The 72,089-nt window shown below is 36.1% G+C and overlaps 3 protein-coding genes and 1 long non-coding RNA gene across 4 annotated transcripts; 2 read left to right on the plus strand and 2 right to left on the minus strand.

Annotated features, from left to right (window-relative positions):
• Window positions 1-12,334: 12,334 nt before the first annotated feature.
• Window positions 12,335-21,148, plus strand: LOC107801977 (uncharacterized). The gene is made up of 17 exons (XM_016625407.2): window positions 12,335-12,578; window positions 12,793-12,868; window positions 13,854-13,917; window positions 13,992-14,144; window positions 14,228-14,305; window positions 14,954-15,058; window positions 16,030-16,096; window positions 16,183-16,244; window positions 16,597-16,736; window positions 16,858-16,984; window positions 17,082-17,196; window positions 17,378-17,466; window positions 18,664-18,747; window positions 18,876-19,217; window positions 19,665-20,183; window positions 20,285-20,344; window positions 20,796-21,148. Exons 2-17 carry the CDS (start codon window positions 12,831-12,833, stop codon window positions 20,874-20,876), a joined length of 2,124 nt encoding a protein of 707 aa, XP_016480893.1. The 5' UTR covers window positions 12,335-12,578; window positions 12,793-12,830; the 3' UTR covers window positions 20,877-21,148.
• Window positions 21,149-21,634: 486 nt separating this feature from the next.
• Window positions 21,635-37,818, minus strand: LOC107801976 (anaphase-promoting complex subunit 7). Its single transcript, XM_016625406.2, has 18 exons — window positions 37,587-37,818; window positions 37,400-37,468; window positions 37,253-37,303; window positions 36,968-37,105; window positions 36,811-36,873; window positions 36,440-36,555; window positions 35,995-36,079; window positions 34,824-34,883; window positions 26,801-26,846; window positions 25,197-25,270; window positions 24,481-24,531; window positions 24,199-24,399; window positions 24,069-24,113; window positions 23,890-23,983; window positions 23,627-23,772; window positions 22,685-22,914; window positions 22,422-22,482; window positions 21,635-22,057 (listed from the first exon to the last, which is right to left on the minus strand). Exons 1-18 carry the CDS (start codon window positions 37,653-37,655, stop codon window positions 21,971-21,973), a joined length of 1,686 nt encoding a protein of 561 aa, XP_016480892.1. The 5' UTR covers window positions 37,656-37,818; the 3' UTR covers window positions 21,635-21,970.
• Window positions 37,819-38,727: 909 nt separating this feature from the next.
• On the minus strand, window positions 38,728-40,800 carry LOC142168879 (zinc finger BED domain-containing protein RICESLEEPER 2-like). The gene is made up of 2 exons (XM_075230047.1): window positions 38,904-40,800; window positions 38,728-38,819 (listed from the first exon to the last, which is right to left on the minus strand). Exons 1-2 carry the CDS (start codon window positions 40,798-40,800, stop codon window positions 38,728-38,730), a joined length of 1,989 nt encoding a protein of 662 aa, XP_075086148.1.
• Window positions 40,801-43,391: 2,591 nt separating this feature from the next.
• Window positions 43,392-53,637, plus strand: LOC142168709 (uncharacterized). The gene is made up of 2 exons (XR_012698603.1): window positions 43,392-43,778; window positions 52,970-53,637. It is a non-coding gene; the product is annotated as an uncharacterized LOC142168709 (long non-coding RNA).
• The last annotated feature ends 18,452 nt before the right edge of the window (window positions 53,638-72,089 follow it).

The raw sequence follows: 72,089 nt of genomic DNA on the forward strand, positions 1-72,089 counted from the left end.
TTTTTCTTTTAATTTTAATAACCCCAGCAAGCTTAATCTTGGCTGTTGAAACCAAGGAATCTAACGACCCTCAAATTTCGTCCATAAAACACGTTTAATCTCAAATAACCAGGACCGTTGATAAGATCAACGGTCCAGATTTGATCTACTAAGTTTAACCTAGAGACATCCTCCCCCCTCCCCTCCCCCCCCCCAATCTCTCAAACCCTATAATCATTTCCTATTGACTCTGTCGCCTCCCTTTCCTTTTCCTCTCTAAACTCTCTCAACCTGCCATTAAGGAATCAACCACACACCTTGCACAAATTTGTGCAAGGTCACAAATCTTGACCCATAATCATTCCTTATGCTTCCCTATCCGTGATTCTCGCCATCGCTTTCATGTTTCGTCATACATATTCAAAATCTCGAGTCTTCTAACCAAAAAAAAAAAAAATAAAAACTCAAGTCCTCAGATTTCCTTATGTTGCGACCAAATTAGAGCATGCTTGAGCTCCTCATGATGATTATTTTGAACCAGAGGTCAAATGCAATGACCTCTGGACCTCCGGTCCTTATCCGATGGATTCTTTACTTGTAATGGCTGTCATGCACTCAGGTAAGAGTCTCATTTATTTTACCTTCAGATTCACTCTAATTTCACTCTGATTTTACCCTTTCTGCTATCATCATCGGCTCATCGTCATCTTCCACTATCTAATTTAAAATTTGTTGAACCGTAGAGGCATTGAATGCTACTATAAAAAGAGCCTTCAATGCTCTTACCAAAAGACCAGACCTAACACGAACACAAAAGCAACACTAAGATTTCATAAAAATTTAGGTTTCTTTACTAATTTCTGGTTTTCTCTCTTCTGAGTGCTTTCACTGCTCAAGCTTGAAGCTTTGGGTCCTAAGCAATTAGAAAGAAATCTTGTTTGGTCTGCTTCCCTAAAGAACGTCAGTACACCTCCAACTTTTTTCTTTTGATTGTTTTATTCAAGTATCACGAGCATGTTGTTATCTTTTTATTGATTGTGTTTATTTATGATGTTTGTCATTAGTGTGTAGATGTTATTTCCATTCATGATAGTGTGTCATTAATTTTTGGTCATTTGCCATAATTATGAATATCTTTAATTGGTGTTGACTGAGTTGCTATGTGACATTAATGGCTTTCATTCTAATTTTAAGTAGTCTACATGATTAAGCTTCCTTAATGTGCTTTAATGACTTATCATGTTTACCTAGATTTCATAATTTCTTTCAATGATTCTGTTGTGATCTCTATCTCCACCACATTATTTCTTGCATTCTGTTATTTTATAGTCGACATTGTTGTTTGATAATTCTAACTAGGATAAACCTGAAAGTTCATAGTTTAATCCTTCACCATTTAACTGAATCATGAGAAGTTTAAGTATTTAAGAGCTCTCCTTCTCTATATCTGTGTCTGTTAACTCTAAGCGTAGCTTCTGAGTTGTCACTATGACATTCTTATGTTCATATCTAACTATTGGTTGTATCTACATGAAACAGTCTTATTAAGGTGAGCTCTTATGAACTTCAGTAACCCTTCTGCATATATTCTGTTGTTATCAAGTTGTCTTTCATAAAATAGGACATAGTCATTTTTGTTATAGTTCAATGATAACTGTTTTCAAGCTGAGCATAACTGCCTCATATTTGTATGTTAATATTAGTCTATACACCTGAGTTAAACCTGTTTGGTACAATATTTTCCTTGTCTATAACCCTTTTTATGACATTACTATTTGGTTTTATAATAGATGAAACTCACCCTGTCTGTGTAAGATCATAACTTCATTTAAAGTATCTATATGTAGTTGATTTAAAATATTGTATGTACCCCTGTTTGTCTTCATGATCTCATGTTCTTGTACTTTATTTTGAAATTGTACTCAGTCCTCTTTTTCCTTGCTAATCTGAACTGAATCGGATCTGTAAATCCAAAAAGAACTTCTTATTGCTACTGTTTGGGCATAATGGTTTACCTAAGGTTGATACTATTATAAAAAATGTGATTCTGCCCTCAATCCCAAAATGAAGTAAGATTTATAACTTGTGATCTTGTTAAGCATTTTAGGAATCCCATATTTGAATTTGTAACCTGCAGTCGTGCTAAGAGTCCTGATTATGTTCTGGTATCTTTAATAACATCTGTAGAAGTTTCTAATTATTACTACTTGTCTGAATCCCTGATGATCCTTTTAAAAGTTCCCAGTAATATTGTTAACCTATGTGTGTGCTACTGGTAAGACCTAGGCTAACCAATATGTGATTAGTCTACTAAGACAGAGGCATTTGTATTGTTGCATATCTGAATTGTGTGCTCTTTTAGATGGGATCTCAAGTGTTTGGTTCTTTTGACAGTAACATCACAGTATTCCTATCTCTATGTGTGTTTGGAATCTGACCTTCAGACTTGTTAATGTATGTTTCATTTAGTATTGGAAATGTAGTTATAAAGAATTAAAAAAAAATCTGTGTCCTTATATTATTCTGTCAAGAGAAAGTATACTTCTGTGGTTGGGGTATCATTGTAGTTGGTTTAAATCGAAAAAGCCTCATTGGTACTTAAACCTATGGAGAAAAATGATTCGTTAGTGGTTAAGAGTATTTGGGAGTAGAGTTTAACTCTAGGTTGGGCTACTCTCCCCGGCACAAGCATTGCCCTGGGCCTTGAGACCCTTGGAAACGTTGAAGTGTCGGAGGATTCAAAGGGAGCATCGACCTTGAGTGGAACTCTCTCCTTAGCCCTTAATTCATTGACACTTGTAATTCTCATTGGGTTTAGTGTTTAATGACAGTGAAAGGTTTTCAATGTAAATTATTTACCATATATAACCACCATATTAGTATAAGTTCTCATGGTATTTGAGTGTTGATAGTTTGTTATATTTTGCTCCAATCATTTGCTTATATGTTTCGTGAATGTTTGAACATATAGAATATGCATCTAATGACCTTCTCTTTTTCTTTACATGTACATTTGTTTGGGTCTGCTGAGTTCTTGAGGAACTCAGGCCCAAGTCCAGCATTGCTGTATTTTCTAAAAACTCAAAGTCAGTTGTCGCCGTCCCTATTATTGTTGGGCCTGCCCTTTTGAGGCCCAAATACCAGAGTTCAATCATCTCCCTCTAAACTCCTTTATTATTTACTACTTCGTTACCTTAGTTTTACTACCTTGTCGCACTTTGCTGCATCCTTGTTGTTATTTTATCTCACATATATATAACAATTATATATTGAATTGAGTGCTTTACTTTATACCTTAAGTCATATAAAACTTTAGCAAGCCTTAAAAGAACATAGGATTAAAAGAAGTATTAGTTAGTAACCAGACTCACATTCGTAAATCATAAGTCATTCTGCTATGTTTTTGCTAACTTGTCTTAAAGATTTTGAAGCCCAAAAGCTTAGTAAGAGATGGCAGCTCCATTTTCAAAAAGGAAAATCAGATCTGAAACACAAGCTTATCTTCAAAAGGGAAATCAAATCATTTCGAAAAAATAAAGTATTGTCGTCCCAAAAGGATTTTCAAAATGGTTTTTCTTCAAGTTTAAAAATTAAGGTACACCTTAGGCTCACTCCCATAGTACCTTCATATCATTAGAACAATATACACCCCCATGTTTTAGGAATAAATGTTTAAATTTAGTTCTCCTTTTCACATACTTTCTTAAATACAAACATCCTATATCTCTTTCAAAAGCACCTTTCAAGTATACATGCACTAAAGTTATTTTCCTCTACAAGTTCATACCAAATTACACTCTTCCCACATAGGAATTATGCCCTAGTGTATGGTAAGCTTTAGAACACTAGTTAATGCATAGTATAAATAATTCTAAATCTAGTCTAAGTCCTATGGAGCTACCTCAAGTAGATTTTAAGGGGTGCCTAACATCTTCCCCTTAGAAGAACAAGAACCCTTACTCATAATCTCACCGGTTAGCAGACTAATAAAGAATATGATCTTAGTTGTTAAATAGGTACCCTAGTATACCTTTAAATATTAGGTGGCGACTCTTTTTCATCAACAACAAGAAAACCACAAGTTGAATCTTGTTTTGACTAGTGCAAAATAGGGTGCAATAGGGAGGCAATCAAAATTTGAGTTCAGAAGTAACCCTATGAGCACAAGAGCACGAAGGTAAGTAATTAAGGATAATTATAGGCGAGTAAGAACATCGTAAATTTCGTCGGTTATACGATGTAATAAGCTCACAGCTTTACAAGATTTAGAGGGTGTCCCCTAAGTACTACAATGAAATAATAGCTGAGAAAATTAGGAAGAAAGCTTCGACCTAAGCATAGTAACCTGAAGAAGAAATGATATTGTAACAACAGTCTCATTAGAACATTATATGCATTCAATAAGAAAGTGTCACTTATCATGACTAATGAACGGGAAGTAAAATCAAAAGTAATATTTGAGATCATATGAGTTGCACGAAATTCTAATGTGTGGGGGCACTATGATAAGCCAAGTATTCATGTAACAAGTTGCAGAGCGACCAGAAAAAGTAATTGCTTACATTTAAAGATAACTGAGTTGGCACAAAAGGAATTACCCGATCTATGACCCAGAGTTAGTTACATTATGACTGCACTTAAGATTTCAGAGTATTATCCATGCATCATATATGTTGGCATTCTTACAGTTATAGGAGACTCCGGTATAAGTTAAAAGGAAGAATTGAGTTCGCGACACTGACAAAATCTTGAATTGTTAGAACAATATAACATGGATTTTCCATAGCATCCATGAAAGGCTAATGTAATATCTAATACCCTAAGCCGCAAATTGGAAGATAGCTTAAGCCCATTAAAAGGTTAAGAGAGAAGAGGAAGATCGAGAGTTACATCAGCTAAGTAAATCAGGAGTCCGATTATTATACCCAAATGGTTATAGAAATCATGACTCAGAACATTGCAGAATCACTCTTAATAGCATAAGTACAAGAGAGATAGTACATCGGTCATATTCTATAATAGTTCTATGATAAATCCAGTTAGAAAAGTACCAATCTTAGAGATAATAAAAGATGGAGTAGAGATGACAGGATAATTATGTTCCCCACTATTGCGGGACTCCGAGACATTACCAGGGCGAGGGAGCATTATTTTTACTATTCAAGTAAATGACATAGACGACCACAGAGTCGTAATCTAAAATACTATAGAAATAAGATAACATGATTTGAGACGAGCGACACCATGTGGTAGGCACTTCAAATATGATCGAAGACTATAAAGTATAACATGAATGAAAAACTCTCTAGATCTACCGTTAAGTTCAAAAGTGTCCATTAGGACACGCTAGGCTAAAAATAGAAATGTGCTAGCTTTTACAGAAGTACCAAAATTTAAAAGATCAAGAATGTGAGTGAGCTAAGATGACAAGTCAAGTATAAATTTTACGAGATCGGGGTATGTCAGGAGACTAGAATACGATGTTGAGAAGTTGAAGTACATCCTAAATCACTCACTCCTCAAGAGGAGCTAAAATATATGTAGATCTCTATGAAAGGTGTGACAGAAGGGTTAAATAGAAATGTTACAAGTACCAAGCCGATAACTAAGATTAAGAAAAGTAAAGTGAGAACTATGAGAGCTAATGTGAGGATTGTATTTGGTTCTAAGAGCATCAGAATAAAAAGTATACAATGTCTAAGGTCGTAGAATAAGAATTCCTAAAGTATGAATGTATGGAAAGTCATAGACGACTGGGTATTCCTAAATATATCACCTACGAAAGGCGTCATGAGATCTGATAAGAAGGACAAGCTTAGTCCGAGATATATGGGCCTTACAGAGTTATTCGATGGATAGTCAAAGTAGCTTATGAGCTTGAATTGCCTCTAGAGTTAGAGTCAATCCATTATCCTTGCTACGAAAGTGTATTGGAAACCTTTCTCGGGTTTTCCCAGTAGATGATGTTCAGATTACAGAGGATCTATCCTACGAGGAGATTCCAATAGCTATTTTAGATTGACAGATCTTTAGGTTGAGGACCAAAAAGGTAGCCTTCATGAAGGTATTATGGAAAAATAAGACCTTCGAAGAAATGATGTGGGAGGCTGCAGAAGAGATGAAATATGAATACCCCCACCTATTTCAAACTGAAGATATGGCTTGAGATAGGATATAACAGCACAGCCCGGGGTGAGCTCTTATTTTTGACTTGCAGTACTTATGATTGATGGTCGTGAGAGTACAAGTGTTGCTATATATAGACATTGGCCCTATTGGCATATATAGTATGTTTTCTCGGTGTGTGTAGGTTGGTTTTTATCCAGTGTATAGAGGAGACTCTAGCGGAATTTTCACAAATCTCTAAGAGTTAATATTCTAGGATGAATGTTCCTAAGGAGTGAAGGATGTTATACCCCCGTACTTTCATGTTGGAATGTGTATTAAATGAACCAATATAAGCCAGAGAGTTTAAGTACCTTTACAAAGATAATGATGGGTTAACACAGGTGTTACGAAAGTATTGTGAGGGTTGAAAACTAAGCGAATCAAAGATGTTATAACCCGTACTTTCGAGGTAAAACTAAGAGTATATAATAAGCTAAGAAGGTCATGTTTTAAGGTATTTTAATCATATAAAATTTGTATGTTAAGTTTTAAAGTCAAGCAAGATCTAAAACAAAAATCGACAAAAGTTGTCGCAAGATACGTTCAATATCTTACTTAAATTTGGGTCTAATGTCACTGAGCTTTTCTATTAATATACTTGGATTTATGGGGTGATATACCTACGTTGAAGATATACAAGTCTAGTTTGCAATGCACTAAACCATTTATCGATACGATATTGGAGTAGAAAGATATTCGTATTTTTGCAAGACTGCTCAAGTAGCCCCTATGGGACCCACTTGGCCGGTGGCCGATCTTCACCTATTTTTATCTCGTTTTTGGGATTTTTTTATCATTTTGAGACCTCCTTCCATACTCAAACTCTACAAATCCTTCCAAACAGTTCCCCTAAGGCTCCAAACTAATTCCAAATAAATACACCATAATCCAACATCAAGTTAGCTTAAAGAAGGAAGAACACCTCTACTAGATTGTATTGTCGCATTAAGGGTTGTTGTGAGCTAAGAGAAGCTTGTATTTCGAAATGTAGTTGTTGTATAAGGCAAGTATATTATCTCCTTGCTTGTTCTTAAGTTGTTGGTGAGGTTGTTTGAAGCAAAATACTACAAGATAGCATTAAATAACCTAAGATATGACTAATGTCTTGTTGGGCAATTTTGGAGTGATAAATATAATTGGTGATGGCTGTAAATTGTGGAAAATAACTTGATTATGATTTGGTTTCTATTTTTGTACATGTCTATATGTTTATCAAGTGATTTGATGAAAGAAAACATATGAAATTTGAGATTGGAAGTGAAGATTAAGGTGTTTGTGAGTGTGTACTATTTTACAAGGGTTTTGAGCTAGGTTTTGATCAGATTTTGTTGGAATATCTTGGATACATTATTGTTGATGTTGTTCCTATTGTTTTGGTGCTGGTTTGAGTTGGATGGAAGTGAAATTTTATTGGGAAAATGATGTCCGGTTTTCTACAAGTGACCTACTAGCTTAAAAGTATATTTGTAAGTACTTATATGGCATTAACTACAAGTTTTACTGTCTTAACATAGATTGAAGTCTTTGGGAAGATATTCGTTGAGTCGTTAAGTAAAAGACAGATGTATGTGAAGGATCACTCTTTTTTTTTCTTTTAGCATGCTCTACAAATAACCTAACTACAACGTCGTTACTTCAAAAGGAACTCTATTATCAAGATTAAAACATGTGAACCTCATTGTTTCATATCGTTATAGTTCATAACTCTTATTGTTTTTTGTCGGGATCACTTTCTGCTTTGATAGCCTTTGAAACTTATGTCTTCTTATGATCCTTGTTGACCCTCGGACAATTGATACAAATATAGTTATATAACGATAATAGGAGGATAACGACCTTGAGTCACTCCGATCAGATCCATAACGCCCTTCAAAGTTGTTGATTGTATTGCACTTATATATATGTATCTATTTTCTTAATGAACCATGCTATAGTCGGCCGGGTATGACACTTATATGTGCACACTGCTAAAGCTAATTTTGACATTACCGAGTCCTATTAAGGCCAGGTACGACTGAGTCCTCTTCGAGGTCGGGTATGTTATGATATGACATGAGACACTACTGAGTTCTATTAAGGCCAGGTATGAGTGAGTCCTCTTAGAGGCTGGGAACATTATGTTATGACATGATTTGCCCCTCAGAGTGGCTTGATACTATATTTTATGTCCCCGTTAAGTGGCTTAATTTTTACAAACATGCATATATAGCCATGATTGTGACCGTGTATGATCTCAGAGGCTTGTTATGAGTTTCAGGTATTCCATATTTTATTTAAGTGTGTTACCTTCCTTACATATTCAATACATATTTCTTACTAACGACCCCTTGATAGGATATTATGTTTCATGCCAGCAGGTACAGATAGAGATTCAAATGATACCTCGCACTAGGTGACTCGGTTCCGCTGAAGGTTGTCACGCTCCCTTCTTCCGGAGCTGTTTAGTGAGCTGATAGGTATGGTGGTTGTATTTGTATACATAGTTAGTTATGTTGGGGTCTTGTCTCAATCAGATGTTGATGTACTCTCTAGAAGTTTATAGACAGTCATCTTATATATAGTAGTCTTGTGTGGTTTTGTGGGTCTTCTTAGTGGACCCGTTGTGTTTATATTGGCCTTGTCGAGCCTTATTATATATATATATATATATATATATATATATATATATATATATATATATATATATATATATATATATATACACACACAAGGCCTTTTCTGCGTGCAAGAAGTTCTATCTTTTGATCAGGTAATCACTCGTTAGAGGCCTTGTCGACCCACGTATGGTTGAGTATATTACATGTATCAGGATTGGTACGCTCGGGCCTTAGGACACTAGGTGTCGACCATACTCCCCCCTCTTCTCCCAAGGTTGAGGTGTGACAACCATGATGCATATTTTTTACAGATGACATAGTGTTGATTGACAAGATGCAAGGTGGAGTTAATGATAGGCCGGAGTTTTGGAGACAGCCCCTGGAGTCTAAAGGTTTCAAGTTGAGAAGGACTAAAACTAAATACAAGGAGTGCAAATGTAGTGATACGACTCATGAAGCAGACGGAGAAGTAAGGCTGGATACACAAGTCATCCCTAAGAGAGAAAGTTTTAAATATCTCGGGTCAGTGATCCATGGTAAAGGGGAGATTGACAAAGATGTTACACATTGTATTAGATTGGGATAGAGAAAATAGAGGTTTGCATCGGGCGACTTCAGTGGTATGACTATGCCTCCAAGTCTTAAAGGTAAGTTCTACCGAGTGGTGGTTAGACCGACTATGTTATATGTGGCAGAGTGTTGGCTAATCAATAATTCTCATGTCTATAAGAGGTAGCGAAATAAGGATATTGAGAGGGTTACATGGGCATACTAGGAGAGATAGGATTAGGAACGAAAATATTCATGATAAGGTGGGGGTGGCCCCTGTGGAGGATAAGATCAGGAACGCGAAGCTGAGATAATTTGGGTATGTGGAGAAGAGTTGAATTGACGCGCCAATGAGGACGTGTGGGAGGCTGAATATGATAGGTCTCAAGAGAGGTAGAGGAAGGCCGAAGAACTATTGGGAAGAGGTGATTAGGCAGGACATGGCTCATCTTCAGCTTACCGAGGACATGACCCATGATAGGAGGTTGTGGAGGTCGAGAATTGGGGTTGTAGGCTAGTGGGTAGTCGAGCGTACTTCCTTTCTTTTCCTTACTAGTTGTTTTGGTGTTAGTCTAGTTTTGCCCTGCTTTTACGTTACTATTACTACATATTGTTACTTCTGCGTCTGTTGTTGTTACTATCTAGTTGTTGTTACTATTTTTTTCCATGACTTCACTGTTGTATTTCTTTTTCTTACTGTTGTGTTTATGCTTGACTTGAGTCGAGGGTCTATCAGAAATAGTCTCTCTGCCTACACAAGGTAAAGGTAAGGTCTGCGTACACTTTACCTCCCTAGACCCCACTTGTGGGAATATACTGGATATGTTATTATTGTTGTAGTATATTCGAATAATGAGGATTTAGAAAAGAGAGAAAGGTAAAAAATGAAATAACTACATACAAAATTCCTGTTATATACATTTAGGAGTGGCAAACTGGCGGGTCGGATCGGATATGGTTCGGGTCGAAAACGGGTAATGAAAAATGGATAAATTATCCGACCCGACCCATATTTCATACGGATAAAAAATGGGTTAACCGGCGGATAATATGGGTAACCATATTATCCATGACTTCTTGCATATGATCACTTTTGGGAGAATTCTTAGTCTCCCTAACTTGAGGAACCCCCAATTTGAGGCTTTACAAATGTAAAAGTTAGACCCATTGGTTATCCATTTTCTAAATGGATAATATGGTTCTTATCCATATTTGACTCGTTTTTAAAAAGTTCATTATCCAACTCATTTTTTAGTGGATAATATGGGTGGTTAACTGTTTTCTTTTAACTATTTTGCCACCCATAAATACATTATTGGCTTAAAAATTATAGTATATCATGCATTCCAAATATTTGCGTTACTCACATATGATTAAGTCATCTCATAATAATGGACAAAAATTATAAAAGAACTTGACATGAGAATACATTAATTGTAGGGCAACACGATCCTTAGCCCAACTTTTCCAAATTATAAATGCTTTAGATTGTTTTCAAAGAGATATATCATAATTCAAATAATAGTGTTCGAATCTCAGTGACTTCCTAATTACGGGAGTACTTATTATCCAATTGAATTTTTCTCCGTGTTGTTGAATACTTGTAAAGAAAAATAGATGTTTTGGGTGAAGAAGGAATTACCTTCGGAAATGTTCATCCAATTCCAATAAAGGAGCTAATTCAGAAAACTTAACCCAACATTTTGGGCTAGTAGGTTTCGATTACAATTAAGAGAAATATATATTTAGCCATTTTAAAAAAATAATAGCCGGTAAAATATTTTTTTATATATATATGTATTATATACATATAATATATATATTTTAGATACTTTTTAGCTAGCGAATGTAATTAATTAGGTCGACCAGCCAATTTCATATTTTGCCTTTAAATTAATCGCAAATAGTTTCTTGAGAATTGCTATTCAGTATGCGTTTATTTGTAGGTTTCATTCACACATTTTGGTGTTTTAACTTGCAAATCAACTATTGTCTAATTTAAAACAGATATTTTATTTGAACTTGAATCTTTTCAAGTTGAAAAAGTGATTTGAAGGTGTACTTCTAGTGATTTTTTAATCTTCAACTTCTACTCATAAATCTTCATTGGTGTTTCAACTTGCAAATCAACGATTGTCTAATTTAAAACAAAAAATTTATTTGAACTTGAATCTTTTCAAGTTGAAAAAATGATTTGAAGGTCTACTTCTAGTGATTTGAAAGTGTACTTTTAGTGATTTTTAATCTTCAACCTCTACTCATAAAATCTTCGTCTTTCACCATTTCTTTTTTTTTTCCCGAAAAAACTACAATATCCAAATATCGATTCTCAATTTTTGCAATGATTTTCTCTTCATTTCAACTCTAATGTTGTCCATACGGCAACGTACAATCTTTCCCTTTATTCTGGAAATAAAAATTGTTTTTGGTAAATAACGAGATAAACGTTGTCCATGAAGTAAGCCCAAACTACAGAAGATGGTCGTCCATCGGAAATTAACTTAAATAGCCGTCCGCTTAAAAAATAGTCGACATATATATATATATATATAACGGCTGTAAATACTTTAGTCGGAACGGATAAATGTGTTAAAACCCCATCATATTTTTTTTAAAAGCCCATTCTAATATGGGAACTAATTCAGAATAGTGACCAACGTAAAATTCTGGGCTGGGCCACTGGTGAACCCCATATCCAGCCCAACTAAAATAATCTGAGACAAGTGTAAAGTTGGGAAGGATTCGAATCTTTGCTTATCCACAAGTTCCAAGAAACAAAAGTGGGGCCCACCGGACCCACTTCTTTCTCTCGCAATAAATGCTCATCGACTCGCTCTTACCCAAAACTCAACGGTCCACTGACTCTATCACCAACACCCACAGTGCATCTTAGCATCCACACGGCAATGGTTCACGTACTGACAAATTACACAAACGAACGAAATGCTAAAATGCGCCACTTCTGTTCTCCTCGTGTCATTTTCACCTCACAGTAAAATCATTACCAACCTATACATACACATTTTGCCTTTAGATACAAATGTTGTATATTTGTAAAATACGCACATTTCAACTGCAACCTATACATACACCATTTCTGTGTCTATACATTGACCTATAGATACAAGAGTGTACCTATACATTTGTGAGGAGAAATTGCTATGCTAACACACGCACTACTCCACAGTAGCTTTCAGCTCACTTCTCCCTCACTGTAAAATCATCATCGAAGTATAGACATACACATTTCTGTATCTATACGCCTACTTATAGATACTCATTCAGGTATGTGTACATATACATTTGCAGAGGAACAAAATCATAAGTTTAATCTATACTTTTGGAGATATTTAAACCTAATTTTCTTCCTTTTTTCTTCGGAGATGAGTTTTCGATTTCTGTATAATGTGCAGTTATAATGTTGATATTTTTCTTAAATGCTTCAATAAATGAACTTTCTTTTTTATGAAAATGTAGCTATGTTTTGTGTTTTTTGAAGGTTTGGGTGATTTGAAGTGGTGTTAGTTGCTTAACAAAATGTTTGGGTTCTCGAAACGGCGAATGAAGCTCGGGAGGTAATGGAATGCTTATTAATGCCTAGAAACCATATGTGTACCTAAAATGTGTGTATTTTTGTGCACTATTTGTGTGTGTACTGGTGTGCTTAGTTTTCCTTGAAAGATTGTTTTTTAGTGTTTAGGATTGCTTTTATGGTTATATACTCCAGAGATTATGCAAACATTGCTTTTATGGTTATATACTCCGGAGATTATGCATATTTTAATTTCAAAAGAATTTTTGTTTTTTTAGAAGTCAAGAGTCTTTATTTAATCACACCAAGATAAGGTGAAAATATACATACAGCATGTGTATGACGCTTAGTTTAAGAAATTATCAACGTGTTAAGGTTAGTTTTATTTGGTTTCTAGAACTAAGTAATAATTTAACGGGTTGCTGTTTAAGGTATTTTCACAATGAACTAGGCTATACACTTCTCCTTGTTTAGAATCAGTTGTAATGGCAAAAGAGATGAGGATTTTCTCCTCAAAAATAGGGAGTTTGGAGATGTTTAGCATACCTACACTATTTTAAGTTTCAATGGGTTAATTAAGTAGGCCATGAGCTTTTTCTAGGAGATGTAGCTTTGATCCTTCTTGGAAAACTATGAACTGCATTGGTAAAAGATCAGGTACTGAGTCTGTTATTCATTTGACATACGCATCAATCCCAAACTATTTTGGGTTGTCTAAAATAAATCCTCTGAACAAATTGCACTTCCATTTCAGATTTTCATGTGTAAGATGCCATTGCAATCTCTAGTACAATTTTGACATGTTGTATACCTTATAACAGTGATATGAAGTCCTTGTGTACCTAAATTGCCAAAATCCTTCTATTGATACTCGAGGCTTTTTCATCTCTCACTCACGTGAATCTCTTTTCTTACTGACTTCTTAAGGATATGAATATCCTCAATATAGCAAAGAATGTTACAGAATCCTATGCCTTCTGAACCATATCCTAGTTATATCTGTCTGAGCTCGTCACTGTTTTACTTAGGTTGAGCTCACCTCAAGGAACTAGAAGTCCAATGAGGCACCCTAAACGTTTTAGCAATTCCAGTGTAAGACCTCTATTGTAACTTTTCCTTCTGTTGCATAAGAGAAGCATGAAGTTGAAGCTCTTTATGAATGACAGGGTGAAGCTGTTCCTCACAGTAATAATGATTCTGAAGAAAAGAGCTGCCAATGCTCATCAGGTGCACCTGAGTTTAACAACTGTGCTTCAGGTGGCTCAGAAAATTGGATGCTTCTTTCTATAGCTGGAGAAAAACCTACACCTCGCTTCAATGTAACCGACTATCTTTCATAGATATCGCATGTTATTAAAATTGCGATGCTTTAGAACTTAAACATCTTTCTTTTACTGAGCAGCATGCAGCAGCTGTTGTTGGGAACAAGATGGTGGTTGTGGGTGGAGAAAGTGGTAGCCGATTGTTAGAAGATGTTCAGGTAAAATGGTGGTTGTTCCTGTTAGTTTCCTTATCTCAAGTTTGATAAATCCTGCCTAGAAATTTAAACAGAAATATTGATCTTTTCTCGCGATTCAAACGAGAAAATGTTCGATTTCACTATGGAGTTCAAAGGCTAACTTTCACTAAAGATCAACATCAAACATTTATTGGTTGATAAGTAAGAAATTACAATATTAAAGAAGATACGTTTAATTTAGAAGTTAGATTTTGAAGGAAACAAGAAGATACCTTGAATTTAGAAGTTAGATTTTGAAGGAAACAAGAAGATACGTTGAATTTAGAAGTTAGATTTTGAAGGAAACACACATACCAGGAAGAGATGTGTAGAATAAAACACGTAAATAGACAGAGATATGACTTAAATGTTTGTGCCCGATAGTAAGAAGAAGCATCTTTGTCTTGGTTTCGTGGAGAGATTTTCAATATCATGGAAACCTTTCTTTTTTCTTCTTTTTTCTCACTGACCATTTAAGTCGCAAGAAAAAAGTTCAGCAGCTGTGTTGATCCTTGAAAAAGGGGAAATAATTAGATTGTAATTCAGTCAAGTCTCAGTCATTAGTATCGTGCAACTTGCTTCTTAGGTGGCATACTTGATACCAGTGGCTTGCATTCATTTTCTTTTCAGGTGCTAAATTTTGATAGCTTTTCCTGGACAACAGCTTCATCAAAGCTCTACCTCTCGCCCACTAGTCTTCCCCTAAAGATCCCAGCGTGCAAGGGCCATGCTTTGGTAACCTTTACTCCAACTCTTCTAGTCTATTCTGTTGCTTCCTTTTTGGATTTTACTTGTCAAGAAACTGTAATGGATATAGAGATGCACCATGTCTCGGTGATATGTCTCTTTCAAGCAAGAGTTTGTAGGTTTTGAGAACCTGTGAAAGGAAACACACATTGACCTAGATAATACCTAGTTAAAGCAATTTAAAAAGCTTCCTATGTAAAAATGTTATTTATCTATTAATTCGACAAAAGGTAAAATAACTGAAGTTCACTTTTCTAAAATGTTGCCTGTGTGATATTTCCTCTATCGTATTTTAGTTGATATGGTTGTCACGGAGATTAACAGAAGAAAGTTTGGATAGGTGGTATATCTGAGTTTGGGTAGGAAGACGTCAAAATAATAGATGGAAAATGGTCTGCAAAAGGATATCTTGAGTGGTTGAGGTATAGGAATAACAAACTTGGGAATCCCAGGTTTGAATCCAACTACGACACGCAGTATGAGTTCATCTGCTCCAGCTTTGATGAGTAGGTTTATCCAGTACATGTGTTTGTGGGCTGTGGTAGGCTGCCTGACAGATTAGTTCAGGTTAGCCTAAGCTGGCCCCACTACCACTTTCTAAAAGGAATAATTGTTATAATCGGATGATGCAGAGGGTGTGTAAATTGTAGATTTTACATTTTAGGAAAGAAATCATTTTTTAAATAGCTTAAGATAGCTAGCAGGGCAAACAAAATGGAAGAGGGAGTGTATTGGGTGTTTGGAAAACATCTACATGAATATAGTCTGAAATGTCTGATCACAACGATATTTGATATGAGTACTTGAATACATGTTTTACTTTTATGGTAGGGCTGATGTTTGCTGTTCTGATGTTATAATGCAATATTATTGTTAATCTCATTGATGTATCCTTTTATGATGCTACGGATGTCGTGTTGGAGTACTATTCATCAGAAACTTTATCTGTTATTTCCCAGGTTCAATGGGGGAAAAAGATTCTTATGGTTGGAGGGAAAACTGACCCTGCAAGTGACAAAGTCTCAGGTTCATTTTCTTATAATTTTACGGTGTTTCTATTTATTCCAACTGTGATTTTCACAATATACTTCTTTCGAAATTGTCTTTTGTAGTCTGGGCATTTGACACTGAAACTGAATGCTGGTCACTTCTGGAAGCTAAAGGAGATGTTCCGGTAAAGTTTCATGTCCTCTTGTGCAATCTGATTGTGCAAATCCTTTTCTACTTTGTGATATTCACATCATAGCACTGATAGCTCAGCTCAGCTTAATACCTAACACGATTAAAGCAGACTCTGGTGTATCCATTATCAAATAGAAAGTGTAATAGTTATTTCTGCACCACGTCTCGCTAAGTTCGGTGAAGTAGACTTCTATAATCTTTCTCCTTTACATGAGGTAATTGTCTTACTCTTAAAGATAAAAGGAAATGGTAGGAAAATGGTAAAGATTTCACTTCAGTTTGTTGTGGATACCTGCAATGCAACTTCTCTATTTTTTTTTTTAACTGATCAATTCAATGGACAGGTTGCGCGTAGTGGTCATAGTGTTCTTAGAGCAAGCTCAGTTTTGATTTTATTTGGGGGTGAAGATGCAAAGAGGAGGAAGCTAAATGATCTACACATGTTTGATCTTAAATCCTTGACATGGCTGCCACTTCATTGCACGTGAGTTGCTAAAGGATATATCATTCATATCATTACTAATGTTCCTGTTCCTTGGGCCATTAACTCTACAAAATGGTGGCATTATCAGGTCTATTTCTTGATTACTAGCGCATGCATGCAGGGGAACAGGTCCATCACCAAGATCAAACCATGTGGCTGCCCTCTATGATGATAAATTGCTCCTGATTTTTGGTGGATCATCAAAGTCTAGGACGTTAAATGACCTGTACACACTTGATTTTGAGACGGTTTGTGGAATAAAATCTTCAGCTGTTCTTTCCCTGAATGAATGCATATTGCTTTTGTATGCAACATTCTAATGCTAGATTTTCATTTTCACCTCAGATGGCATGGTCAAGAATTAAAATACGGGGATTCCATCCTTCACCTAGAGCTGGTTCTTGTGGAGTGCTCTGTGGAACTAAATGGTATATTGCTGGGGGTGGTAGCAGGAAAAGAAGTATGTCTTAATAGCTAATAACTGCAGCTTTCTGCTTCATCACCTTTTGATTCTAGGATATACTCTCAATAAAGAAATGCATTTACTATTTTCTACTTAAGCTTTCTGAATTTTTCAATTTATGTTTCTCCTTCTTGCCTTTGTTTCCATTCTTGTTACTAACTATACTTCGTTCCTTCAGGACATGCTGAGACTCTAATATTTGATGTTCTAAAACTTGAATGGTCTGTTGCTGTTGCTTCACCAGCATCTTCTATTACAACTAACAAGGTCCATTTCAGTTTTCAGTGTCTCACAATCTTAATACATGCTTCTGCCTTTTGACATTATGCTTATGAACTTTTATGTCAGTCAACTCACAGTCTCACAGTATGTTCTTGCCCTCTGCTGCTATGTTTGGATTTTTCACGTCAATCAACTCATAATGATTTTTAAATTCTCAAGTATTTTGATATGTTGCGAACCTTAGCAAAGAGATCTTGCCATGCTTTGTCATTGCATGTGAAAGTACAATCATTAGAATTTGTATCAAATATCAATGAATATGTAACTAGCTAACTTACATATTTTCTTGTATTTTTTCATCAAAAAGGTTGTTTTCTTGTATTCATAGAAAAGGAAGTACCATTTTTATAGCACTCAAGTTCCTAGTTTTTTGCGAGTAGTCCATAGGCTATGGGCAAGAGAAGATAGAAGAGTGGGGCAGGATAAGACAGAAGAAGAAAGGGCCTTTAGAGGGATTGGAACCTGCACGTAAGTGGTGCAGTCTGGAGCTGCAACCACTGGACTCATGGATAGATCAAAATGTGTGAAAATCACTGCATTCATTACTTTTCTTTTACAATGGGTTCGGATCAAGTATAAATCTGTATTTTCCTTAACTTTTCAACTATATATACACCTCGAGTTGACGGCTGTGGGTACCCCCCCACCCGCTGCCTTCAGTATGTAGCCGCCTCTGACTAACTACAATCCCAATTCTGTTTTTGTCTAAGTTTTGGAAATATGTGTTTGGACTTTGGGTTAGTGTTTCAAAAAAAATTAGGAGAATATTTTGGTTGGTTTTTGTTAAATTATTATCAAACCTTCAGTATGTAGCCGCCTCTGACTAACTACAATCCCAATTCTGTTTTTGTCTAAGTTTTGGAAATAGGTGTTTGGACTTTGGGTTAGTGTTTCAAAAAAATTAGGAGAATATTTTGGTTGGTTTTTGTTAAATTATTATCAAAAACAAATGGTTTGCTTTCAAATGTAAGTTAAATATTTTGACCGAAGGGCAATTTTTATTGTTTATGTAAAACTTTTCTAAAGCAAAAGGGTTGTTAAGGACTTCATCGTGTGCTATATTAAACAGTGCACCTACGATCAGGTGGTCGAACCTGTACTTTAACAAAATTATATGCAGCTCTAGGTTGTGCTGCATGATGGCACGTGTAAGTATATTTTTAACATTTGTATGAATGCCAGGGATTCAGCCTCGTCCTTGTGCAGCATAAGGAAAGGGATTTTCTTGTGGCTTTTGGTGGTTTCAAGAAAGATCCATCAAATGAGGTGACATGGAAACCAGAACTTTTGCATTATAATAATCTTTTAGCTAGCGTTGACATAATTATATTCGTAGAATCAAATTTCTCATATACAAAGTATTTGCTTTGCCTCATCTAATCATTCTTTTACAGGTTGAGGTACTCATTATGGAAAGAAATGAATTGTCAATGGGTCGCAGATCAAGTTTAAGAAAAGCTGCTGGGAACTTGCTATCTGGGAATCGTTTGGCAACTACTGGGCCTGCTTCTCAGCCAATTAATGGTACTTCTACCTCTCATGTGGATTCTATAGCGAGACAGAATTTAGCCTCTGCGGTTGAGCATCATGGCTCTGGCAGAAAATCATTGTCAGAGTCTTTACTCGTTGATCCTAGTTCTGTGTCTGGTAATGTCTCACTTCGCAAGCAATTTTCCAATGATGAAGACGCCGGTGCAAAGAGACCTAAGACTTCAGGTGATGAAAGTCCTTCACAGGTAAACTAAAGCAACTATTCTGGTATTTCACTCTTCACAATCTCATGGCCCTGAGTATATCGATGGGTATATATGACCTATCCAACGAAGTGTTCTTTATTTGGATTTTCTATGGGCAGGGCTATGAAATAGGGTACTGGTTAGGATTGAGATGATTTGGTGGTTGAATTAGATAGGAAAGAATTTGAACTTTTTGGTCAATTTGGTCCGAAGTCCCTGAATATCGTAGCTCTCTCTTGATGGCAATATGTTATCTGTTGAACATTGAAATTTCACTTGCGGGATGTTTTTAATTCAGGAGATTTTGCTGCCAGTAATTTTTTAAATTAAGTGGGCTATACGATATGACAATGAGAGATTTGTATTTTTAAATCAAGTGATGTTCTGAAGTTTACTTGACGTCGTGTTTTTCATTCAAACTGATGCTTCATTCATCTTCAATCGAAGGAACAAGGAGCTAAACAACTTGACATAGGAATCAAAACAAGCAGCAGTGGAGGAAAAATTGTTACAGAGGAGATGTCTACTATTACTGAATCTGGACATTTGCCTAATCATTACAGACAAGCAAGTGGAAACTTTTTTCAAGACACTGATGATTTTGTCTTCCAAGAAAGTGATTATAAAGCTGGATTAACAGCTTCATCGGGTGCTTGTCAGCAGTATGAAGCAAAACTTTCTGCCCTAATGAGAAAGAACGAAATTCTAGAAGGACAGCTGGCAGCTGCATTGGCTAACCGTGAAGCAGCAGAGAAAAATTTATCTTCTGCTCTGAAGAGTAAACAGGACGTGGAAAAAAGGATGGGTGACACTGTAAAGGAGGTGGAGTTGCTTAAAGAAAAGCTAGCTAGTGTTGAATTGGCTCAGGAAGAGGCTAATAGCTTATCCAACATTGTCCACTCCGATAATGTCAGGCTTGAGCATGATGTGGCTTTCCTCAAGGCAGTTCTGGATGATACACAGAAGGTATAGAAAGCGGTTTTATTGGTTTATCCATTCCTAGCCTGTCTGAGCCAAACTTTTCAGCCCACTCTTACTAAGTTTAATGTCTACACATACGGACGCAGGAACTGCATACAACAAGGGGAGTCCTTGCTGGAGAAAGAGCAAGAGCTTTCCAGTTGCAGGTATGATCACAAACCTAAGACTAGACGATAGAGGAAGCATAAGCAAATTAACATTATTTATCATTTAGTTCTTTTTTTGGGGGTGGGGGGATGATTGGATAAGGGGAAGGGGATGCGGAAGGACCTGGTGAAGATCAACTTTACACCTTTAGGATACAACTGCTTTAATTGAGATTTACCACTCAAACTATGCAATTGGTTTTTTCCATATGTATAATTGCTCTCTGCATACTTTGGCCACATGACCATCTTAGATGACAACTTGGAAATTTATTAGCTTTCTTCTAATCATGTGACTTATCACAATTACATCGTAAGCAGATACCGGAGAGATCCAATTGTTTTTTTGCTTGATGTTGCTTTCTTGGCAGTTCAGTTCGTCTTACTCCAAGAGGTTGCCTTACAAACCTTGACATTGTAATTAATCAGGGAATATCCTTTCCTTCTGCAGGTTGAAGTTTTTCATTTAAAACAAAGATTGCAGTCACTGGAGAATCGATCTCCAACGCCTCGGAAACCATTCCACGTTTAGAATATACCATGATAGTTTGTATATTAGTTCTGATAGGATTATGTACATATATTTTAGACTTCAATTGTTAATTATCAATATTGGCTCGTTCTTGGAAGAACTAAACACCAACTTCCCAGACTGCCATATGCCTACGACATAGTTCACCCGATAAACTATAGATTTTGTTAGACTATCTTCAAATCACAATGTTGTACGTTTACTGCAAATCCTGTAATATTGCGTATCAAGTTCTTGAACAAATATGTCAAAAAGACTCTGTTTTAAGTAAAGGACTAGCGTTCTCACTAACTGGGAAATGACTAAGTGGTTTTCGTTCTAATGGAGTGATAAGTAGCTAAAACTTTAAACCAATAATTAAAAGCTTATTTTCTCGAAATTGTTAGCCATTTCATGGTCTTGCAGACCAACGGAAGTAAATCACCAATTAGTTTTACAAGTCCAGGACGCTGCCATGTGGTTGGTTGAGTCATCCATTCGCAATATCATCACTATTTTGTGGTCTGGACTCTCCATTGTGTTGAAAAAAGCACTCTCTCAATGTTTACTTTTAACCTTTTTGGTGAACTGCAGCAACGTTTTATATCAAGTGGATATATCCATCAATTCCCAATCCCAAATTAGTTTCCGGATCCACTTTGGTATTCCGAAGAAACATCATAACTAGACTATTTTTCGTCGGCTATTAACCTAGTACAACCTTTCTCATTTATTTGATGTTGGAAGTAAATATGCTTTGAAAGGTCACGTAGGCGGAGTTTTTCATCAAATAATTTGTTGAAAATCTTTGGAGTTCTACAAAATTCTCGGTACAACCTTCCATAGGGTAAATTAATTTACATTGAGGATAGGACAAAAGGACTACAATAGATTACAACATATGGGCAGCCATGATATGATGAAAGGAAGAGAGCCTATGTAGTCTTGAATTTGTAGTGTAGAACACGACAATGGTAGTACCTTCCTTATTAAACTCTTGGAAAGGCCACAAAGAATCTGCTCCTCGTGAAGTGGATTTCTGCTTACTGAACCACTTCTCCTAAAGATGCAGCAGAACAAGAGAAGAGGAGCTTAAAATATGTTTCCGTTCTTCATCATAAAAGCTCAGCCTCTTCCTGGTCTGCATCAGCATCCTCGACATCATTCTCTTCATCTTCTTCAGGAGCATCAGGATCTACTCCCTACGGAAGATGGATAGGTTCATTTAAGCAAACAGTGGAACCAAAAAAAAACTGTCTAATATATGCATGACATCAAGCAAACAAAAAATGAATTTGGGTGTCCCATGATGGATGGAGAATTACTAGCAAAGTTTAGCAGAAAACATATTATCTCATAAGATTCTTTTCGATAACCGAGAAGTGGCATGGTTAGAAATTCTTCTCCACTTAAATACTAGGCTTTCGTGGGTTCGAACTTGTGAAGTGCCCTAACCCACACGACACAGGATGCACTCTTACCCCTAGACCAAAGCTGGGGGCCATATGTTCGGATTTAAGACAAGCATATAAAGGAAATGATTTCACGTTGAACAGGAAACAAAACCTTGAGCTGCTTCTCCAGGCGCTCCAACCCTTTCTTTGCAGCTTCATTTTGGGGATTTATCCTGACAGGCAGAGCAAAAAATTGTTTTTAGTAATTAGAATTATGTCACTTTTATGCAAACTGCTTCTCATTTCTTTTACCTTCTAGAATTTAAAGCACAGATAAGTTAAAGGGCTGATGTGAGATTAATTATCTAACACATCTAATGCCTTAAAATCGAGCAGAAAAAGATTGCAAGAGAATTCAAGGAAAAGTAGGACTACCTCAGTGCTGCCTGGTAGTGTGACAAGGCATCTTGCGGCATATTTGTAGCAGCAAATACTTGGGCAAGCTTAACATGCAATGAGTCATCAGCCCAATCCTTGAGATATCGCTCAAGGAGAGTAACAGCATCTACAGTTCGACCTTCAATGACATGCAGTTCTGCCAAGGCTAGCGCTGCTCCAAGATAACCAGGTTCCAGCCTTAGTGCAGATTCATAGAACTTTTTCGCCTGTAACAAGAGTTGGTACTTAAAATTTCAAGAAAAAGGAAAAAGAAATAAAGTGCTACGCAGATATACACCTATATTGTTATGTTTCTTTCTGTAAGGTAATATTTTATTAATATTGTGGGGGAAAAAACCCATATACAAGAGGTATACCAAAAGTAGAGAACCTACACAAAGATATGGTTATCTACAAAGCCACCCAATCATCTATACAAACATGAACCTCGCAGATTTTTGAAAAATACAAATTAGAAGTTGGCTGAAAGTTTTTTTTTTTTTTTTTTTTTTACGTTTCTGTAATCAAAGATTTTTTAAAAAAATTATAAGAAAATATTTATTTTTCATTCTCCATTACAGCCATGTGCAACAGGATGTACGTAAACTAGTTACTTAAATATTTTTTTGAAATTTAAACTAGATACTTTAATAATTCAGGTGTATCAGAAAAGCATGTTCCCAGCTCTCACCTTAACAATCTTGTCAAATCATATAAAACATTCAATTTGAAAGAACCAGTATATAAATACATCTTTAAAATTTTGCAACCAATAATATGCAAGTAGGAATCCTGTACTACCTCTGTTAGTTTTAAATTTCACCAAAACCTTTATGATTCTCTTACAAAAAGCTAATATGGAATATCAAATAAACCACCTAACTCTCTGAACTCAATTCAAAAATCAAAAGGTAAGAAAGAAGGACATCTCAATTATACCTTTTCCCTCCCACTAGTATTACTAGCATGTACGTCACCCACCAATTTTAGAGCTTTTGCTGACTGTGGCATGGCCTTCATTGCCTCCCTTGCAGCATGCAGTGCCTCCTTGATCTTTGAAATTGCTAAATAAGAGCGTACTAAACCTATGTATTTGAGAGAAACTCATTAAGAAAAGGAATGGAATAACACAAAGGCGTCATTCAAAGAAGCAGAATGCTAGCAACCTATACAATCAAACTTCACCCTCCTTTGAAACTAACCTTGATAAGAACGAAGATCAGGTCTCAACTCTTGAGCTCCTCTAAAGGCAACCACAGCAGCTTCAGGTCGATTCATCGAGAAGAATAAATTTCCCTAGATGTTGGCCAAAACAAAGAACAATCTAACTATGTGGCACTGAAAAGTATTCCATTACACACAAGAATAAATCTAAGCGCACCTTCATTATATAACCTGGTATATGCCTCTCATCAATGCGGATGCTCTGGTTGCAAAAAAGCAACATTATCACTAGTTTATGCTTGCTTCGTCAACAACAATCTCAAAAACTAAAACTAAACAAAACTAACCTTCTCAGCATAAGATAAAGCCCCTCTCTCGTCTTTCCTTTCCCATAAGACAGACAAGGCCACAAAAACCTCAGGCCTGGTCGGGTCTATGTTTAGTAGATCATGTACTAATTTATTCAACTTCGAATAATCAGATTTCTGCTTTAAGAGCATAGCATACTCGTCCATATAAGTAATAACATACGGATCAATGGATCGAACCTGTAGAGACCATACAATGTTATATGTAGTACACATTTAGAAATGATAAAATATCACATCAAGATGTAGCACTCACTTTACCTTCTCAAAATCCGTTATAGCTTCTTCAGTTTTTCCAATGATGGCTTCAACCTTCAGAAATGTGAATATGAGACAGAGATAAGGATAACATTTTGCTTATTTTCAGAACAAAGTTGCCAGAGAAAAAGCTAAGACTCTGTGTCCTTTAAGTGTTTAGGATAAAAACTATCTTCATCCTAAGAAATTTATTCGGATTATTCCGTAAACGAGCATTCGACCATCCATGAAAAGAAACAAATACGAAGAGTAGTTCTCTACAGTCCAAAAGTTGGAATGTGAAGAAAAATATAAAATTTTCATGCCGGATTTTTTCTGGGTAATTTAGAACACTCATTACCATCAAGGAATTCCCTTGAAAGCAGGGCAAATGTGTAAATGATTAGACCAGACAAATCTAAAACATGGAAAGATAATGCTAGGTATGTGATACTTCACTATATCCACCTGTCTACATGAATCTGACACCAGTAAAGGAGATAACCAGTATAGAGAATATTTGATCCACAAGAAAGAAAAGGAACAACTACTTTCACGTAACCCTGTTATATTTCAAATGATACAACCATGAGCCTCTGACATGTTAATCATGACCATTGTGTTGTCCATTTGTCCTACTGCCAAACACATGGTAAAAAGGAAATATAAATAAAAGGAGCATCGTACTATTTGATGCATATTTACAATAATGATTTTCCATATAGTCATTCTTCCCTAACCTTAGCCATTTCAAGTAGTATATGTATGTTACAAGGAAATCGTCGCAGAAGCTCTGCAAAAATTTCCAGGCCACCTGCAGAATAAGAACAATCAAACAAAAATTAACATCATGTAGAAACGAATTTTTGGCTTTTTAAAGGACATTTTGATAGCACTTTTTCCCTGTTTCCCCGTTCAAAGACAAACAAACTTTTTTGATAAGATAACACGGTATTATTGTTGTGGAAAATCTCCCAGTATACAAGTGGTATATGTGTTATGTGTTTCTTTTTGTGCTATTAGAAAAAGAAAAGTAACAGCAGATATACAAAATTTAGGGGACAGAGGACCCAATGAAGCTGTTTTCATTTGCTAATCATTTACAGTGAGTCACTGAGCAGGAGGGGAAGTTAGACTATTCAGGTGTGAAGATTAGCAAGACTCCTGCTCTTACATTTTTTATAACCGCCATAACATTAATCTTCATATATCTCAAAAATATCAGTTTTCCCCATAGTTTTCTGAAAAATCAAACCAACTTTAGTAACAAAAGAGAAGGGGAAGGATAATTTTTAAATACTGAACAATTAATGATCAGGTCATCTACAATTTTAGCGTTTAGTCTTTAGTTTGATCAATTTCTTTTCTTAGCATAGCATGTATCTTATTAATTTGAAAATCATAAATTCAGTTAGCTGCCATCAGCAATTTTTAGATTACTCCCACAAATTTGATACCTTATTATCTTATTAATTCTTAATATTTTAATTAATAAGATTAGCTTCGTAACATTTTTATTTATTTTAATAGCAAAATCAATCAAGTTTTAGGAATAACTTTCTTTAGAGGGCAAATGTTAAAATGCTTAAATATACTGAGAATATTTGCTAAGTTTGGTCAAAAGTAGATGGTACGTGTCATACAAGGTATAAGGCAATATTACTAATTATTAGTTAGAGTTAATACAGTTAGAACATAAACATGTATAAATAAGTAGATAGAGTCAACGAGTTACAAGGACGTATAACATTAAAGTAACAAAGACCAAGGAGTGCAAGCTGACAAAACCAATAAATTGTTTGGTCAGTTATTTCACTGTAACAATTCCCCATTGTAGTATAGCTTCAGGTTTTCCACAATATAATTTCTACACGATCACATTTAGTATCTTTTCAGATTTTATTTTGAAATTTAAGCATGAAAGCGATGCAACAATCCAACTAATTTGAATGAATCTAGCGAAACTTAATTATATACATTTGGTTTTACAAATTAACACCTAACCTTAACATTCTCTCCCTATTAAAATAAGAACAGAAATTTTCTCATTTGTAACTGTTTTAATATTTTGAACTTTCTTCAACATGCTATGAATACCATACTGTTTCTCTTACAGCAGAATATTTTAGAAGTATTGAAGAGTAGAGGAAAATTGCTCCGCTGGTCGCACAATGATTTGGGGCTTTATCTTGTACCTTTAATAAAAGTGGATAGAGTGATGGTTTGACAAATTATTGTGGTATCTTCAGTATTCAGAAGTATTGTATCAAAGGTCAAAGTAATACTGCAAATATAAGCTAAAATAGTCAAACCGGCACATTTTAAATTAGGAAAAGATTGTCACCTTTATAATCATTTGAAGCAATGCAACATTGGGCTTCAACATAACGCTGCACAGGAGGAAAAGAATAATATGAACATTAGACATATTATAGATGAAAATTATATGCTTAAAAGACCGGAATAAAGTGAACATTGGCAGATAACCATCCGACGAGATCTTAAATAATTATACCAATTTAGGTGCATGCGAGTTGGCACTTATAGTTGACAAGTTTAAATACTAAAAGATAATTGCAAAACCACAAGGTGTTTGAACCAAAAGGTTGGTAATTAAAATGGCACAAGTTGGGAAACCAAATCCAATCAAATAAAGAATCTTAGATTTACCACTTTCCACATTTCACTCCTTTCCCTGACCATCCCTTATCATAAGGCCTTGTACCTCCCCTAATTGAAATATGGTTATTTTCCTTAAACTTTCAAATTGAAGTCGCTTAATTCTTTAATGTCAAATTTCCATGCATCACTTGGTGTAAAAGAGCCACCTTATCAGCTATTATAATTTTTGTGTGTAGATGATGTTTGGCATATTTCGATATGTGTTGATGTTACTTTACCCATGTTTTAACCACTTCTTGATGTTATTTGATCTATAAAATTCCCAACATGGTTTAATTATTGGTTTTATGATTAATTAAGTTATGTGTGACGATTTAAGGTGTTTGGAGTGCAAAATATGAAGAAAAGGTGGTTTAGCCAGAGGAAGAAGGGTTGGATGCGTCGCATCCAACCTAGGAAAACATCATCCTGCATGCAACCTTAGCAGTGAAGTTGGGCCATAGCGTTCGCCATCGCGTGCGAAACTGGGAAGTAGAAGAGAAGGCTGGATGCGTCGCGTCCACCCTCGCATGCAAAGCTGAGAAATAGAGGACAAGGTGGATGCGTCGCATCCACCTTCGCAGGCAAAAATTGAAATGGAGGACGAGGTGGATGCGAAGCATCCACCGTAGCATCCGAAGCTGAGAAGTGGAGGACGAGGTGGATGCGAAGCATCCACCGTAGCATCCGAAGCTGAGAAGTGGAGGACGAGGTGGATGCGACGCATCCACCCTAGCATCAATCCCTGAAGCTGATTTGGATTAGAAATAGGAGAACTTTGGCCCACGACTTTGGTACGCAATATATAAGCCAAAAACGCCTTTTTTAGGTCATCTAACATATTGGGAAGGGGGAAAAAGCCACGAAAAAGCTGTGGAGGCCGGAATTCATCAAGTTTCATCTTTCTCCCACCAAACTTAGTAATTTTTATGTTTCTTTATATGATTTGTTGTTTGGCTACCATGTCTATGTGGAGCTAAACTTCACGTTCTAGGGTTGTGGTTCTTTCATGACTATTGTTATTCGGATATTGATTTTGACTACTTGATTTATCATATTAGTTTATTTATTCAATCTTGCACTTAATTATTTAATTGCTTGATCACCAATTGAATATTATCTACGAATCTAGAATTGAACTCGAAAGTGGGAATTCTATATTGCATATAGGATTGAGTAGGGCAAGTTCTTGAACTCGGGCATCGGGGAACGGATTCGTGGTTAGGATAGACATATACCTAATTGCCTTGCTTGGTTGATTTACAGGAATTATAAATGTGTTCTTGTTGATTCTAACTCCATAGACATATAGGCGTTAGGTTAGCTTGAATAGGCGAGTAAGAACTCGACAGATTCTTATGAGCAATATTAACCCTGTCAACCAATAAGCTAGATAAATTAGTCGGTCAATTCAATTGAAGAATACAATAGGATTATTAGATAGCCCATAACCCTAGATCGTTTTCATTACATTGATATCATTAAAATCTGCTCTTTCTCTGTTCAAAGTTTATTATTTATATTTTTCTTATTTAATTAGTTTAGAATAAAATATTTTTAGATTTAATTCTTGTTTAGATAATTGGGATAGTCTAATTTAGTTAATAGTTAATCATAAGTCCTCGTGGGTTCGACATCCGACTTTTAGTCACTTTATTACTTGACGACCGCGTATACTTGCGTGAGTGTGTTTGGTCGCAACAAGTTTTTGGCGCCGTTGCCGGGGACTTAGAAATTTGCTATTTTTCTAGATTAGACATTTTTTTTTATCTATTCATGTTTTTTTTATTATTTTATTTTAGTTAGTATTTTTTATTTATTTTAGCATGGCATCTTGGAATAAAAATTGTTCGAATGATGGTTATTCTTATTTTGATGATCCTTGTCCATATTGTGGAGGACCCCACTGGTGGAAAAATTGTCAGAATGTTCCCAGGAGCGAGTTGTGCGCACAATCTCAATCCTTTGAGTGGAATATTTGTAATATGTGTGGTGGTCAAGATGGCCATTGGGATGGTTGTCCTAATTTTGTTCATCCTTCTCTGAGCCCTTATTATGATCTTTCTAATGATATTTCTGAGTTTGATAGGGGCAATGAAGTGCAGGATATGGAGCCTGATGCATATATTAGGGATATTCTGAGGCAAGTAGCAGAGCAACAGGATGAACTCAAAAAAGATATGAAAAGAATGAGGGCAGCAATCACAAGAATGAAGGCCAATATGGAAGAATTGAATGAAGAGAGCGAGTACCAGCAAGAGAAAATTTTTGAAAAAGAGGAGATTTTGAGCCAAACTTGGCTGGCAGAACAGGCTGAAAAGTTAGAAATATATGAAGCTCAACATGAGGAACTTACTGATGGGATGAGACACTTTATAGAGGGAAGATCTAAACTGGGACAAGGGATCTATAAATTTGTCACTACTATTCACGACTTGCAAGATAAATTAAATGCAAAGGTTGTTGCGTCTATCGCCCAACAAAATAGTAATGAGTTGTCAGAAGCTGAAAAGGAGCTTATACGCCAAATTGAGGAGCTAAAAGTGGAGAGCCAATCATTCGAGCATATTTCTGTTGATGATGCCCATGTTGAGAAAAGTACACTAGAGCCATGCGAGGTAGCAGATAATGTTATATTTGAAGACTCTAATGTGTGCACATATGAGGATATAAATAGTAATACAATTCTAAAGTTGGGGCGTGTTGGTCCTCATTCTAAACATTTTTCGACATTGTATTTGGATGATGACATGGAAATCGAGTCATCTAAGCCTTTGGAGGAGTCAATGGAAGAGGAACATGATGCCTATATTTTTGAATTTGTCATGCCAAAAAGCAAAAAATACATTCCTCATCTAAAGGCCGAGAAGTGTAGAGTGAAAAATTTATTACTTGGCCTGGTTATCATTGTAGCCCCACCACTGGAGCATAGCCGCAAACTGGATGCCATGTTAGGGGCTCAATTCATAAGTTCGAGGTAGAGGCAAAAAGTGGTTCACGTCGTGCCGCTACGTTAAATCAGGCGCTTGTTGGGAGGCAACCCAGCGTTACTGCTTTCTTTTATTTTTGTTTACTTTTTATTTTATTTTATTTTTATTATTTTGTAGTATTTATTTTTGTTTTGTAGGATTATGAGCATAGGAAGCAAAGCCATTAGAAGAGTGCAAAAGCGAGCTAGATGGTGAGGACTAAGTGTGGGGTGCCCACACAAAGGACGATGCCTGGGGAAGTCTGAGTACCTCGTGAGCCGCTATTGCTTCGGCCTTTGGCCTACCAGGGAGTCTCGTTTACCCTCTTATTATTTATAATGTGCATTGAGGACATTGCAAAATTTTAAGTGTGGGGTGAGGAGATCGTTTGGATGAGTTTCTGTGCTATTTTAGCTTAGTTATAGTACTCATCCTTAAGTGTAGTAGCTTTTGTGAAAAAAAAAAAAAAAAAAAAAAAAAGTAGAAAAATTGGACTTTTCCCGACGATTGATCTCCTAGACAGTTTTCTTGAGGGATTAAAGTCTAAACAAAAATTCAAAATATGTCTTTTAGCTTTCTTTAGGTAGTAATAATCCCCTGTGTTTTTTCTTTGTACCTCGGTTCTTTTCCATGGGATGTAGTTTGAACCGGGTAATTTTGTTTTCTTTTTAGAGTAGAGTAGGAATGTAGGGAATAAAAGGAGGAAGAATGATGAACCTAGGTGACCTTGACTTGGTTGATAATGGCATATTTAGGCTTTTACATATGTAATATCTTCCCTTCTCACTCTGAAATTATTGATGATGCCTTGTTAAAACGGATAGCATGTTTTGTGGCGCCTATTTCTCATTTTCTTGACTTGTGTTCACTTTGCGCTTAATGCTTAATATCTCGTTGCTCCGTGAATACTTGCATTGTTTGAGAGTCGGAATGTGACCGTCCTTAGCGAGTCATGTGCCATGTGTGGTGAGGTTTTTGTGTAGTCCATGTAGTGTACTTGTGTCTAGAACTTGCCCGGTATGTGAGTTGAAGCGAAATTTTAGGTGATGCTCGGTTTGAAAAATGATTTTAGGCTTTCTTTGATCTTTTTGAGCTTATTGCTTATCACAAATAGAATCTATCCCTAGTTAAACCTTTTGAGCCTGTAGACCTTTTATTTGGTACCCACATTACAAGCCTATACCCTTTTTATTCTTAATTGACATTGTTTTGATCCTTTTACCTCTTAAAGCACTTTAATTGTTAGATGAGCGCTAAAAGAAGTAAGAAGGGACTAAGTGTGGGGTGACTTTTGAGTGGAACCAATGAAAGAAAGAAGGGTGCACTTATTTTGTAAAATAATACACCACTAGCGGAAATTGAAAGAGAAAAAAAAAAAAGAAAGAAAAATATAAATGAATAAATTGTTATCTTGTTCTTGCTAGTGGGTATGAACTAAAGTAGTGCTTAAAGAAAAAGGGACTGTTTTGGGGGTGATATTGTTTGTGAAATTGAAGTGGGGTTGAAAAAAAAAAATGCTTAAAGTAATTTTGTGATGTATTAAAGTGCTTAGGAGGGTGAGTCACTATTCCTTAAATATATCCTACCCGTCCCTTAGCCCACATTACAACCATGAAAAAGTCCTAATTGATTTTAGATCGAGCGAGCTTACATTAGTAGAGATTTACATTAAGGGCAAGCCTATGGTACCAACTGCATGCATGTGACTTCTTTTGTGAGAGTGAGCGATTTTCTTTGTGAGCATGAGATTCGAATGTGTGGATTGATTCTACTCTCTTTGCTTTTGTTGTGAGGGCACATGGTCTCACGAGGGATAGGTAACGTTATTAGACTTCTCTATGATGTTGGTTGTTCAAGCCATGAGTGCATTGTGACATTGAGTCGATTTTTGAGGTTAGGATTGTTGTGAGCATGTTGTCTTTGTTCGAATATGTTTAAAGAAGGGCATAAGAAAAGGGAAGTGTGTTGATGCATAGTCTAGAGCCTAATTGTAGCAAATAACCATGGTCATAGATGTAGTGTGCTTTGAATGATAAGAGCTTAATTTTATTTTGTTTACTATAGTGATGGTTTGTTCGAGGACGAACAAAGGTTTAAGTGTGGGGTAGTGATGTTTGGCATATTTCGATATGTGTTGATGTTACTTTACCCATGTTTTAACCACTTCTTGATGTTATTTGATCTTTAAAATTCCCAACATGGTTTAGTTATTGGTTTTATGACTAATTAAGTTATGTGTGACGATTTAAGGTGTTTGGAGTGCAAAATATGAAGAAAAGGTGGTTTAGCCAGAGGAAGAAGGGTTGGATGCGTCGCATCCAACCTAGGAAAACATCATCCTGCATGCAACCTTAGCAGTGAAGTTGGGCCATAGCGTTCGCCATCGCGTGCGAAACTGGGAAGTAGAAGAGAAGGCTGGATGCGTCGCGTCCACCCTCGCATGCAAAGCTGAGAAATAGAGGACAAGGTGGATGCGTCGCATCCACCTTCGCAGGCAAAAATTGAAATGGAGGACGAGGTGGATGCGAAGCATCCACCGTAGCATCCGAAGCTGAGAAGTGGAGGACGAAGTGGATGCGAAGCATCCACCGTAGCATCCGAAGCTGAGAAGTGGAGGACGAGGTGGATGTGACGCATCCACCCTAGCATCAATCCCTGAAGCTGATTTGGATTAGAAATAGGAGAACTTTGGCCCACGACTTTGGTACGCAATATATAAGCCAAAAACGCCTTTTTTAGGTCATCTAACATATTGGGAAGGGGGAAAAAGCCACGAAAAAGCTGTGGAGGCCGGAATTCATCAAGTTTCATCTTTCTCCCACCAAACTTAGTAATTTTTATGTTTCTTTATATGATTTGTTGTTTGGCTACCATGTCTATGTGGAGCTAAACTTCACGTTCTAGGGTTGTGGTTCTTTCATAACTATTGTTATTCGGATATTGATTTTGACTACTTGATTTATCATATTAGTTTATTTATTCAATCTTGCACTTAATTATTTAATTGCTTGATCACCAATTGAATATTATCTACGAATCTAGAATTGAACTCGAAAGTGGGAATTCTATATTGCATATAGGATTGAGTAGGGCAAGTTCTTGAACTCGGGCATCGGGGAACGGATTCGTGGTTAGGATAGACATATACCTAATTGCCTTGCTTGGTTGATTTACAGGAATTATAAATGCGTTCTTGTTGATTCTAACTCCATAGACATATAGGCGTTAGGTTAGCTTGAATAGGCGAGTAAGAACTCGACAGATTCTTATGAGCAATATTAACCCTGTCAACCAATAAGCTAGATAAACTAGTCGGTCAATTCAATTGAAGAATACAATAGGATTATTAGATAGCCCATAACCCTAGATCGTTTTCATTACATTGATATCATTAAAATCTGCTCTTTCTCTGTTCAAAGTTTATTATTTATATTTTTCTTATTTAATTAGTTTAGAATAAAATATTTTTAGATTTAATTCTTGTTTAGATAATTGGGATAGTCTAATTTAGTTAATAGTTAATCATAAGTCCTCGTGGGTTCGACATCCGACTTTTAGTCACTTTATTACTTGACGACCGCGTATACTTGCGTGAGTGTGTTTGGTCGCAACAGTAGACCATTTCGGAATTGAAATTGTAATTTTTTTATACGCCTATCGAAAAAGTTGTAAACTTTGTTATACATGTGTGATAAGGGTATTTTTGTTGAAGAGCTTCAGGGCTTTGGTCTAATGATAAGAACACAACGTGAAGGGCTTTGGTCTAATAGTAAGAACACAACGATGCATGAATAAGGCCACACGTCACGCGTTCAAATATTGCCGCAGATAAAAGCTTGATATTTAAGTGGAGAAGGATGGAGGGACAAGCCCATTATCCATCGAGTTTCGAACCTTGAGCCAACTGACCCTAGAAGATTTCTCCTTTATCAGAAAAAGGAAATTTTGTGGAAGATGTAAAGGTCTTTTGTCTCTATCTAAATTTTGTATAGTGTTTCATCTACATCTATCCAATAAGTAGAGATATGGAAGGAACAGACATCTTGGGCACATTCTTGGTTCCTTTTATAAACTCTGATGCACATTGATTGGTAACTTTTCCATTGTACATGCTTGATTTCATATTTGACTCAATAAGCACATTTTCCTCAACCACATAGCAAACCTATTGTTTATAGTTTTCATGTGTTGTCACCATGGCAAGTCTGGCACACCTGATCTACCAACTCATGAGTAAGTCTCCTTAGGTTATCAAAGTCACATTAGGATGGCATCCTTACCAATGAATCAAACTATCTTCCGATATAGCGCGTTTGCGGTTACCCATGTCATTCTCCTACATAGAGTTGTTGCAGTAGCAATGGGCTCCTACCCCACATAGCAAACACGAGATATGAAAACCTAAGGTTGTCATTACTTCCCTCATTCTTCAGTGGGGTGTAGACTAGAAAGCAATTTGGTCTGATTTGGCTTTCATTTTGTATTTTGGAAAACAAAAAAGAGAAATGATTCCAGCATCCCTCCACGCACATTAGCACAACAGGAAAGGAACTAGCAATGGGATTGGTATGGGGAAAATATTGACACAAAGAAGTTCTATCACGAAACTCCACAACCCGATAACAAGTTGTGGTAATACACAAAATGTAGCACAAAATAAAAATATATAATCAGATAAACAGAGACAGCTCAGTCTATTTAGTGAAATAAAGTTAAATCACATCATTGCTCACTCACCTGTAACCAACGACTTGAATCAAAATGATCAAAAGTAGATCTTGCACCTCGAGTTGGGGTCTGCAATATCAAGAGTAAGCAAAATATTGCGTTATGATTGCTCCAAAACATGTCATGAGTTCTACCCAAAAGTCCACGTTAATTGATTACACTCATGGAATGACAGTTTCTAGCAAGATACTAAAAGAATTACACGGTTTCATATTACCATCTATCATTAGCTCCCTGGGTCCCTAACTCTTGCAAGAGCACGCCACAGGGATTGGAGGTGTGGAAACAAAAATGGAGCGCTACAAGTCATCTTCCTCCTCCTTGGACAGTAAACAAGAGAGGAGGTAAAGTAAAAGCAGAGGGGTAATGCTCTCCAAGTCCAAGTCTTCAATCCATCCAAAGCAAGACAAAACAAAAGTAAGTATATTCTTGTCGTAGTAATATGATAATTCTTCCATTCTATGCTCCTCATATACATTTTTTTTTACGCAGCACCAAAGTTATTTTAATGGTTGACACTTAGGCGTGTCTTAAAATATTTTAACACTCAGGTGATCAAATGTTCTTTTCCTTAAACAACTAAGAGAACTGCTTTCTTCCAAAGTAGTATAAACGGTGTTCCTATGTTATCAGCCAATTATCCCCTATTCAATTTCAACTAAAGCAAAAAAGTAATTGTTTCACAATATGCTGCAGCAGAGGTATGATATGCAATAGCATAACTCAGATGTGTAGATGACTCTGGCTGCAATGGCTCTTCAACTTAGGAGTAGATAGCATTGATGTTATGACAACTACATTAGATGAAAGTTATGATCAAAGAACTGAAGAAGAGACATTCTTCTCAGAACTTCAAGCCTTGTCAATGGCATGGGCAAACCCAACACGTGGATCTTCGTAATTTGAAGATAAATATATAGGAGGGACAAAAGGGATGAATAAGATCCAATTACATATTTGGATTTTGATATAAGAGGTAAAATTTTCAGATGAGCAACTATAGGTATTAACAAATTAAACAATAAATGAAATGCATTGGTAGGCATTCTTATTGAAAATACTTTTGTTACCATCAAACCTTTAACAATCACGCGGTTTACTGTAAGCAAAGTATTTTTCTAACATCTCTTTTACATAAAGGACATAAAGCCATATATACTGAATATCTGGTAAAACAAACCTGTGGAAACAATGAAATAATATCCTTAGCTGCCACACCCAACTCCGCCAAAGCTATGATAGCCTCAATGATGTAAGGGCAATGCCTGTGAATAACAGAAAGCAACAACAGTAGGATGGATAAGACTGAGGTGTATTACTAATGCAACCAATGACCGTGACACTTCATATTGTTCACTCCTTCTGCAGTTTAATCTATAAAAAGATAGGGTACTGAACAAGGACAGAAGAAAGAAGGAAAAAGAAGGCTAAAAGCAAAATACAAAGAGAAAGAGCAACAAATAAAGTTTACTGTTTTCTTTTCTCTTCTTGTAATGTCAAAGAATAAAAAGGTAGAAGAAGGAGAAACTACGAAAAACATCTAGAGAAGTAAAAATAAGTAAGAAGATACGTATACACTATCATAAGCAAATAATATTGTCTTAAAAAATCAAAACATGAAAGACCTTAAACACTCTTTATAGCATGTAACGGCTGCACGAGTATGTCTAGAACTTCGGTAAAGTTTTCCCATCATGAGATTCATCTGCAAATTTCTTGCTTTGCTTGGGATTCCTTCCATCTGTGACATAACGGGGAACAAAGACTCAATGCTTGCAACTAATTTTCTCCAAATTAGATGTATAAACACATAGGTGAAAGTAAATGTCAATATTCAGTTATGCTGAGAGACTATTACAAAATCTGTAGCATCAGTGAAAGAAATTAAGGAGAAAAAAAACATAATTCCTTTTCATCACAAATAGGTGTCCACCAAACATTTTAAAACTATATCCACTCTAGATAATGAAGAGTAAAGAGTCATAAAGATACTGACCTCGAGAAGAGCTGCTCTATTCTCATTGAGTGCACAATGTGATGATGCAATCTTGAACTTCACCTATTATGATATGAAACAGGAAAGCCAACAAAAGACCCTCAGTAGTGTTTCTATGAGTTCAACATTTCCAAGAATTAGTTATACGCCAAGATACCTCATTCTCATTAATTGTTGAAATGTTGAAAGAATTTGGCGATGATGACCTGGTTGATGCCGACAGTGCACTTCTAATGGGTGTTGCATTTTGCTTAGGAATTATTCTTTGGCAGTGCAATGCTTGCTTGTATGCATGCTGGCAAAATAGTGAACTAAGTAGTTTAATAACTAAAACTATCTGATCAACCTTAGTACCATACAAATGAAGTTGTACCCTTTATCAATAATTAATTGTAGTACATGTAGGATCAATCTACAGTCCAACATAACTTAATTATCTTACAATAGCTCTCCTGTACTCTTTCTCTCGAAACAAAGCATCACCGAGAAGCACCTGCATAACAGATTACAAACAATCGATAAATCAATTCGTAAATAAACAAAAGAAATTCCAATTTATTTATTTAAAAAAAGGAGACAGTAAACAAACCAAATTTTCAGCCTTGAGGTGTGGACTTGTTTCAATACTTACAGAAGACGACGAAACAAGAAAACATCCCTAAAGTTCAATCACAAAAGAAACCAAATATCAGGATCACCTATACAGTAAATTACAATAATTTACAATGAGAAAAGGTGAAATCTCAAAAACCCTAAAGGGTTAGTTAGTGAAATACAAGCATTTGAGCAGAAGAGAACAAGCCGTGATCCAATAGAGTGCTCATCTGGTCTTTCGGAACGTCCATTATTGCTGATGAGGAGCTCGCTTATTGAGAGTGTACAACTGTTTCAAGAGAGTGTACAACTGTGAAGAGTAGCTGAGTTGAAGCCGCTCGCTTTTTTGAATTCCCTTCTTTAGTGTATTCGTCGTAAGATTGAACAAGGCGGAATTACATAAATGGCCATTTCAATTTTCAAGTAGCTCGTTTAACTTAGTTGGTAGGAATGTAAATAGGGCAGGGTAGGGTAGGGCGGGGCAGGTCAAGTCTTGACCCGCTAAAATATTGACCCGCCCTGCCCTGCCCCATTTAGCTTTTGGTCAAAATTTTGTCCTGCCCCGCCCCGTCCTATTAAGCCCTGCCCCGCCCTGCCCCGTTTAACTCTTTTTTATTTTCTCTTTATTTTTTATTTTGCAGTATGCTTTTAATTTCTTTTACCTTTTCAACTATCTATTGAAACATTTAAAATATTATTTTCCTTTGAGCTTGCAAATTGATCAAAATTTGATCTTTTGTCTGTTGTATTGGAATTTATGCCAAAGTTGTATCTTTAATAGATTAATTGATGGGTGTTTCTATTATTTACATGAGAGTTTATTAAAAAACAGATGAAATAGAAATACTAAATACAAATTAAACTGTTGCTTTGACGTACTTTTATATAACTTTCTATCTCAAAGTACTAATTCATCAAGCAATAAATATTTGAGAAGACGCACATTGGAGAAACTATCTCTCATCTTCATTAATTTTACTACTACATACACAATACTTTTTAGGCAGGTTCAATGACAAAACCAAAAATATAGCACGAGAGTTCCAGTTTTGGCACTAAACTTTACTCTCTGCCTCTTGCATGAGAATAAAGAAGATAACAATATTGTGTCAAAATATTCTATGAAACAAACTAGTCACTAAGCAGAAATTGAAGGGTATAACAAATGCCAAGCATGGCTTTAATATCAAATTCAGTGCAATTAATTCCAGCCATAGGTGCAAATCCAAAGTTATTGAATGGTCCACTGTCACTGCTAGCAAGTTATACAACAGAGAATATCCAAGATGATGAGAATAATGTTGCATGTTCAGGTATGCCCTCTTAGCAATGTTGCGATAAACTACTTGAATCCGGCTCTTCCTCTTCATCAAGCAATGTTGGACATGAAACTTTATCAATCGTTGAAGACAAACCTAAAAGAAAAAATGCATAGTTCAATGTATCAATATACTATTAAATAATTGAACTATTAAGATAATAATGAGAAAATTACTTACCATTTAAGTCATTCCATAACCACGTGCGAGCACACATTAAAGCTTCCAAAGTAGTGGGATGGAGTCTACTCCGATGTGGGCTAATCAACCTCCCACTGGTGCTAAATGCTGATTCTGAAGCAACAGTAGACACGGGAATGGCTAAGAGATCACGTGCCATTTTTTGCAATGTAGGAAATTTCAATCCATTTGTCTTCCACCAACTCAAATTGTCAAATGAAGGAGTTCGAGGTAGTAGGCCTTCTTCTAAGTACATATCCAACTCTGATCTTGTCTCCACGGTAGCTCCACTCGAAGCAACAAATCTATCAAAGCTCGAAAGCTGATCACCCTCAATAAAACTAGTGACTTCACTAGAACTAGAAGCTAATGAATCATGTGGACCAGATAATTTACTCTTATAATCTTGAAAAAGATCATAACAATTGGATCGAACTTCTTGAATTTTAGTTGAAGCTTCTTCACCATAAATTAGTGGAAGAAAGAACTCTACCAACCTCATCTTGTACCGTGGATCAAAGATTGCAGCTACTCCCATCAAAATATGCACATCATCCCAATATTTTTTAAATTTTAACAACATCGCAGAAGCCATATCGCTAATCAAAGGATTAAACTCCTTCACCCAAGCTTCCAATTCTAGCTTAATTTCACAAACTTTTGTAAAGTATTGACTGGATGTTGGATATTGAGTTCCTGAAAATTGTTCGGTGATACGATAAAAAAGTATGAGCTTATCAGAAACATCTTCTGCATTACTCCGTTGCTCTTCAGCTGGATAAGACTGATAATTTGTGTCAGTTAGACTCAACTTCCTAAACACCTCTTTGTATTCTATAGCCGTTCTCAACATCAGATATGTCGAGTTCCACCGAGTAGGACAATCATACTCCAACTTCTTATTACAAGAACAGTGAACCAAACGTGCAGCTTCTTCAAACCTCTCAATTCTGCCAGCTGATCCAATCCAATACAAGACACTATCACGCACTTTGCTAATACTATCTCCTATCACCTTTAACCCTTCTTGCACAATTAAATTTAAAATATGTGCAGCACAACGCACATGAAATACTCGATCAGTCAACAACAAATCTTTTTTATTAAGTTTCTCATCCAATAAAGTTTTAATCATAGCATTGTTTGTGCTAGAATTATCAACTGTGATAGTTGATATTTTTCGTTCAAGATTCCAATCAAACAAACAATTAACCAAAGCACCACACAAAGCATCTTTATCATGTGGAGCAGGGACATAAGCAAATCTCAGAATATGACTTTGAAGCCTCCATGAATCATCAATGAAATGACCAGTAATAGCCATGAACCCTTTTTTGTTACTATTGGAAGTCCACATATCGGTTGTTATTGCAATTCTACTCGTGACTTTCTCCAACAACTTAGAAGTTTGCGATTTCAAATTGTCAAAAAATTTCATTATGTCATTCTTGATTGTATTTCTAGAAACCATCTTAAACATAGGTTGGAGACTCGCAACAAAGTTCCTAAATCCCACATGATCAACTATAGAGAGTGGATACTCGTGTAAAATAATGGCATGTGCAAGTTGTTTACGTGAAACATCTTGATCAAAATAACTACCCCCGGTATCACCCTCATTTTGTACATCTCTTGGCCTGTTAGGACACTTAGGTATGTGATCTAACATAGATTTTGTCCCACAATTCCTGGCATTTTTATATCGGCGATCGCAATACTTACAAAGACCATATGAAACACCATTAACCTTCACCGGCTTGAAATGCTTCCATGCTCGGGAATATCTTCTTTTTCCCAGTTCAACTTCATCATGTTGTAAAGGCCTTTGACTCTCATCGTCTAAGGAAATAGCATTAGAAGATAAAGCTGGTAGATTCTCTTCATTTTGAGATGCCATAATTATCTAGTAAAATAAAAAAAGAAATATCACTAAAAGCTGAAAAATAGTCATCTAGTATAAAAAGCAGACAAATGTACTAAGCATAAGCTCTTGTAACTCAACAAGACTACCAGGAGGACTTTAAGAAGATCTAGAGCCACAACCTCATGTACTAGCAAGTAACATATTTGGCAGAGGAAGATGAACTAATTTTAAACGGTGTTTAGAATTTGGAAACATAGGTGCAAATTAAACAGTATATCCGTTCTGCAACTAGTAATAGCCCCTAAAATTGCAACACAAAAGAGACATCACCGGTGTGGATAGTTAAACAAGCAGAATGTACATAAACCTCTGAAAAGAACAAAACTATTGTAATACAACTTAGTGGATATTCAATATATTTTCAAGATTATAAGTGTAAATTATCTTGAACTTAGTATCTTCACCATTCTGATCAAAAGAGACATCACCATCCAAAGTTGAAAACTTTCTACTAAACAAGAACAAACAGTAAAGTTGGCGAAAATTAAGAAAAAGTGAAAAACATAGCAATAAACTAAAAATTAAGAGATAAATAAAAATTGTTACAAGAGAAAGAGAAGTTGAAAGCAAGAGAGTGTTACCTCGTAACTTATTGATTTATTTCCTGTTGGAGAATGGAGATTGAAGTTTGCCTGGAAGAACTCAACTGAAGAAGAAGAGTTTTGGTTTCGTCCTTTACTCCTTTGGAAGAGCCGAGGGTTTGATTCAAAGAGGGGATTGGAAAAAAAGAATAAAAATACGCGGGTCACTTATTCTTTACCCGACCCATCTATTAATTCGAATTTTACCCTGCCCTGCCCTAACTTATTAATTTTTTTTAAATATAACATTTTGCCCTGCCCTGCCCTGCCCCGCCCTATTTAAATCTTCCCCTGCCCTGCCCCGTTAACAGTTTTCCCTGCCCCGCCCTGCCCTAGCCTGCCCCAATTGCCATCCCTATTAGTTGGTTGCACTTTCCGTCCCTTTATAGCTTGTTTGAATGGTTCTTTCTATCGTATTGTATTGTTATTCCAAAACAATATTTATTTTCGTTATTTATTTAAAATTAATTATATCATATTATTAAATTTATTATTTCGGAACAACCAAAAGCCTCATTTTATGAAATAACTGATTTGATATGGTGGGATTGTTTTTCTATTTTCTTTTTCAATTATGTCCTTATTTATTACTCCATAATTCTATTTTATCATTTATTTATTTTTTTAATTTTAACTCCAAATCTCCAACCTATTGACCTACTTTGTCTTCTTCCATCTCTTCTAGAGTTGGTTTGCCGTGTTCTTCTTATCCAAGTCTCCGTTCGATTATTTATCTTTTTCCATCATTTTTTTTTTCCTAATATTAGATAACCTTCTTTTCCAGGTCTTTGCTCTTGTTTCCAAGCTACATAATTAATGATAAATTAGTAGAAAGAAATTTTCTTAAATTATTTTTATGTATAATTCTTGATAAATTTTATTTAAAGCAATTGCGGGTATTTTAGTGAACTTATCAGTTATAGTACAGTACGATACAGTCAAACCAAACAACAAAAATGTTATTTAACAACAGCAAACGATACAATCTATTCAAATATTGTATCCACAAAACGATTCAATATAATACAATACAGTACAATACATTATAAAATGATGAGCAACAATGATACAAATATAGTGTTAAACTTTTTCCTCTCCACATACTTTTCCTCTCCCTTATTCGATAAACAAGAGATGCAAAGCAAATAGGGGAAAAATCTTGCATTGACAACCCAAATAGGAACTTTTCCTCTCCCTTTTTCGACAAACTAGATATGCAAAGCAAAAGGGGAACCTCGCATTGACAACCCAAATAGGAAGGGTGTGAAACCCTTATTTGGATGGTTGTTAGGTGTGAGCGTGTAATTTTTGTTTGATATAAAAATTATTCCTACAAATTTCAAAATAACTTTAAATATTTTATAGAATTTTATAATTTCATTTCTAGCAAATACAAAAACAAAAATGCTTTAATCTTTCTTATTTTCTATACTCCTAGGTTCAACTAGTTAGGTAAGTTGTTAATTTACACTTTAATTAGCTTAATTGTTAGATAAATCAGTAAATAGGTTAATTTTGCAATTTTAACTTAACATATTAGGTTGAAGAATTAATCCAAATAGCCGTTCGTCCAATTGCTTAAATTAAAAATAGTCGGTGGATGTATACTATATGCATAATTTATGTATTATATGCGTATAATTATGTATATTCAATATATAATCTATATAGATGGCTAGAAAAATTAAATAATAAATATGGCTAACTATTTGTGTAAAGATCCCTATTAGGTTAGTTAATTAGTTGGCTAATTATCAAAATGAAGAAGAAAAGAGGATGGGGCTGTGGAGTTCAAAATGGGACTGGGCCGCGGTTTTGGGCCAAGTTTTATTAAGTTTACCCGCCACTTGACCACTGACCCAGTCCACAACTCAGCCTGCTCCGGTCCTTCAAAACGATGCCGTAGAGGACATAAACGGCGTCGTTTCCTTACACTACACACAAACCAAAAATCCTAGCCGCCCCTAATCCCTTCACCCTCTCAAGTCAGCCGCCCACCCTCTCTGAAAATACACACACCCATTTTCATTCCCTAACACACTACTCATTCCCCCGGGCATGCCTTGAATCACATACACACGTTCAAAACACTGACTAGCATATGAAATCTATTCTGAAATTCAAAGGCCATTTCTGAGATTTGGAACAAAAGGCTCGAAAAACAGAGGGAGATTAGAATCAAAAGCAATTTCTGAAATTATTCTTCTATTGCTGTGTTTATTCCACACTTTCGGATTTTTAAAGAGGATTCCGATTCAAATTGCCGTTCGATTTCTGCTGGTTTTCGCTATTTCTGGAATTGCCGAGCTCCGTTCGAGTTTGCTTATGCCTTTATTTGGTTTATTCTAGCTTTTTCTTTGATTCGACCAGGTTAGTTTGAAGCTTCTCTGTTTTATGCTTTTTAGTAAATGATTAAACAACTGAGTTCCTGTTTAGCTTTGAAGATCTGCTCTATTCCTGATCTCTGTTACTCTCATGTGTTATGAATGATGCCGCCTTGAATTAATTCGGCCCCTGCTTTCAACTAGGAATGCTGTGTTGGTTATCTAATCATGTTAAGTTTAATTAGTGTTTTTAGTTGAGAATCGGTTGGTTCCTCGTTTAGCTTCGACAGATCTACCTAACTTTTTTTTTCTCTTTTATTATTCTGATAATTAGTTGAGTTTGAATTGAACTGTTTTAGTATTGCATAAGTTTCAGAACTGAGCGTTTGGTTAATTTCACTTCTAGCCTACTCTGTATTTTTCTATGAGAATCGAATAGTTCTCAGTATAGTTTGTCTGTTTTGTGCTTATTTGGTCATTTGCTAAGATTCATCATTTTGTTATAAGATTATGTTAGTTTCATTCTTCAGTTTGAAAACGAAGCTAGTTGAGAGTTGCTATGAATTTGATTAATAGTGTGTTTGGCCAAGTTTTTTTTGGGCCAAAAGTACTTTTTTGGCCAAAAGCACTTTTGGCCAAAAATGGCCAAGCTTTTAGATGGAAAAAATATATTTTTGAGGAGAAGCAGAAGTAGTTTTTGAGAAGCAGAAAAAAGTAGCTTCTCTCCAAAAGTACTTTTCTTAGAAGCACTTTTAAGAAAAATACACTTAGAAGCAGTTTTCAAAAGTTTGGTCAAACACTAATTATTGCTCAAAAGTGCTTTTCAAATTAAATAGCCAAATTCACCAAAAGCACTTTTTTGAAAAGTACTTTTGAAAAAATAACTTCTCAAAATAAGCTGATTTTAGAAATTTGGCCAAACATGCTATAAGTTGTTTTGAGTTGTTTTATTAACTAATAGGCTGTTTGGTTAGTATCTGCGTTGGTTGGGCCATCTGTTTAGTCCTAAGAAATCAGAAAATTGAATTGGGATTATAATAGTGTGGTCTGTTTGTTTGAGCCCATTTCATAAATGAATTGTTAAGGCAAATAAGTCATATGCCAGGCCCACGTCGTGATAATATGTTGTTGGCCCATATCTTTCCTAATAACAAAGCTAGCGCACGTTCCCATAGCTAATTTACTTCTTTACTTCCACAACTAATTTCCATAAACTCTTGGCCTCACAATAATCTCAAACTAGTTTTAAGGAAAATAATTCATGAACATCGCTAGTTGCTTTAGGTGCGCATCGAATAATAAATCATCGTGATTATGGGTACGGTTCCCGTGGCATAATCATTATACGTGACCCCAATTTCAGGTGCATGTTCGCCTGACTTGACTTAACTCCAAATAATAATAAAATAAAAATGTTGTGAATCACGGGTACGTTTCACGTGGCGTGATTTGCGATATGTACAAAAATAACAAGTGCGCGACACTGCAACTTGTTTAAATAAATTCCATAATTGTTTAAAATAATTAAAAGTGGTATAGAAGCGTTAATGCATAAAAGGTTCTAAAACACGTAATAATTCAGATACTTAAGCCAAATATTAATTGTTAAGCGACCGTGCTAAAATCACGGAACTCGAGAGTGCCTCATACCTTCTCCCGGGTTAATAGAATTTCTTACCCGGTCTTCTGTGTTCGCGGACCATAAATAGAATCAATTTTCCTGAATTTGGGATTTTAAAATAAACCGGTGACTTGGAGCACCATACTAATTATTCAAAGTGGCGACTCTAATTAAATAAATAATCACATTTCGAATAATGTCACTTTAATTGTAAAAACTTCCTATCTTCGGAAAAAGGAGGTGTGACATTACATGTTATACTGTCATATTGTTACTTTAAATATAATATTTATTTTGATTGGTACTTAAATTTTATTATATCGTATCGTTAGTCGTTACGTAACGACGAAAAGTGTCACTTTATGGAACGATCGATTTGGTGTGGTCGCATCGTTCCCTTATTTTTTTCTCTTATCTTGCTCTTCCATATTATTAAATAATCATATTTTATCATTTACCCTACATTTGTATATAATAATTCTATCTTGTACCTTACTTTTTCTTTACAGTATTACAAGTTTATTTTTCATATTGTTGGTGCGTGACATCATAAAATGGCGGAAAATAATACAATCTATCCAAATATTGTATACATCAAAACAATACAATACAATATTATACGATACATTATGAAACGATACATAACAACCATCCAAACAAGCTGTAAGTAGTGGTAAAATAAATTTAACCAACTTTTGACTACAAGTATTAAAATATTAAGTTATATTCACAATAGACACATATTTAAGTTATGGCTAAGATGTCAAACATCTTCACAAATATTATTCACACGCCATAATGACCTCTTCTTCTATAAAGCGTCTGAATCATTATTTACAAATCTGACAACACATGTATATTCTTTCAACCACCCAGCTATTTGAATTTTTTTTCCTAATTGCCCTATAGATTTACTTCTCAATTTTTATTTTATTTTTTGAAATAGACATAGCCTAATATATAACAACTACTCAATCCGTCAATTATTTTTAATTCTAAATTTATGTGAGAGAATTAGTTGTATGCATTCTCTACATTCATTTTGCTCACTTTTAGAGAATTTATCACGATTTCGTTTGTCACCCACATAATACAACAATCCTTCTCCTTTATATAAGATCATATACACTAATCTAAAATATTCAAAAACATTTTAAAAAATATGAATAAATTTTTTTTACTTAACTAACTAGTCCCATTTAAGATTTTTTTTTCTTCATAAAACAGCAATCCATTTAGATTACAAAAACATACTTGTTTCGAAAAAATCAAGCCAAAACATTATTCTTGAAATAAGTAACCAATGGAGTTTTCTCAAATTTAATCTAAACACACAATCTTTCTCCAAATTATTTTATAAAAACGCAATTTTCCCAAGGAAAAAAAAAGACAAAACTAACCACACCAAAATTTACTTATCCAATACTTTAGAGGGCGAAACGAAAAGAAGGCAAAATAGGCTCTCATTCGCTGCGCTAGTATTTGTAGCTCTAATTATTCCCTTCCTTAAACCCTACTACCGCTCCCCTTTGCTCCCACCCCATACAACCTTACGCCATTTAAGATCAAGGTTTGTTTGCAGAGAAATAAATACAGTTGAAGGTACACATTTTTAAGAGTTTCATATCATATTGGCTTTATCTTTTAGTAGTTAGAAAGCACGAAGTTTTAGAGTTTATTTGGGTATTTTACGAATTAAAGCTCCAATTTGATGAAGCTAACTCTCTCTGTCCCGATGTGTTTGGTGTTTTTTCTCATACCTATAGACAATTTAACCAACATTTGGAGCTATATATATTAGAGTAGTCTTAAAAGTAAATTATAAATTATTTGAAATGTGATTTAGTCATGGCATCGAAAGAATGACCAGAACCTGTCCCTGACCAGCTTGTAAGTAGCATCCCGCTGCTGGTCGGCACAACGGAGCATCAAAATCAAGTCTTTTTTTATTCCTCCGCTGACCTTTTAAGTCACAATTTTTCTGGTATATAAAATGGAAAAAGAATTACATTTTGAAATATTAGTCAAAGTGTCAATCATTGCCCCCAGGGGTTTGTTCTAGTAGCAAGAGCGTAGCGCATGATGTGCGGATTAGGCGCACAACCCTAACGCAGAAAAAATTTGATATTTAAGTGGAGAAGGGTATAGGGCGTGCCATTATCTATCGAGTTTCGGACCTTGCGCCTTGCGCCACGGGCCCGAGGGATTTGTGAATTATCAAAAAAAAAATGTGGGAATTACACATAAATACAACTCGCATATGCATTGCAACTAGGTGGCCTATAGTTAACTTTGCAAAGTTGTAGCCCAGAAATAATAGGCTAAGATTCAATATACAACTCCAAATAGGTTCTCAAAATTGCTATTCATTTTTTTTTAAATGCTCAAGCTTCTAATCCAATCTTAGAATCAGTAATTGTGACTCAAACATTAGTTCAACAAACAAAATCTATTTGGGCAGTGAAAATTAAATTTTTAAGGTAATCCACCATTGTTGAGCAAGTTTAAATAAGCAGGTTTAAATTTTGAATATCATTTTTGTGAAAATTTTGGAGTGGGTGTTATTTAGACTTGTTAGAAATAGTACGGGGAGGTTATATACAAAATTTGAAGCCATTTAATGGAGATTTGGATGGGTTTTGAACGAGAATTACAACTGAAAATCGCGGAAGAAATTCGTCTACAAGGGCTTGTATAAAAGTGTATAATAGTGTATAAGAAGTGTTTATAAACCCATATACACTATTATACTAAAACTGACTTCGTCTTCATCCTTGATTCTCTTCTGAAATTTAACTCAAACTTAGTTCAAATCTACTCCAAATCACTTCAATTTTAAGTTTTGAACTCCTCTTGATGTTTCCAATTGATTGGAACAACACCCCATCCAAACAACTAACAAACTCGAAAAATTAAGAGCTGAAATTTAACTCAAATCTACTTCAAATTAAGTTGTAAACTCCTCTTGATTTTTACAATCGATTGGAACAATACCAAATCCAAACACCTAAAAAAAGTAAAAAATTAAAACCGATTTCAAAATTTTTAACAGCATTTACGTAGATAAAAAAAAAGGAGGAATGTAAAGTATGTGCCCGATCACGGGATTTCTCATTAATCATGACAAACATAGAATGTTATTGTGTAACGGTAACTTAATTACTCAAAAGTTAAATTTGTTATTCATGGACAGTTGGTAATAGGGGTGGCATGTGGGCCGGTTAGGACCGGGACCGCCCAAGGACCGCAAGCCCACATGGGCGATGGGCCTAAACGGTCCTAACCGGATAGGACCGGGACCGTGGGGTGGTGGGCCGGGTAGTGGGCCGGTCTCACAGGCGAGGCCCGCGAGATCGGGACCGGCTGAGAAGTGGGCCGGTTCAAGCGGTCCTAAACGGTCCTATCCGGGCCCAACGGATAAATTTTTTTTTAAAAAAAATTTGACCGTTTGGCCATTTAAAAACTAGCCGTTTGGTAGCCATTTAACCCCCCAACTTTGTTTTAACCCCAAACTTTTTATAATTACACTTTTTCCCTATTTTCAACTATAAATACCCCCTCATTCTTTCATTTTTCTCACAAAATCATCAATCTCTCTCTAATATTCTTCTATAATTGCTTACTTAATTGTTACAATTTGTGCAAAATTGTGAAGTTGGTGAATTGAAGTCTTCAACGATAATTATTTTTCAACAAGTTGTTCGTCAATTCGGTAAACTCGTTCCAACTCTTAAGTTTTAATATTATAGTTTTGTTTGTTTTATTTACTTTGCTTGATTAATTAAGATGGCTTATTCCTTAAAAAAAATGTTTAGTAAAAATAAGGAAAAATCCAAGAGTGGTGAATCTAGTGGCCAATCTGTTCCTCCTCCACTTCCCCCAGCTCCCCGGCCCAAACCTGTTACCCGTCCTACACCTCCTATTCTTGATAGCGATAATAGTTTATTACAATTTATCGAGAGCCAATTTTGCCATAATATTGCACCCGGTGAACAATTAAATCATGAATATATGAATGCTCTTTATGGTAATCCAACTATTGATGAAAATGATGATGAAGAAATAGATTTTGATGAAACGCAACCGAATGACGATACACCCACTAGTCCTGCTCCTGAAGTTAACCCAATTAATAATAATCCAAATGATCCCCCGTCTGACCCTCTTGTTAATGCCCCTACTTTTTCTAGACAACCTTCTAAACGGGCAGAAACATCTCTTGTTTGGCCATTTTTTACTCAACTAAGAGAAAAAGAAATAGGGCTAAGTGTAAAACTTGTGGCAAAGAGTTAGTTTTTAAATATGTTGGAAGTCGGGGAGGGACGGGAAGTTTGACTAGACATATATTGCTACACCCTCAAGATAAAGCTAGATATTTTCGTATGAAAGCTTTGGCCGATGGGACAAGTGCACCTAGTCAGGCTGACCTTAGTACCGGGTCAAATCAATTTCAACCGGGAATTAACACTGTTACCGGTGGTATTTTATATTATGATCCAAAAAAAGATCGGGAAGAATTGGCAAAAATGGTTACTGTTATGTGCTTACCCTATAGTTTTCCTTCTAACCCTCACTTTGTGCATTATATTAGAAAAGTTTATAATCTTACTTATAAAGATTTTTCTCGCACAACCGTAAAGAGTGATATTTATAAATATAAACATGAATATGAACAATATTTGCGCTATTTATTTACTCATATAAATTATCGTGTTGCTATTACAACTGATATTGGTAGAAGTGGTAATGACTGTGATTACCTTACTGTTACCAGTCATTAGATTGATGAGGATTGGATAATGCAAAAACGCATTATTGCTTATAGAATAATTAATTCACGTCACACAGGGCAGTTTATTTCTAGCACGATTACGGATATTTGTAGATATTTTTGCATTAGTGATAAAATAATGTCAGTTTCAATGGATAATGCTACTAGTAACACAAATGTTATAGCCTTGCTTACCACTACACTAAGTCCTGCATTTAGTAACATTTTTCATGTTAGATGTATTTGTCATATTTACCATTTAATTGTGGGTGATGGTATGCGAATTTTAAATGTTGAAATTGAAAAGGTTAAAATGGCTCTTAATTGGCTTTTTTATTCAAACCGTAGAAGTAGACTTAGAGAATATTTTAAAAGATGCGATGAATTTGGCCTAAGAGAAAGAAAGGTTCATAAACCTTGTCCAACTAGATGGAATTACATGTATGAAAGTTTAGTTGTTGCATATGAATATAGAAACCCCATAAACTCAACGTTTAATGCTCATGTAAGTGATGATGATGAGCACCTTACAAATGCGGATTGGGCTAATGTTAAAATGCTTGTAGATTTTTTAGAAAAATTTCATATTGCAACAAATGAATTTTCTGGGCAATATTATCCTACTATTTCTAACTGTTTAGTTTATATTGCAGAACTTGCAAATTTGTTTGATCATTTTTCAGAGGGTGGGGAAATTTATCAACTTGCTATTGATTCCATGAGAAAAAAATTTAAAAAATATTTTTTCACTATTCCCCCCCATTTATGGTGTTGCTGCATTGTTAAATCCTACTATGAAATTAGGAGGTCTTCAATTTTGGTATGAAACTGTTTATAATGGTTTAGCACTTGAAGATGAGGAGTTGTCTAAACTTGCGGGCGCAATAGCCTCAATTAAAATAAATGTTCAAACTATTTATAATGCTTATCAAGTTGCATTAGATCATGCTAGATCAAATGTTCCAACTCCTTCTTCTTCTAGTTCTCAATCATCTAAGCTTCATTTCCGCCACCACCAACGGAAATTCCTCCGGACCTTGAAGGATTTATGAAATTTTGCTAAGAGATACCATGTAAATTAATATGTAACTTGTATTTTGGCACATCTTGGTTAGTTTCTTTTTCTTCTCAATGGTGGTATTAGCACCTTGTTGTGCTCATTCCATAGGGGGGAGGAAGACTAAGAAAGATATTGCCATGAATTTTAAATGCTATAATAAAAATATAACGCATTGCTTTGAATATCTCTTTACAATATTTTTGTCTTTTTATATATCTTAAGCTATACATATAGTATAATATAGTATAGTATAGTATATAATATACTATATATACAACTTAAGATATATAAGCTATATTCGATATAGTATAGTATATATATAAGTTATATTCGATAGTATATAAGCCATATTCGATAGTATACATCTTACGATATACTATATATACATCTTAATATAGTAAGATGTATATATAGTATATAAATATATATAGCTTATATATCTTAAGTTGTATATATAGTATATATATACTATACTATACTATACTATACTATATATACATAGTATATAAGCCATATTCGATAGTATACATCTTACGATATACTATATATACATCTTAATATAGTAAGATGTATATATAGTATATATAAGATGTATATATAGTATATAAATCGAATATTAATGTATAAATCTTAAGATGTATATATAGTAAATCGAATATAGCTTATATATCTTAAGATGTATATATAGTATAGTATAGTATATATATATTATAACGCATTACTTTGAATATCTCTTTACAATATTTTTGTCTTTAAATTTGAATTAAAAAATTTAGGCGACAATTCTATAATATAATTTACTAGGAATTACCTTAGATGTTTTTATTATCAATATTTTTGTATTTAAATTTGAATTAAAAAATTTAGGTGACAATTCTATAATATAATTTACTAGGAATTGCATTAGATATTTTTATTATCATTTTTTTTCTCTAACTTGTATAAAAATAATTTAAAAAATAGAAAGTATCCATTGGGCCCGCTTAGGACCGGCCCACTTAACACGGGACCGTTAGTTCGTGGTCCTGGTTCCGGACCGGTTCCAACAAGAAGCCCGCGAAGTCCGGGACCGCTTAGGACCGGGCCCGTGAAGCCCACTTAGGACCGGGACCGGCCCACATGCCACCCCTAGTTGGTAATCCATAACCACTTTTGAACTTTTTGAACTTTTCTGCTAGTTGGCCCGGGCTTGATATCTTGGTTTACAAGATACATGACTCAAGCCCTGTATTTAACTTTCCATTACTCAATTAGTGACCAAATCAGTTGTTACTTTGGACTATGAAGTTCTATCCTTGCCTTTCCAAGCACCTTTTTTGAAAAGGCAAGATATTGACATTTTTTCATGATTTGGGGTTTTGATGTCAGAGTCTAGTGTGCTCAGAGGCATGGTCTCTTTATTTGTTTTTCTCTGAAATTATGTAGAAATTTTTATTAGTATACAATATCATAGATATTGTGAAACAGAAAAAGCATGAGATTAGCATTATCCTGGTGAAACCTTCTAGATATGATGAAGCATATCTTGGATATGGGGTTAAGACGCCTCTTCGGATTTAGATCGATGTTGGCCAAAAATTGTTTGCATCATAACATGTACTAAGTATTACTACTATGTAATAACTCGTAACAAATTGCAAATGTGAAAGCGTCAAAGTAACCAAGTATTGGAGAACATTGTGTGCCTTCTAGGGAGGGTTAAGACCAAATAATCTTCGGGTATTTGTAGTATTTTATTTATGATGTTCTTGCTCTAAGTAACCAAGTAATGCTCTTTTTCTGTAGCCAAGCGACAAAACATCTATGTGGTGGTTTGCTCTTTCTAAGGACTGATTCAGGCGGTAAACAAGGGACCAGCAATGAGTTCTCCGGAAAAAAGTGAAGGTAGTCAACAGCCAGCTGCAGCAGACAAGCAGTTGGAAAGTTACTCATATACTAATTGGGCAGACAAGATACAACAACATTACCGGAAGATCAAAGAGAATGCAGAAACTTACCCCTATGTTTGGGGTTCATATATAGTTGTATATGGGGGATTTGGGCTTTGGTTTGCCTATAGATGGAGAAAGCTACGTAAAACTGAGAATCGAGTTCGAGTCCTTCAAGATAGACTCCGGAAACTTGTTGAAGCTGAAGGATCAACAAGTTCCTCATCTGCTGCCACTAGCAAGGCTCCTCCATCTTCTGATATATCAACCAAATAGATGGGTTTTTTACCCATGCAAGTGACTTCCTTTTTCATTTATGCTCAAATGGGGAGTATTAGTATTTTTTGGGGGCTAAAACTAAGTTAATGTTGTCAATGAAGCTGTAAGGATATCACTCCTTGTGTGACAATACGGGATCACGAAGCCAAAGTTGGCAGTCGTATGAGAAAAACAGGAATCTTACTAAGGGGTCGTTTGGTTGGAAAGATGTTATCCCATGATTAATTATAACGGGAGTAGTTATTCCACCTTTCCATGGGGATAAAAAAATACTACAATCCCGGGATTAATTATACCACACCTTTCTATCAACCAAACTTGAGATAAACTCTTATTAAATTTAGTGCTGGGATTAATTATTCTTTATCCATCATACCAAACGAGCCTTTAAAAGTTATGTACATTTGTGAGGGTTGTATTAATTTTTTTTTTTTTTTTTTTTTTTACACTTTGCTTGTGCTCTTTAGCTGAATTTCTTGTTTGTGAATTGTGATATAGTGGTCTACTTGAATAATTTGTGCAATTCATACATCGTTGATTTTAGAGAAGAAAAATTAGATCATGCAGCTCTTTCCTAATTATAGCTGAAATTCTGAAAATGTATAGCTGTTTGATTATAATTGACTTTTTAGAGGTGTGATGTAACAAGGCACTAACATAATATGATTAAGTTTTAATTTTTTGAAATTTTTATTTAAGATTATTGTTGATTCCTTAAAGCAACAACTTTTTGATTTTCTGATACTTTAATTAAAAATAATTAAAAGAGAGAGGTATGAGAGCATTATCTTTTGAGCTATTTCCTCTCATGCTTCTTGTGCAATGTGTCCTTCGTCCTAACATAACAGTTCTAGCTTGTCATCTTATGCCCCTGTCTTCTAAACAGTTCATATATAGTTCAATTTAATGTGATAAAAATAATTTTATGATTTTACTATTATATTGAGTAAAATTTAGTAAATTTGATGTGACAAAAAGTAGTTTAAAAATAATTTTGTTACTTTAATATTACAAACGGTAAAATTTAGTTTACTTTAATGTGTAAAAAATAATTTAATAATCTATTAACATAGTGATTAAAATTCAACAATAATACCTAAAATTAACTTTAAATTACAAACGCCAATATTATGTTTATTACAAGGAAAAAATTAATATATTATTTGGTGATTATTGTATAATATTCAAACAAACTATTCTTTGACAAGTCTTTGAGAGATCCCCTAGCGACCGAGATATGTGGGTAATAGCTTGCGAAATTTCAACTTCAAATTTCAGTTACATTACTTGAGTGAGCCATTTTGTTCCTATAATATACCAGTGTATTATCACTTTTAGCCCGCGCTATAAATTTTTTATATTTGATAGTCCCAAAAGTGTATAAAATTTGTATAATTTTTGTAGATAACATACATAATGCAAAAAATATACATTTTGTCGGCTATTATTTTGATAGCGACTATACAATGTCATTTTTCCAAGATTGGTCTCGGAGTGTGTTTGGTACCAAAGGAAAAATGTTTTGCACGAGAACTTTCTTCTAAAAAATATTTTTTAAAAAAATAAGAGGTTTATTTATTTATCTTTTGATGTTTGGTAAGTATTAAAAGTATTTACATATAGTGGGCGTTTGTACATAAGAATTGTAAAATTTCAAAAAAAAAAGTGAAAAAAAAATTCAAGTGAAAATGGTATTTGAAAATTAGAGTTGTGTTAGGACATTGAATATAATTTTGGGTTGTTTTTGAAGTTTTATGAGTGATTTGAGTGAAAAATAACTTTTTAAAATTTTTTAAATTTTCAAAAAATTTTAAAATGCATATTCAATTGAAAATTAAAAAATTTATGACCAAACACTGATTTCGAAAAAAATAAAAAAAAATTCGAAAAAAAAGAAAATATTTCTTATATCCAAACGGGCTCATCAAATAGTATAAGAGCGGAGATGGTCGAAAGGTGGGGGATGCGGTAGGGGCCGAAGTTGGGGTGGGTGAGGGACTAGGTGGGTGAGACTGGGAATGAGACTGTGAGGTGTTAGGTGCTGATAGGATCATAGGAGACAATTATTAGCATTGAATGTGACTTGTGAATTGTTTTTTCTACTCTTATCAAGAAAGTTATTTTATTGATTTTTTAAGGAAATTGCTTCCAACCAAACGTAGAAAAAATGTTTTACTGCATTCCATACGTCCCACTGGGACTCGTTTGGTATGAGGGATAAGGAATAATTAATTTTGGATTTAAATTTGAGATGAGTTTATCATCCGTTTGATTGGGATAAAATCGTAGTATAACTAATTCTGGGACTAGTTGTCCGGAATTGTAGTATTTTTTATCCATATGAGAAGGCAGAATAATTAATCATGGGATAACTTGTTTCTCAAAAGGGGTCGTTTGGTATGAGGTATAAGAAGGTATAGTGCTGGTATAAAAATTTAATACCACCTTAATACTTTATTTGGTTAACAAATCTGATATAAGTTATCCCGGAATTATAATTAGTACTGGGATAACTTATACCTTGTAAAGGGTGGAGTAATTAGTGTCGGGATAACTTATACCTTCTTCTCAGAAATTATGCAATTGTTATTTTTAATACAACATACCAAACAGTGGATAAAAAATAATATCAGGATAACTAATCCCAACATAACTTAATCACAACATAACTTATCCCGGCATAACTTATCTCGCTATAAGTCGTATTCAAACCAAACGACCCCTAAGTGTATACAGAGTGTTTCGTATATAAAAAGCCAAATGAGTAATACGTACTTGTCTCCATTTCTAAAGGTGACATCTTGACTTTATTTTTCTCATTTAAATACTTTTACTTGGTAAAACAAATATATATAATAAAATTCTTTGACAATCATTGTCGCGATCCGAAATTTCCTCCTTCGAATCGTGATGGCGCCTAACATTTCACTTGCTAGGCAAGCCAACGTTAGAATAATATTAACCAATTTTTAAATAATTTTTAAATTATTAATAATCAAGAAAACAAAAGCGGAAGTAAAGTTTGAAATATAGTGAATAATCCATAAAAATAACGGTGTCTAAATACCATCCCAGAATCGGTGTCACAAGTGTACGAGCTTCTAGAATAAATACAAATAAAGGTCTGAATAAAATAAAGTTGTCTCGAAATAAACACACAGCTAAAGTAAAATAGATGGGGACTTCAGAACTACGGACGCCATGCAGTTATACCTCAAGTCTCCTCTGGTAGCTGAAATCTGAGCAAGTAGGTACGCCGCTGGGACCAAATCCAAAATCTGCACAAAAAGTGCAGAGTGTAGTATCAGTACAACCGATCCCATATACTGGTAAGTGCTGAGCCTAACCTCGACGAAGTAGTGACGAGGCTAAGGCGGGTCACTTACATTACATGTACGCAATATTAGTAATAACAACAATAATAGAAATAAATCAGGTAACTCATTTATAATAATTAAAGCCAACTCAGCAGTTATAACCAATTATCATTTTCATCAATTCCGTTGCAGCGTGCAACCCACTCTCACAATATATTTACATTCAATTCTGTTGCAGCGTGCAACCCGCTCTCATAATATATTCACATTCGGTTCTGTTGCGGCGTGCAACCCAATCCACCAATATATATATATGTATATCGACTTTTGAATAAGTCTGTTGCGGCGTGCAACCCGATCCTCCAATATGGACTTTTAATAAGTCTGTTGCGGCGGGCAACCGATCCTCCAATATGGACTTTTAATAAGTCCGTTGCGGCATGCAACCCGATCCTCCAGTATATTCATGAGTAGCAGTCCGTAGCTTTCGCGTTCATGAGTCCTCCTTCGCGTTCCCGAAGGCTTTTCCGCCCTGGCCTTCGCGTTCGCGAGGCATTGCTCGCGTTCGCGATGAAGGAATGATCAACCCTCCCCAGGTGTGCCTAACACTATGCGTTCGCGAGGAGTTGGTCGCGTTCGCGAAGGGTAAGGCCCCCATCGCTTCGCGTTCGTGACAAAGTCTTCGCGTTCGCGAAGAAGAAAAGTTCAGCTGTCTAGTTCACTCTTCGCGTTCACGAGAGTACCTTCGCGAATGCGAAAAAGGACATGCCAGAACACCTGGTACAGCAAAATACCAGATTTTCAAAGTCTAAAACATCTCGTGGCTCTGAAACTCACCCGAGCCCTCGGAGTTCCAAACCAAACATGCACACAAGTCTAAAAATATCATACGAACTTGCTCGCGCGATCAAATAGCCAAAATAACACCCAGAACTACGAATCGGGCGCCAAATCAAAGGAAATTTTCAAGAAAACTTTAAATCTTATATTTTTACAACCGAACGTCCGAATCACATCAAATCAACTCTGATTCTCACCAAATTTGGCAAACAAGTCATAAATATTATATTGGACCTATATAGGACTCCGGAACCAAAATACGTACCCGAGGTCAATAGATCCAACATCAGTAATTTCTTAAAAATCATTAAGCTTTCAAGCTTTTAATATTTCATCAAAATTCCATATCTCGGACTAGGGACCTCGGAATTTGATTCCGGACATACTCCCAAGTCCCAAATCATAATACAGACCTACCGGAATTGTCAAAACACTGATATGGGTCCGTTTGCTCAAAATATTGATCAAAGTCAACTCAGTTGAGTTTTAAAGCTCTATTTAACATTTTAATTCATTTTTCACCTAAAAACTTTTTGGAAAATTATACGTACTGCGCACGCAAGTCGAGGAATGATACATGATGCTTTTCGAGGTCTTAGAACACAGAATTACTTATTAAATTTAAAGATGACATTTTAGGTTATCACATTTTTCACCTCTAAAACAAATGTTCGTCCTCGAACGGAGTTAGAAAAAGTAAATGAGTTGGAGAAAAGGTGTGAATATTTACTCCGCATGTCCGACTCGGACTCTCAGGTAGATGCCTCTACCGGCTGACCTCTCCATTGCACCCGAACTGAAGGATAACTCTTAGACCTCAACTGTCGGACCCGTCGGTCTAGAATAGCCACCGTCTCCTCCTCGTAAGTCAAATCTCTGTCCAATTGGACTGAGGTGAAATTTAACACATGGGACGGATCACCATGATATTTTCGGAGCATAGACACATGGAACACCGGATGAACCGCTGATAAACTATGTGGTAATGCAAGCATGTAGGCTACTTCACCCACCCTTTCAAGAATTTCAAAGGGTCCGATATACCTAGGGCTTAACTTGCCCTTCTTTCCGAACCTCATTACACCTTTCATAGGTGAAACCCAGAGCAATATTCTTTCTCCAACCATGAATGCAATATCACGAACTTTACGGTCGACATAACTCTTTTCCCTAGACTGAGCTGTGCGAAGTTGATCCTGAATAATCTTGACCTTATCCAAGGCATCCTGTACTAAATCGGTACCCAACAACCGAGCCTCTCCCGGTTCAAACCAACCAACTGGCGATCGGCATCACCTTCTGTATAATACCTAATATGGAGCCATGTGAATGCTCGACTGGTAGCTATTATTATAAGCAAACTCCGCAAGTGGCAAGAACTGATCCCAAGAACCTCCAAAGTCTATAACACAAGCGCGAAGCATATCTTCCAATATCTGAATGGTGCGCTCTGACTGTCCGTCTGTCTGTGGATGAAATGTTGTACTCAACTCCACCCGCGTGCCTAACTCATGCTGTACAGCCCTCCAGAAATGTGAGGTAAACTGCGTACCTCGATCTGAAATAATAGACACGGGCAGACCATGTAAGCGGACAATCTCACGAATGTAAATTTCAGCTAACCTCTCTGAAGAATAGGTAACTGCCACTGGAATAAAATGTGCTGACTTGGTCAACTTATCCACAATGAACCAAATTGCGTCAAATTTTCTCTGAGTCAGTGGGAGCCCAACAACAAAATGCATAATGATACGCTCCCACTTCCACTCAGGAATTTCTAACTTCTGAAGCAAACCACCAGGTCTCCGATACTCGTACTTAACTTGCTGACAATTCAGACACCGAGCTACATATGCAACTATATCCTTTTTTATTCTCCTCCACCAATAATGTTGCCGCAAATCTTGATACATTTTGGCGGTACTTGGATGAATAGAATACCTGGAACTGTGTGCTTCTTCAAGAATTAATTCACGAAGCCCATCCACATTAGGCACACAAATATGACCCTGCATTCACATAACCCCATCTTCCCCCACAATAACCTGTTTGGCATCACCGTGCTGCACTGTGTCCTTAAGGACAAGTAAATGAGGATCATCGTATTGCCTCTCTCTGATACGCTCATATAAAGAAGACCGAGCGACTATGCAAGCTAGAACCCGACTGGGTTCTGAAACATCTAACCTCACGAACTGATTAGCCAAAGTCTGAACATCTGCAGCTAATGGCCTCTCACAAACCAGAATATACAAGAGACTGCCCATACTCACAGCCTTTCTACTCAAAGCATCGGCCACCACATTGGCCTTTCCGGGGTGATACAAAATAGTGATATCATAGTCTTTCAACAACTCCAACCATCTTTTCTGCCTCAAATTAAGATCCTTTTGTTTGAACAAATACTGAAGGCTACGATGATCAGTAAATACCTCACACGAGACACCGTAGAGGTAATTCCTCCAAATCTTCAGCGCATGAACAATGGCTGCCAATTCTAAGTCATGAACAGGATAATTCTTCTCGTGAACTTTCAACTGCCGCGACGCATATACAATTACCTTGCCATCTTGCATTAATACTGCACCAAGCCCAATGTGAGATGCGTCACAATATACCGTATACGATCCTGAACCTGTGGGTAATACCAACACTGGCGCCGTAGTCAAAGCGGTCTTGAGCTTCTGAAAGCTCAACTCACACTCGTCTTACCATCTGAATGGGACACCTTTCTGGGTCAATCTGGTCAATGAGCTTGCTATAGATGAAAACCCTTCTACGAACCGACGATAATAACCTGCTAAACCCAGGAAACTCCGGATCTCTATAACTGAAGTAGGTCTAGGCCAATTCTGAACAACCTCAATCTTCTTAGGATCCATTTTTATGCCTTCTGCCGATACAACATGCCCCAAAAAGGCAACTGAGTCTAACCAAAACTCACATTTCGAAAACTTGGCATATAACTGATTATTCTTCAAGGTGTGAAGCACACTTCGAAGATACTGCTCATGTTCCTCTCGATGGCTGGAGTAAATCAAGATATCATCAATGAATACAACCACAAAAGAATCCAAATAAGGCTTGAACACCCGATTCATCAAATCCATAAATGCTGTTAGGGCATTTGTCAACCCAAATGATATCACTAGGAATTCGTAATGCCTATACTGAGTTCGAAAAGCTGTTTTAGGGACATTAGATGCCCTAATCTTCAACTGATGGTATCCAGACCTCAAATTGATCTTCGAAAATACCTTGGCACCCTGAAGCTGATCAAATAAGTCATCAATTCTTGGCAGCGGATATTTGTTTTTGATAGTGGCCTTGTTCAACTGCCGATAATCTATACACATCCGCATATAGCCATCTTTCTTCTTTACAAATAATACTGGTGCACCCCAGGGTAAGACACTGGGTCTAATGAATCCTTGATCAAGCAAGTCTTGTAACTGCTCTTTCAATTCTTTCAACTCTGGCGGGGCCATACGGTATGGTGGAATAGAAATGGGCTGAGTGCTCGGAGCCAAATCAATACAGAAGTCAATATCTCTGTCGGGTGGCATCCTCGGCAAATCTGCAGGAAATACTTCTGGAAATTCACGAACAACTGGTACTGAGTCCATAGAAGGAATATCCGCACTAGGATCGCGAATATAAGCCAAATAGGCTAGACACCCTTTCTCTACCATACGCCGAGCTTTTATATAAGAAATAACGCTGCTGGCAGAATGACCATGAGTTCCTTTCCACTCTAACCGAGGTAACCCCGACATAGCTAGGATCACTATCTTGGCATGACAATCCAATATAGCACGATAAGGGGACAGCCAAGCCATACCCAAGATGACATCAAAATGTACCATATCAAGAAGTAGAAGATCCACACTAGTCTCAAGATTACCAATAGTAACCACACACGAATGATAGACATAATCTACTACAACAGAGTCTTCCACCGGTGTGGATACACATACAGAAGCACTCAAAGAATTACAAGGCACAACCAAATATGAAGTAAAATAGGAGGACACATAGGAATAAGTAGATCTTGGATCAAATAGAACTGAAGCATCTCTATGGCAAACGGGAATAATACCTGTGATCACAGCATCAGATGACTCAGCCTCAGGCCTAGCTGGAAAAGCATAAAATCGGGGATGGGCCCTACTACTCTGAACTGCGTCCCTGGGACGTCCTCTGACTGACTGGCCTCCACCTCTAACGGTCTGACCTCCATCTCTAATAGCTTGACCTCTACCTCCAGTTAGCTGAGCAGGCGGTGAAGCAACCGGTGCCGGTATAATGGCACGAGAATCTTGCCGAGATCTCTTACTTGCCAATCTAGGGCAATACCTCCTGATATGACCAATATTCCCACATTTATAACACCCCTCCTGATGTCGTGGCTGCTGAAGCTGAAGCTGACCCAAATGGGTCGGATAACCGATGTAGTAACTCTGGAGTGGTGATGCACTGATAGGAGCTGAATGTGCACTGAATGTTGGCTTCCCAGAGTAAGGCATAATAGGACCGTGACTCCCTGAAGCACCGGGAGATACACGAAGTGTTGAATGAAATGGTCTGGGAGGATGACCCCTACCAAAATTACCTCTGCCTCCAGATGAGGCACCACTGAAACCACTGAACTGACGAGGCCTCTTATCGGACCTCTGACCTCTCTCTTGTGCAAGAACCATCTCGATCCTCCTTGTGACATTAGCAGTCGCCTGAAAAGAAATCTCACTTCCGGTCTCCTTCGCCATCTGAAGTCTGATAGGGTGAGTGAGCCCCTCAATAAACCTCCTCACTCTCCCTCTATCCGTAGGTAGTAAAAGGAGAGCATGACGGGCCAAATCCAAAAAACGAGACTCATACTGAGTAATAGTCATACTGCCCTATTGTAGACGCTCAAACTGCTTGCGGAATTCCTCCCTCAGTGTGATAGGAAGGAACTTCTCCAGAAATAGTTGAGAGAACTGCTCCCAGGTAAGTGCAGGCGATCCAACTGGTCTGGTCAATGTATAATCTCTCCACCATCTCTTGGCGGAACCCGTCATCTGAAATACAACAAAATCAACCCCATTGGTCTCAACTATACCCATATTCCGCAACACCTCAGGGCAGCGTTCAAGATAATCATGTGGGTCCTCAGAAGGTGTATCACTGAAGTGAACTGGAAAGAGATTAGTAAACTTATCCAGTCTCAATAAGGCCTCAAAAGACATGGCGGGCCTATCACCGATCTGTGCCGCAACAACTGGCTGAACTACCCCAACTTACGGGGCTGTTGGAGCCTGATTCTGGGGAGCCATCTACTCCGGAGCGGGAGTAGTGGAAGTTTTTGCTCTTCCCCCAGCCTGTGAGACGGCTGGTGCCATTAGAAATGTACCATTCTGGGCCACGCCCTCCATACTTACCAAACGGACTAGAGCATCCTGAAGTACTAGAGTAGCTATGAATCCTTCCGGGACCTGAACTGGTCCAGCTAGTATATTCTGAACTGGAACCTCCTCCTGAAGGTCTACCTGAGGTTCTTCAATAGGTGCAGTTGCTCGAGCTCTGAACTGAGCTCTACCTCAGCCTCTGCCTCGGCCTCGACCTCTACCCCTGGCCATAGTTGCCATCGGGGGTTCTGGTCCTAGTCCATCGGTAGAGGTATTACGTTTTCTCACCATCTGCGAGAGAATAAGAGTAGAATGGTTGAATCATCGATGATAGAATAAAATCGCATGACAGTATAAGAAAGAAGTGATATTGTTCCTAAACTTCATAGCCTCTGAGAGATAAGTACAGACGTCTCCGTACCGATCCTTCAGACTCTACTAAGCTTGTTCGTGACTCGTGAGACCTAAGTAAACTAGTGCTCTGATACCAACTGTCGCGACCCAAAATTCCCTCCTTCGGACCGTGATGGCGCCTACCATTTCACTTGTTGGGTAAGCCAACGTTAGAATAATATTAACCAATTTTTAAATTATTAATAATCAAGGAAACAAAAGCGGAAGCAAAGTTTGAAATATAGTGAATAATCCATAAAAACAACGTTGTCTAAATACCATCCTAGAATTTGTGTCACAAGTGCACGAGCTTCTAGAATAAATACAAATAAAGGTCTGAATAAAATAAAGCTATCTGAAAATAAACACACAGCTAAAGTAAAATAGACGGGGACTTCAGAACTACGGACGCCATGCAGTTATACCTCAAGTCTCCTCTGGTAGCTGAAATCCGAGCAAGTCTATGGTACGCCGCTGGGACCAACTCCCAAATCTGCACAAGAAGTGTAGTGTAGTATTAGTACAACCGACCCCATATACTGGTAAGTGCTGAGCCTAACCTCGGCGAAGTAGTGACGAGGCTAAGGCGGGTCACTTACATTACATGTACGCAATATTAGTAACAACAACAATAGTAGAAATAAATCAGGTAACTCATTTATAATAATTGAAGTCAACTCAGCAGTTATAACCAATTATCATTTCCATCAATTTCGTTCCAGCGTGCAACCCGCTCTCATAATATATTCACATTTAATTCTGTTGTATCGTTCAACCCGCTCTCACAATATATTCACATTCGATATTGTTGCGGCGTGCAACCTGATCCACCAATATATATATGTATGTAGACTTTTGAATAAGTCTGTTACGGTGTGTAACCCGATCCTCCAATATGGACTTTTAATAAGTTTGTTGCGGCATGCAACTGATCCTCCAATATGGACTTTTAATAAGTCTGTTGCGGCGTGCAACCCGATCCTCCAATATTGACTTTTAATAAGTTTGTTGCGGCATGCAACCCAATCCTCCAATATATTCATTTCAATCAATTCTGTTGCGGCGTGCAACCCGCTCCTCCAGTATATTCATTTATCAATTCTTATAGAAGGAATTTTCCCAATAAATGCAATAATTAATATGAAATTATAAGACAAAAGCACACAATAATTATGATTTAATCATGAAACAGACAATGTCAAATAGCAAATTATTATAGAAATCAGGGAAAAATAGGCAGTTTAATATTTAATATGCTAAATGTCAAATAACAATTAAGACACATAATTCAAGTAGCATGGAATAATTAATGCAGGAATTCAAGAATTAATATTTGGCAAAGAATATGAGAGAAATAATTATTATAATAATTAATTCATGATTTTCAAGTAATTATGCAAATAATTAATTTGACGAGGTATAGACACTCGTCACCTCGCCTATACTTCGTTCACATGCATTTCACATAACAAATAATTTAAGGGTTCTATTCCCTCAAGTCAAGGTTAACCACGACACTTACCTCGCTTTGTAAATTTCAATCAATTACTCAACCACAGCTTTTCCTTTTAAATTTGTCTCCAAAAGTTTTAAATCTATTCACAAACAATTCGATATATTCAATATGAATAATAGGAATTAATTCCATATGAATTTATTAATTTTTCGGATAAAAATCCGAAATTCATTAAAATATTTGACAGTGGGACCCACATCTCAAATATTGAAAAAACTTATGAAATCCGAACACCCGTTCCGATACGAGTCCAACCACATAAAATTTATCAAATTCCGATGTCAAATGGACCTTCAAATCTTAAATTTTCGTTTTTGGAAGATTTTATAAAAATTCCAATTTCTTTCATCTAAATCCGAAATAAATGATGAATATAGACTTAGATTTATGAAATACAATCATTATATGATAAAGAACACTTACCCAGTTCGAAATCGTGAAAAACTCCTTTGAAATCGCCCCTAAGCCGAGTTCTAATTGAGGGTTTGTGAAAAATGGAAAAAATCCCGTTTTGGTTCTGTTTTAAGTCACAGGCGTCAGGCCTTCTTCGCGTTCGCGAAGGGCCTGTCGCATTCGCGATGAGTAGCAGTCTGTGGCTTTCGTGTTCGCGAGTCCTCCTTCGTGTTCGTGAAGGCTTTTCCCCCCTGATCTTTGCGTTCGCGAGGCATTGCTCGCGTTCGCGATGAAGGAATGATCAACCCTCCCCCAGGTGTGCCTAACACTACGCGTTCGCGAGGAGCTGGTCGCATTCGCGAAGGGTAACGCCCTCATCGCTTCGCATTCGCGACAAAGCCTTCGCGTTCGCGAAGAAGAAAACTTCAGCTGCCCATTCACTCTTCGCGTTCGCGAAAGTACCTTCGCGAACGTGAAGAAGGATATGCCAGAACACCTGCTGCAGCAAAATATCAGATTTTCAAAGTCTAAAACATCTTGTGGCTCCGAAACTCACCCGAGCCCTCAGGGCTCCAAACCAAACATGCACACAAGTCTAAAAATATCATACGAACTTGCTCGCGCGATCAAATCGCCAAAATAACACCTAGAACTACGAATCGGGCGCCAAATCAAAGGAAATTTTCAAGAAAACTTTAAATCTTATATTTTTACAACTAGACATCCGAATCACGTCAAATCAACTCCGATTCTTACCAAATTTAGCAGACAAGTTATAAATATTATAGTGGACCTATACCGGGCTCCGAAATCAAAATACGGACCCGAGGTCAATAAATCCAACATTAGTAATTTTTTTAAAATCATTAAGCTTTCAAGCTTTTAATTTTTTTATCAAAATTCTATATCTCAGGCTAGGGACCTCGGAATTCGATTCCGGGCATACGCCTAAGTCCTAAATTATGATACGGAACTATCGAAATTGTCAAAATATTGATCCAGGTCCGTTTGCTCAAAATGTTGACCAAAGTCAACTCAATTGAATTTTAAAGCTATATTTCACATTTTAATCCGTTTTTCATATAAAAACTTTCCGGAAAATTGTACAGACTGCGTACGCAAGTCGAGAAATAATACATAATACTTTTTGAGGTTTTAGAACATAGAATTACTTATTAAATTTAAAGATGACATTTTAGGCCATCACAATCATACTTATGTGATAAATTAAGCTAATGTGGCAATATTGAGTGTAAATCACGAAATAAATATCACATAAATTGATACGAACAATCGATTATACTCATAATCGAGTCAAATCAACTTGATAGCCGAAATAAATCAGAAGCAGTTTAAATGCTATGAAAATATGCAAAAACATAAAATAAAACCGAAAAATTAAGAAGCCGATAAAAGTGGTGTTATATTTGGTACAATTTCGTTTATGTATTAAATAAATTGACTAAGTTGAATTGATTCAATTTTAAGTAAAAATAGAGTTAAATAGAATCATGAACTCCCTTCCCCTCCCAATTCTTACAAATGGCCAAATACATGTGTAGCCCCTTAAACTTGTTCGATTTTTTTTATTTAGGCACTTAAACTAAGTCTCATTATTATTGATTGCCTAAACTCAAATCACATTGTACCAGTTAGACACGTTTTATTGGCATGGCACAATGTGTGGAAAGAAATCACCCTGCCACCGCCTCCGCTTTCCACCACCATTCACCTATTCTTTCTCACTCCTCGCCACCTTTCCCTCTTCCCCATCTATTAGTTCAAAAAAATGAAAAGAATTTTGGGCCACAAATAACACCATTTTTGCAATTCGCCGTCTTTCATTCATCATCTCCTTTTTTGAGTTTTACTGTTTTGCTGGTTTCAGAAACTCCATAAAACTGAGAATTTTTCAGAATTATTATTGCTCTCAAACACATACGCAAGTATACGTGGTCGTACAAAGAATATAGGATTGTAAGTCTAAATATCGTACCCATTTGAACTTGTGATTAGTAACTATTTATTAAATTAAACTAAAATAATTAATCTATTCAAGCGATTTTCTATAGTATGAATATTTAACTAAAACTAATCTAGAGTACCAAACTAAGAGATTAAAGGAAATAAGTAGGCAATATTCTCGATACTCAGGTTCAAGATCTCGCTCTACTCAATCTTATATGCAATCAAGAATTCTCTCTCCCGATGTTCAATCCTAGATTCGTAGATAGTATTCAATTGGTGATCAAGCAATCAAATAATTAAGCGCGAGATTTAATAAATAAACCAATATGACAAAATAATACGAATAATTTAAGCTTCAAATTACAATGTTCATGTAGCACCCAAAACTCTGGAACTAATAAATTATGAGATTAAAGGAAGATAAGATAAAAAAAACTGAGAATCCTTGCTCCCGAGTGTTCCGTGCGTGTATTTTCCTCTCCAAGTGGTGTCTCCTCCTCCAAAATAGGTTTAGACTTGCTTTTGTACGAGTTGGGGGCATCTTGGGTCGAAATAATCTTGTCCCGGACGAAGTAGGATATTTTCCATCACCTAGCGCCCAGGGTAGCATGGGGCACTAGCCTTGGCGATAGGATTTTTGAGGTTCTGGAAACTGGGCCACAGGTAGCGCCCCATGCTACCTGTGGTGCTACACTGTCCCAATTTTTTATTTTATTCTCTTTTTGCTTCAACTCGTACACTTTCGTCTCACATTACCTCTAGATGACTCCTACATATTAAAATACCATGAATTAACATAATTTATAACATTACACATCCGAATTTTATGAAACATAAGTAAAATGCAAGGCAATATGCATAAAAATATACATACTTTAAGCCGAATATCAACACCCCACACTTAGCTAGCGTTTGGCCATAGATTCCCAAATTTATTTTGAAAAATCTGATTTGGGTGAAGTTTGGTTTGAAGATGAAAGTGTGTTTAGACATAAGTTTTCAAAACATATTTCACCTTTTTTTTTTTTTGAAAAAACATGAAACATGACTTATACCCACAAGTTCTAAAAACTATCATAAATACTCAACAGTACCTTCATCAATAATATTTATTATCATTATCACAAACTATAGTCCCGAACATAAATAAATTTGGTACAAAATTATCATTTTTATAAAGAACTACATAATACACTATCATATGACCGAGAAGACGAAGCAACTTTATTACAAAATAATAAATGGTGGGCTCTTTTATAAAATACAAAAGTTTGGGATAATTTTTAAAAAAAATTAAAAATGTAATAGTAAAATTTTGGGCCAAAACCGGATCTTGAGCGGTTTTGGAATTTGAAAATTTGCCAAAATATGGATAAAATTTATGAACAAACATGTATTTGCCAAACAAATTTGGGAGAAATTTGGCAAAATCTATGGTCAAACAGGTCCTTAGACTCTTGCTCGCTCTCGAGCAATGGAACTCTCAACTACACACCAACACGTACATCTCAACTAGGGAAAAACAATTGATTTTTTTTTTCCAACATACACTCTACTCTTGACTATGATCGATACCGGAAATCAAGCACGCACATACAAATTTTAAATTCTTCTTGTTTTAAACATGCCCAATTATAAACAATTCAATTCAATTAATTCAAACAATGTATCTTTCACCACCCTACCTCAAGAGCTGACTCGTTACCACTAAGTACCCTCAACTCGCGCACTCACCCAGTAAGAGAAGTTTACAACATTACCAATCCTTCATGAGATTATGTGTCTCACCAACAAACAAAAGAGTGAATATAGAATATTCCACACATTCAAGTATGCCTTTGAACATAATTTAAGGACATCACACAATTTGAACAAAAACACCGCTAACTCTCACAAAGAATTCATGTGCATCCCATAGTCGTACCATAAGCTTGCCTGTAGTGTACATCTCTACTAATCTAAGCTAGCCAAATCTAGGATCAATTAGGAATTTAAGGTTATAATGTAGGTTAAAGGATGAGTATGATACATTTAGGAGTAATGACTGACATTTAGGAGTAATGACTGACCCTCCTAAGCACTTTAATACACTACACTAAAAAATCGAGAACATCTTCTTCTCAACCAATTCACTCGCCACAAACCATATACAACATAACCCTTTTTCCAATTAAGCATATCTATATTCCCACTAGCACGAATTAGTAAGGTTAGGAGGTGTGTGTTTTTCTATATTATTTGAACTATTTTTTTCTTTCTTGCAATTTTTTTCTTCTTTTTCTCTTTCTTTTTTTTCTTTTCTACACACCCTCCATACATTAAGGTTCATCGGCTAGTGACCTTTTTTCACAACTTTAGTGCACCTTAAGAGTCTTTCCATGGTTCCACTCGAAAGCTACTCTCCAATCTCTCACCTTACTTCTTTTAGCGACTAAATGCCTTAGGAGATAAGTATTCAACAATCTCAAATTAAGAACAAAATAGAGATACAACTTGTAATGTGGGTGCCAAAAAAAAGGTCTATAAGCTCAAAGGGGCTAGCAACGAAAAATGTTATTTTTAAGTAACAGGCACATCTATGATCAAGCAAGAAATACCTACGTCGTCCCCTAGACTAGCACAACTTAATTATTTCATTTCGATTAACACACAGGGCAAGTTATAGAGTACACAGGATTAGCACAGAAAATTACAAATCCTCACACGCATTGCACATGACTCAATCTAGACGGTTCTGTTCAACTCTCAAGTCAAGCAAGCACATATAATTGAGAAATTTTAAGCAATATTGCACTATGTGGCATACAAATCAAACAACTAAGAAAATGCATTACAGAGTAGGCAATTTATTTTATTCGGGCATCACAATTCAATCCAAATGTACGGAAAGACAGAACGCATGCCATAGCCTAATGTGCCAGCACCAAACACGTCAATAGGTACCTCATAGCAATTCAGTTTCTTCCTAACCTACTCCTAAAAAAAATAAAGTACCCAGTTCGAGCTACACCCTTGAAAAAGAACCGACACCCAAAGAAAAACCAAGGGATCCTACCTAACTATCCTAAAAAAAATCTTTTCGATATTTTTTAATCACACTTTAATCCCTTAAGAAAATTGTCCAAAAGATCCATCGTCGGGAAAAGTCCGAGCTTTTTCTGATTTTTTTTTTCTCAATTTTCGTTTTTATTTTATTTTATTTTTAATTATAAAAATCACTACACTAAGAAAGAATACTACAATTAAGCTAGGATAGCATAGAAAATCATCCAGACAATCTCCTCACCCCACACTTAATATTGTGCAATGTCCTCAATGCACAATATAAATAAAAAGTAGGTAAAAGAAATTCCATGGTAGGCCAAAGGGCGAAGCATTAGCAGTTCACGGGATACTCAGACTTCTTCCAAGTATGTTCCTTTGTGCGGGCACTCCACACTTAGTTCCAACCACCTGCTCGATTTTTCACACACATACGGCCTTTGACTCCATATTCCTACTCCTACAAAAATACAAAAATAACACTACTAAAAAAAATAACACAATAAAAAAACAAAAGTAAAAAGTAAAAATATAATTGGGTTGCCTCCCCACAAGCGCTTGATTTAACGGCGCGGCACGACGCTACCACTTTTCCTTCCACTTTGAAGATATGAATTGCGCCCCCAATTTTGCATCAACTTTTATGTCACATTCCTGGGACGGTGGTTCAAATACAAAAGAACCAAGTAAATAATATCGCATCTTGCACTTCTTGGCTTTTAAGTGAGGGGTGTCATTTTGACTCCTTGGCATCGCAAAATTCAGAATATATGCACTTTGTTCCTCATCCATTGACTCCTCCATATGCTCGAATGGATCAATTCTCGTGTCACCAACCAAACACAATGTTGAAAAGTGGTTAGAATGAGGTTTGATGCTCTCCAACTCTAAAATCGCTTCACTTTTAATATCCTCACTTTTGCACATTTCGTCAACCTTATCATCATCAACAAAATTTTGGTCGAATAGTTGGAATTCCTCTTTTTGCTCCACTAGTTGGCCAGTATCTATAACAAATACTTGTAGGGCATTAGACGCCTCAACCTTTTTATTCAATTGAGAATGCAAGTCATGGATATTTGAGCCAAATTGATCTATCTCTTGCCTAAGCTTAGTTTTTTCGTCTATCAACTGTGTTGCCATATTTGCAAGACCATCACGAAGAAACTCATGAAATTTTATTACTTGAGCTTGTTCCTCTAGCCAAGTTTGGCTCACTATATCTGCTTCTTCAACTTTTACCTCTTGTTGGAATTCACTCTCTTCGTCGAGTTGAGGTTCTTCTTGAAAAATAGCCATTAATTCCATTCTAGTATGCAGTACTTTGATTGCTAAGGCAGTCTTTTCATTTTTCTTAATTATTTGCCTCACAATGTCCATAATACGAGCATCGCATTCTATATCCTCCACTTCATTGCTCATATCAAACTCATAAACATTATTAGAAAAATCATAACAAGGGCTCAAAAAAGGGTAAAAAGAATTAGGACAACCATCCCAATGGTCACCTTGACAACCACACACATTATAGAAATTTCACTCATAAGATTGGGATTCATAATTTTTCCACAAGTGTGGTCCTCCACAATATGGACAAGGATCACTAAAATAAAAATAACCAATATTCGACCAATTCTCATTCCAAGATGCCATGTCAACAAAGATAATAAAATATTAAACTAAGCTAAAAAAAATGAGTAAACCAAAAGTAAAAATCTAATCTAGTGAAATAGTCAAATTCAAAGTCCCTAGCAACTGCGCAAAAAACTTGTTGCTCCCAAATGCACACGCAAGTATACGTGATCGTACAAGTAAAATAGGATTATAAGTCTAGATATCTTA

Source organism: Nicotiana tabacum, chromosome 14 (genome assembly GCF_000715075.1).
Source record: "Nicotiana tabacum cultivar K326 chromosome 14, ASM71507v2, whole genome shotgun sequence".
NCBI classification, from domain to species: Eukaryota; Viridiplantae; Streptophyta; class Magnoliopsida; order Solanales; family Solanaceae; genus Nicotiana; species Nicotiana tabacum.

What these genes read in the sequence shown, in the direction of transcription:
- LOC107801977 (XM_016625407.2), top strand. Translation starts at nt 12,831, where the DNA reads ATGTTTGGGTTCTCGAAACGGCGAATGAAGCTCGGGAG. An exon ending in AACGTTTTAGCAATTCCAGT is followed by an intron (nt 13,918 to 13,991) that starts GTAAGACCTCTA and finishes TATGAATGACAG; the next exon opens with GGTGAAGCTGTTCCTCACAG. An exon ending in CGTGCAAGGGCCATGCTTTG is followed by an intron (nt 15,059 to 16,029) that starts GTAACCTTTACT and finishes GTTATTTCCCAG; the next exon opens with GTTCAATGGGGGAAAAAGAT.
- LOC107801976 (XM_016625406.2), bottom strand. Translation starts at nt 37,655, where the DNA reads ATGGACGTTCCGAAAGACCAGATGAGCACTCTATTGGATCACGGCTTG. An exon ending in TGCTATAAAGAGTGTTTAAG is followed by an intron (nt 36,080 to 36,439) that starts GTCTTTCATGTT and finishes TGTTATTCACAG; the next exon opens with GCATTGCCCTTACATCATTG. An exon ending in TACTACTTGAAATGGCTAAG is followed by an intron (nt 24,532 to 25,196) that starts GTTAGGGAAGAA and finishes ACATTTCTGAAG; the next exon opens with GTTGAAGCCATCATTGGAAA.
- LOC142168879 (XM_075230047.1), bottom strand. Translation starts at nt 40,800, where the DNA reads ATGGCATCTCAAAATGAAGAGAATCTACCAGCTTTATCTTCTAATGCT. An exon ending in GTTATGGAATGACTTAAATG is followed by an intron (nt 38,820 to 38,903) that starts GTAAGTAATTTT and finishes TTTTTCTTTTAG; the next exon opens with GTTTGTCTTCAACGATTGAT.